Below are 60,948 nucleotides of genomic sequence, written 5' to 3'. Positions count from 1 at the left end.
AAGGCCCACTGCAAGGAGAACTGGGGTGGGGCAGGGGAGCCGCTCGGGTCAGTGTCCGGCTCCTGGCCTCCTCGCAGCCTGTGTCTCATTTAGGAAGAAACAAAGGTTGGACAGGAAGCCTGTCAGGTCCATTCCTTCTCTGATGCAGCAAGACATGTGTGGGCGGGCCTTCATACATCCAATCTTCATACATACACACATATGTACACACGCAGCCTCTCCAATGGCAAACCCACAGGGCCCACGGTCTTTGGCTTTAGAGCATTTATTGCAAACAGAACATCTGAGGTATGAGCAGCTGACCCAGACGGAGGCCTGCCCCCGCGGCGCACACGGCAGGCAGCCTCTCCTCACCCCGGACACTGAGGGCCCCACACAGCCCACCGAGGATGGAGGGGCCCACACACTGAGGTAGCAGCAGCCGAAGGCCCCACATGACTCCCAGGCTCGCCCGGTTTCCACAGAGACCCAGGCCCGGCGGGCACAGGGAGGGGGACGGGCGGGCATGGGGAGCCCGTGCTCCACAGAGAGCCTGCCGTCGTGGTGGGCGAACCGGGCCAGCCAGGCCGCGGGTCACTGCTGCTCCAGACAGTCCTCGGTCACCCCCTGGGCGGCCAGCTCGGCCAGCACGTTCTGCAGGTAGTTGGGGTCGGGGTAGCCGTGGCCTGTCACGTTGCGGTCCATCTCCGTCTTGTGGTGGATCTCGTTCCACACCACTGTATCCGTCTCTCCAGTGGTGCTGGATGTTCCTACTGTGAAGATAAGGCGCCTCTTCCAGGCCACCTTCAGCAGCTCCAGGACCTGCCCAAGGGGAGGGGATGGAGGGGGAAGGGGAGGGGATGGAGGGGGAGGGGAGGGGATAGAGGGGGGAGGGGAGGGGATAGAGGGGGAGGGGAAGGAGGGGGAAGGGGATGATGGGGGTAGGGCATGGAGGAGGGGGGAGGGAAGGGGATGGAGGGGGAAGGGGAGGGGGAGGGGAGGGGATGATGTTGGGGGAGGGGATGATGTGGGGGAGGTGGGGGGGAAGGGGCGGTGGGGAAGGAGCAGAAGGCTGTGAAGAAGTGCTCTGAACAAACCCTGGCTGCAGGGGCTGGCCTGGAGGGCAGACACTCCTGACAACCCCCTCACCTCCCTTAGCCTCTTCGTGCCCTTGGGGCTGTCCCCACCCCAAAGCTACCACCCTGGCTGTTCTGTCTGCTTGGAATGCTCTTTCCCAGCCTTCTCACAGCTGTTTAGTCGTGTCCAACTCTTTGCGAACCCATAGACTGTAGCCCCCAGGCCCCTCTGTCCATGAGATTTCCTAGGCAAGAATACTGGAGTGGGGCGCCACTTCCTTTTCCAGGAGACCTTCCTGACCCAGGGATTGAACCCATGTCTCCTGCATTAGCAGGCAGGTTCCTACCGCTGAGCTACCTGGGAAGCCCCAAGTCAGGACTCAGTGCAGAGGCAGCTCCGCAGACCACCCCCATCACCTAGGGTGAAGCGGCCCCAGTTCCACCGCATCCCATCCACTAGGCCGCAGGAAGACCCCTGTCCTCCCCGCAGCGCACCTGCGGTCAGGTCGTCTCTGCCTGGATGCCCCATACCCAGACGCCAAACCTGCAGCAGGCCCCCAGGAAGGGGCAGCCCACACCCCAGCCAGCCCGCAGGCTTCATCTCCTCCTCCTGTCGCAGTAAGGTGGGCATAGGCAGAGCTGATGCGGCCACTGAGCCGGCTCTCCCAACCCAACAGCCACCTGCTGCTCAGGGGCAGCCAGGCTGGACTTGCCAGCGGCAGGGGAGGGGCATGGAGGCTGCTCCCAGGGGTGGCAGCCGGGCCTTTACCTTGCGGCCCTGGGCGTTGTTGGGAAGGTAGCACTGGCGGGGAAACCCTCTGGCAGTGAAGGGCTTTCCAGGGTTGGGGTGTTCAGGGCCCTGCAGGAGGAACACAGACGGTGAGAGTGGGAGCCAAGGGGCTGGCGGGCCGCAGAGCTGCTGGGACAGGGCCCCTCTCCCCAGCCTCACCCCGCCACCTTCCAGGCGGGGCTCCTCCTGCACGCAAGTGACCAAATCAACTGCTGTCTCATATCTTGCTCTAAAGACCCAGCATGCACACGGCCTGCCCACGCCTGCCCTCCCTGAACCCACACTGCTCTGCTGGGCACCACACCCCCTAACAGCCTCCACCCCCCTGAGGAAACTAGACCTCTCAGAGGCCAGGCCTCGCTGGCAACCCTCTGGGCACAGGGCTCTCTGGACTGGATGGCAGGGCCTCTTCACCACCACTGGGGCGCACAGCACCTCCACCGCTCTCTGCGGATGGAGCAGGGCCCCGAGACCACGGCAGCAGGCCAGACAGAGGGGGAGGGCTGGAACCACACTCGGCCCGTGCCCCGCTCTCAGCCCATGGAGACACACCATGTACAACTCCAAATTCCTCCCCTGCTTTGTGGCTCTACTGCTGTCTAGAATGTTTCTAACTTTTCCAGTTTCACTTTGAGCACAATGTCACTTTGGAGGACAACCAAGGGAAAGCACATAATTGGACAAAACCAAGGGACATCCTGTCCTCCTTTATCTTCCCAAGCCAACGAGGCTCTGGGGGACACTGAGATCCCCCCGTCCAAGGCAGAAACCTGAGGAGCCCAGACTCTTGTCTGGGTCTCCACTGGGACCTGCAGCTGAGGTCCCTGCTCCTCTACACCCCACACAGGTCTGGATCAGGCCACTGAGCCGGTCCCTCAAGAGTGGTCAGGCCTCACTGCAGGCACCTCTCTGCCCTGCACTCTGCCCCGTGGGAGGGTTCCTGCTTGTGGGCTCCCCAGCCAACCAGCTAGCCCAACAGAAGCGCTTGTTCCTCCTGCTTAGACTCCTGTGGGCCTTCTGCCCAGTACAAGTCCAGCTAAGATGCCTCTGCCTCCAGGAAGCACCCCCCTGGTTCAAGAAAAGGCAGGGGGCATCTCTTTGCTTCCACAACCCTAAGGGCTGGCTGGAGCCCCCAGCACGAGTGCCTCCTGATTGCTGGGAGTCTGACTGGGCAGCCGGGCACCCTCAGTGACCCCGGGGGACAGAGTGGGACAGGAAGAGCCCCGGAGAGGGGCCGATTCCAGGAAGAGCCAAGGAGGCTCCTCTCGTGCCGTCCCCCTCACCTGAATGCCGTGGGGAATGTTGTAGACTATGAGAATCGTCCCACAGTCCTCGTGGCCAGGGAGGGACATCTGAAACGTGAACACCTCCATCTTCCCCCGGGGCTGGGTCCCAGTCTTCTCCCCGTAGATCGTTTTGCAGGAGGGACACTGCAAGCTTCCATCCTGGGACAGGGCAGAAGGTCGTGGACTGAGCCGGTGGCCCCGAGAGGGCACCCAGGCCAGCCACCCCACTGACTAGATGGGAAAGAGACCTGCAGGGACACGAGTTTGGTTCCCTGGTCACCCAGCAGGTCCTGGGCCAGTCGCCCAGCTCCCTGGCAGACTCCTTGCAAATAAATTCAATTTTGGCAATTTCCTTAGAAAGACAAGTTTTACCCCAGAAACTCATTATGCAATTTTCATTAAAGGGACAAAGGGCATCAGGTAGAAAAATTAGGTTTATAAACCAAAGTCTACACAGTTGCTGCTGCTACTGCTAAGCCACTTCAGTCATGTCTGACTCTGTGTGACCCCATAGATGGCAGCCCACCAGGCTTCCCTGTCCCTGCGATTCTCCAGGCAAGAACACTGGAGTGGGTTGCCATTGCCTTCTCCAATGCATGAAAGTGAAAATGAAGTCGCTCAGTTGTGTCCGACTCTTCGTGACCCCATGGACTGCAGCCCACCAGGCTCCTCTGTCCATGGGATTTTCCAGGCAAGAGTACTGGAGAGGGGTGCCATCGCCTTCTCTGCTACACAGTTGAATCATATTTAAAATGGAACAGAAAACCCTGTTTCGGAAGGACTGCTGAGGCTGGCGCCCTGGCCAGTACGCGTGGCATGAGGACGCTGCACAGGGGACAGCCCAGGCACGAACCCCCCACGGGCCTTGGCTCTCTCTGCTCCCCGACCTCTGTCTACTCTGGCTAAATTACACCAAAGGCAGGGCAGCCTGGCGTCACCTGCCACCCCCAGCCCCCTCCCGCTGCAGGGCCAGGACTGCGGACATCTCAGGGTGGTCTCTGGGCGGGCCCCAGGCTCCTCACAGGGCAGCCCCAGTCGCCTGCTCAGCTGCAGCACAACCGGGACGGGCAGGTGACCCCGATCCCCCTCCCCCAGCTGGGCAGCCATGGGTACCTTGTTCCCATTGCAGTACATGGCCAGCAGGCAGAGCAGGTGGAAGGTGTGGCTGCACTTGGCCAAGCAGCCCACGGCCATGGGCCCGATGGTCTTGCTGTCGGTCACGTCGCTGTACCCAGACGCCACGGACAGCTTCTCCATACAGATGGTGCAGTCCTGGAGGGGGACCCACACGGGGCAGGCTCACCCCCAGCCCCCGCGCCACAGGGGCAAGTCTTGAGGACCAGCCGCCATCTGCGGAAATGCTGGGCCCCAATCTAAGTCAACCCCACAGCTCTGTTCTGGAGGCTGGGAGCACCAAGGGGTCACTGGTGTCTACAGCCTCAGAGCAGTCACTGTCACCGCGGTGGAGGGGATGGCAGGCGGCACCGAGCCTGGGGGCTGCTGTGACGCCTGGAGCCCGGGCTGAGAAGGTGGCAGAAGAGCCCAGCAGAGAGGAAAGGACGGGAGGGGCCCGCAGCGCTGGGCTTTCCGAGGGAAAGGGAACCTGTCAGAAGCACAAGCACAGCAACTGGCAGGCAGGAGAGAGGAGAGTGTACTGAAGCAGGAACCGGCGTTTCTGTTGGGGGCTGGTGCACCTGCAGGGCAGGGGTGACCAAAGCGGAGGGGACCAGGTCCCAGGAGGCCCTGAAGGCCATGACCGGGGCCTGGGGCTTTGTCTTACACATCAGAGTAAGCAGAAGCATTCCTCCTGCTTAGACTCCTGTGGGCATTCTGCCCAGTATAAGATGCCTCCACCTCCAGCAAGCCCTCCCTGGTTCAAGAAAAGGCTGGGGCCATCTCTTTGCTTCCATAAGCACAGCAACATGGCAACAGGCAGATGGCATGAGCAGCGGGTATTAAACCATCACAGCCACACACTGGCTGTGTGATCAACAGCTGGCAGGGAGGCAGCTGGGGCCAAACAGCCCAGCTGTGTCAGGTAAGCACAAGAGCAGAGAGATGGACAGACAGACTCCTGTGAAAGGGGGCGGGCAGGAGGGGAGGCCCGAGGAGAGGACTTCCAAGTTTCTGTCCAAACCTTTACCAACCAGATGCTTCCTATGTTCTTGACTTGCAGAAGGTGGCCAGAGAGTCCCCAGCTCTGAACTGGCATGCATGACCTTGAACCCACCCCTAGGACTCTCCAGGGCTCCATTCAAGCTGGAGAACAGTGGCATCACAGCCCCGAAATGAGACTCAGCAGACATGGGTCAGGTGAAGCTGTGACGGGGTTAAACGCAGGAACCCTGGCTGGCCCTCCCCAAAGCCGGGGGGCAGGACTGGTCTCTGGACAAGGCACCTTCCAGCAGAGGACAGGCTGGGGGCCTCGTCTGAGCCACCCCGTTACCAAACAAAAGCAAAAGCAGTGCAACCCCCGCGACACGCACCTCCTCTGGGGCCGTCTTCAGCTCTTCGGTGTAGTTTCTGATTACCTGCTCTGGCTCTGGCTTTGGGGACCCTCCTAGGAGAGAGAAGAACATAAATGGTGTCCTGAGGAGAACGAACTGGAGACGCTGGGAGAGAGGAGGACAGGGAGCGGTCCAAGCTACCAGGAGGGAGGTTAGGATGGCTCAGACAGGAAGGTTAGTGTGCAGGAGAGGAGAGAACAGGCCAGCCGCAGAACAGTCCAGAGCTCCACTGGGGGCAGGGCGGGCGAGGGGCAGCCCCAGGAGCCCTGGAGGAAGAGAAGCAGAGACAGCAGCTGGCCATGGCCTTCAGGAGTCACAGGCGGGGCCTCAGCCACGGCCCCGCGCACCTTCACTCAGGAACCCAGACCCAGGCTTCAGAGGACATGCAGGAGGGTCAAAGAGCAGCTTCTAAACAAATGCTCTGGAGTGTGTTCTGGCCAGGTGATTTTACTCAACTTTCAATATTCTCAGAAGAAAGTCTGGGTAAGAGAAGTAAGTGTTCTGAGTCACATGTACAGTGCACGCCCACCCTGCGGGGACATCTGTGTGCACACTGGCCGCAGGGAACAGCCACAAGGCCACGGCCAACCACTGTGCTCTTGGGCTTGTCCCTGGACTGGAGTGCCAGTGACCCGCCTCCTCGATTCCTCAGCTGCCCACAGCTCCACCTCCCCGCCTCCTCCTCTCAAAACCTCCTACCCCTCTGTGTGCACCTGGGCATGAAGCTGGGAGGGGAAGGCCCCGCACCGAACAGGCCCCACCCCAAGGACAAGCACCCCCTCCCCACCTCCCCTCTGCAGCTCGAGAGTCAATCAGCAGAGTCACAGAGTGGTGGTAAAACAGGAGCAGAGGGAGGGACGGGGAGACCGGCCCAGTCTGGGAGGGCGACGCCGGGAGGCCTGCCTGCCTCAAGTCCGGGGGAGCTCCTGGTCCCAGCCTCTAAGACCAGAGGGGCTCTGGCGTAAGCCCAAGCTCCCAGCTATCAGCCTGTGGCTACAGAGACTTACAAGTCTGAGGGCTCAACAGCAGGAGCCCCCCTCTAGACCAGAGGAGGCCTGGTGACAGGCAGGAGGGAGCGGAGGGGTCGGGGCTGGATGAGGGCAGGATGGAGTCTGGCTCTTGGGCTGGGACCAAATCAGGTCACCTCTGAGTCTCAGGTCACTCATCTAAACAGTGGACCTGACGCCAGCCCTAGGGGTGAGCACTGAAAAGGCATTAGCTGCTAGGACCTGAGAGGCAGCCAGAAGCCTAGGGAGACCAGGCACCCCCAAGCACACGCACACACATCCCCAGACACAGACCCCGAGGACCCTGACTGCTCAGTGGAGAGAAAGCCAGACCAAAGCACAATCCCCACCAGCACCAGGTGGCCAGCCTAGTACCTGGAACTCTACTCTGAGGGGAGAGACCTTCCACAAAAGCCTGGTCTAAAAGGCCACTTTGGTGACAGGCCAGTCTCCAGCTGAACCCCAGAACCCCTCCGGCAAGACCTGTCTCAGCACCCCGTCCTCTCCCGCCTCCCTGCACCCAGGTAGCCTTTCAGAACTGACGGTAACTCTCCATGATCCACTTTTCTCAAAAGAGGGCCAGCCAGGTGACCGCCTACCCCACGAAAGGACATCTGAGCCCAGGAAGGCCAGAGGGTCTGCTTTGCACGCCGTGTTTTCAGAGCAAACCCCGAGTGTCTCAGGAAGCAGCCCTGCCCACAGATCCAGCCCTGAGGCAGAGTAAAAAGAGGGAGCAAGGCTAGCGGTGCTGATGGCAGCTGGGCGCTCAGGGAGCCCTTGCCCGGCTTCCTTTCCCCCACTCCTCCAGACGGTCAGACAGGCAGTGAACTCGATCAGAGCAACCGTCACCATGTGCCAGGCACTGCCCCTGTGCGTTTATTTCCTCTTCCTCCCACAACCGGTCTGCCGGGTAGGAGGCCCACTGCTCATGAATGGGGAAGCTGGCATGAGATCACAAAGCTGGTGAGCGAGCGCTGCAAACCCAGGACTGGCTGGGCCAAAGCCCTGCTCACGGCATCCGGAAGGTCCCCGAGGCAGTCACTTGTCTGGCCCAGTGATGGCAGCAGAGCCACAGTTCAGAAACGACAGGCGCAGAACTTACTATGCAGCAGCCCCTCCTCTTGAATTCTCGTCTGACTCACACAGCACCTTGTAACAGTTCTGAAACCCCTTCTCCCCTAGCCATGTGACAGGAATGGCATGGTCGTTGGGGACCCCTCCGAAGCAGCCCCACGTGGGCTGACCCCTCCTGAGACACACAGTGGCCCCAGTGGAAGGGACAGAGCTGTCCCCCCTCCTGAGCCTCGTCTTGCCTCGAACTTGTGTTTACAGTCACTGAGTCTTCAAGCACAGGCCCCTCACACTTCCACTGCAGCACTGAACTCTGGGTCTCAGAGGGGAGTGGATTCCCAGGGGCCAGGCTTGCTGCCGACGGCAGGGCGGGCCACTGAGCCCATCACCACCCGCAGGCAAAGGGAGGGCGAAGGGCCGAGGTGGTCAGAGGAGAGCGGCGGGTACGGGAAGAGTCAGAGGTAGCGAGACTCGGAGGAGGCTGAGCAGAGGCCAGAGAGTATTTGTGAGCAGGAACTACCTTTCATGGACATTTTCCTCAATCTCTTAACTGAGCTGTGACTTTTAGAGGCCAGACAGGAGGCGGGAGGGCTGGCGGGCTGGGGTGCGCAGCTAAGACACACAGGGAGTCCAATGGCTGACATCAGAATACTCGTCATGCCTACACGGGGTGCGAGATCAGACATGCAGAGGGGAGAAACGTTAGAAGGAGCCGTCCGGCTCATGACCGCCACAAACCCCGGCTGCGCCCAGGTGGCACTGTCGATGGCCGTCAGGACTCGCCCATCTCCCCGGGGAATCCAGCTGCTCGAGGCTGCCAGGGCCCACCCAGACCAGCAGGGCTGAGCTCAGCAATCAGTGAAATGCCAGCTCGTGAGAGCCCCGGCCCCAAGTTCCAGGAAGGTCTGAACAAGCACCCCATCAGCCTGTGCTCGGAGCATGCAGGTGGGGAGGCCGTGGCTTCAGGAGGGCAGAGGGCAGAACGCCACCCCAAGACGCGTCCAGAGCGGTTCTGCGGGGAGAGCGCCTCTCCATGCCAGCGCGAGGAAGGAGAGCAGAGGGCAACACAGCAGGGTGCAGCCAAGCCATGGAAACGCGGATGGTCCGGAGCTTGCGGGCCTCCCTCTGTGCCCCCTCGGCCGAGCCCCCGCAGCCCTCGGTCGCCTGGCCCCCCATGGGGTGCTGCCTGTTCTCCATGCACCACCCGGCCTGTCTAGGTGCCTTCAGAGCCATCACTGGGGGAAACAGGCAGGAATCTTGCCCCAGGGCCTGCCTCCTCACCGAGGTGTCCCCACGGCCCCAGGGACGGCTCCTTGGGAGCAGCTACGGCCCCAGGCCAGAGCTCCCTTCTCCGGTCCCTTCAGCCGAGGCTCAGACAGCTCCTCTGGCTGTGGCAGGAGCACAGAGGCGGCCCACAGTGGGAGAAGCGGCAGCAGGCGGCCACCCCTAATGGACTATCCAATCTTGTCACTCCTTCCCCGATGCCTGCAGGGCAGACGTCCCACTCCTCAGCCTGGTGCTCCACCCACACCCTAGCTGACCCTGCCCCGTGCTCCCTGAGGACCTGGAACCGGACACGTCCTCCTGCTGGAGGCACCATTCCTGCCACGCTCTCAGCTGCCCTGCGGTCCACAGCAGCCTCCACCCTCCCCTCCCCGTCCCTGGAGCACCTCCTGCCCCAGAGAGGGGCTCTGGGCTTCCCCCCCGCCACCCTCTTGGGGAGCTAACAGGTGTTCAGAATCTGGCCTACGGTCTAGGCACCGTGGACAGGGAAGGCGGGCCCACTGCCCGCTCCAGGGGCGATCCAGAGTAGCCAGAGGAGAGCTGGCCCAGGGCTCCATCAGGCCCCACCATGGCCCCCGCTGGAGAACAGAGGTTCTCAGCATAGCCCACGTGCCCAGCACAGGACAGCAGCAGAGGCTGGCGGCCCAGGCAGCGCTGGGCGCACTGTGCTGGCGGCTCCACGGGAGACACCAGAGTGTCCATCAGAACACTGAGTCTGGACGCTGGGCACTTGTTCAGCAGGCAGTGCGATGCCACAGCATCTCAAGGTTGTTCCTGGGCTTCAATGCGGCTCCCTTGGGAGCTAAACATTGGGTGGCCTGGATGACCAGCAGGCATGGGGTGCAGACAGACGGAAAGAGAGCAGTTCCTGGCGGGAACCCAGGAGTTGTGTGTGCTGACTGTGGTTTATTCCCCCAGAAGCCACCAGACCCTGCCTGCCATCAACCAGACCCCTCTCCCAGCTGCCCCTCCTTGACCACCCATCTAGAATGGCCACGTTCCCCTCCAGCTCATCTCCTCCACTCCGCTCCATTCTCAGCACCAGACGTAACGTGGGCTTCTGTCTTCGTTGACTGTCTTCCCTGGTCACAGGGGAGACCCAGCCTCTGCCTGCTAGGGAGCAGACATCCCTGAGGCCACGCCATCAGCCCCGCGAGAGGCCAGCGTGGACAGTGCTGCTGCTGTTTCTAACGAAGGACTCGCTCTTCCTCATTCCAGCCACAGACAGTGAGTCTCAGTTCACACGCCTGCAGAGAAGCAGCCCTGGCTCTGCCGGTCTGCCTTCTTGTGAAAAAGTGTGAGGGTCATCCTGCAGCCAACACATCACAAATGCGGCATCCAGTGGAGAGGATGGGGGGAGGGCCACAAGGGGCCATCACAACTTCCCCAAGAGCCGGGGCTCAGGGACGCAGCCCCCCAAACTCCTAACATCCCCAAACAACTGTAACAGGGCGAACAAGCACAGCTTTTCCTGCTCTCATCTTGGTCTGCCAGAGCCCCCGGCAGGTCCCACACCCGGTCAGACGTGTGAACACCCCCTTTCTGACGCTCAGCGTTGGCCTTTCGTCTAGTGACTAGGCTAAGGTGCCAGCCTACCCTCCTCCTGCCCTGGCCTTACTAACCTGGCTTTGAGGCTGTTACCCCTCCCCCGGGGCTGACAGGCCTTGGCAGGTCCTGGCAGCGTAAAATGCAGACACTCCTCCTCCCTTGCTGGTTGGGAGCCTGGCCCCGGCCTGAGGGGCCCACTCCTCCCCACGGTCCTGAGGAAGGGGCCCTGGTCAGGCGGCAGGCAGTGAAGCCATCTCCAGAGGCACCTGGCAGACGGGGAGGCAGCCCCTCCTCCAGTGCAGGGCACACGCAGCCCTTTGGCAGCACGGCTGCTGGCCAGGAGCCTGCCTGAGAAACCCCACGCCCAGGTGCTCACCTCAGTGCGGCACGAGCGCTCCCAGATCCATGACCAAATCCACAACCACTGCCCAGCTGAGACGTCTCTCCAGCCCCCGCTTCCTGCGGGTGGGCTGGGGTCCCTGGTCCCCTGGCGCCCCACACAGCCACCCCAGCCACAGCGTGAGCCAGAGCCCTGCGTTCAGGGCAGGCGGCGTTCGGCCAGATTTGTCTACTCTTTCCTCGCCAGGAGCCACTACTGAGCTTCGGGGTCTGTCTCCCTGACAAGCAAATGGGAGGTTGAAACACCTCCAGGATGGCTCTGAGTGCAAAGGTGGTGGGGATACAGAGAACAAGGCCGAGAGAGGGCCCCGGCCTCGAGAGCTCCTCAGCACCCCGGCCACTGCCAAGCTGCGGGCAGAGGCAACCATGCTGGCATTAGGCCCTCAGCGACCGCAGAGCTGAATGGGGCTGGGCACCTGCAGGCTGGGCTTGCTCCCACAACCTCTCTCCAGCAGTACGTGTATGTGCGTGCGTGCACACACACACGCACATGCGCGCACACACACACACACATACGGGGCTGGGCACTTGCTCCCACAACCTCTCTCCAACAGTATATGTATGTGCGTGTGCGCACGCACACACACACGCACACACACACACACGGGGCTGGGCTTGCTCCCACAACCTCTCTCCAGCAGTACATGTATGTGCGTGTGCACGCACGCACACACACACACACACAGGGCTGGGCACCTGCAGGCCGGGCTTGCTCCCGCAACCTCTCTCCAGCAGTACGTGTATGTGCGTGTGCGCACGCACACACACGCACACACACACACACACGGGGCTGGGCACTTGCTCCCGCAACCTCTCTCCAGCAGTACGTGTATGTGCGTGTGCGCACGCACACACACGCACACACACACACACACGGGGCTGGGCACTTGCTCCCACAACCTCTCTCCAGCAGTACGTGTATGTGCGTGTGCACGCACGCGCACACACACACACACGGGGCTGGGCACCTGCAGGCCGGGCTTGCTCCCTCAACCTCTCTCCAACAGTACATGTGTGCACATACACACACACACACACACGCAACCTTTCTCCAGCAGTTATGTGTATGCACGTGCATGCATGCACACACACACACACACACACACACCCAACTGAAGTGCCTGGGCTATGTGATGCCACAAGAAGACCTAAACTGGGCAGGAACTATCTAGTCATCTTTGCTCGCTGTTCTCTCTGCCCCACCAGAGGGCTGATGGCTGAGCAGGTGAGTATGTTCCAGAGGGCTTGCTGGGCAGCACGTCCCCTCCTGGGTCCTTCCTGGCCCTACTCTCTTATCTCCACTACATCTCTGACTGGTCCTTCCATGTCCTTCAGGTGCTCTTCTTCCTGGTGGTCCACCCAATCTCTGTAAGCTTGCACACTCCTGGGCGGGCAGACACCCCCCTACTCCACCTCACACTCCTCTTCTGAGCTGCCCATCCAAATCCCCCCGCCTCCAGGACAGCTCCACCGGCCACAGCCACAGCCATGAACCCACCGGACTTGGCAGCAGCACAGTGTCATAGCGAAGAGCCCAGATTCTGAGGCCAAGAACGCCTGGGGCTGAATCCCACTCTGTCCAGGACAGGCTGCCTGGCCTTGGGAGGTTTCTGGAATTCTTAGTGCATCAGTTTCCTCAAATGTAAAATGAGAATCAAAGTTCCTCCCCCACAGAGCTGCTATTGGGATGAAATGAGTCGCTTCTTAGTCACAAGGACTTCTCTGTCAGCAGCACACACCAGGCCTCATTCTATTCCTTCCATCTCACAACCAGTCCAATCACTGAGTCAGAAACCCTTACCACCATCCACTGCCGCAGCCCTAGTCAGTGGTCAGCTGGCCTGGGGCGCGAAGCCTGGGTCCACAGGGCCGCTCCGCCTCCAGCCTGGGCCCCTCCAACCCGCCTGTACTATCACAGTGACTCACCCAGCACTCGGACTGCCTAGCTCCACCACCGGCCTCCGCCTCTAAATGATGGCGGTTCACCAGACACCTCGGTGTACCTTGCCATAGTTTACATTCCCCCTAAGTTAAAAAACAACTCTCAGTGGCTTCCCATCACCCACAGAAGGAATTCTGAAAACAGTTCAAAGGGGCAGGGTTAACAAACGACCTAGTGAGACACAAAAGCCACTTGCTCAAAACATGAACTCCAGCCAAAAAAGGTGGAGGAACTCCCCAAAGGGGCCCTGTAGGGAAATGCCTAAAGCATGTCGGAACAGAAAAGCGACTCCTGAACCATAACCCAAGGTGATGTGAAAACGTAAAAGATGGAGAAAGTCGGCACTGGGCACCCACCATCATCAGGTACGATCCGCTCAACACTGAGACAAATGAGGGGGCACCCAGGCTCACTCACAGGGGGCGGGTCAACATCAATGAAAAAGGCGCTGCCCCCCAAGGAGCCCCTGTGGGTTTCCACAAGAACACAGAGGGTCAGAAGACCCCCTCCCCACAATCTCCTCCCCCTTCCCCACACATTCCCCGCCCCCAAGTCCCACCCCTGGCAGACATGTCTGGACCGGAGACCACCTGCCTACCTGCGAGGGCTTGCTGGACCCGGCTGGGCTTCGGCATCTTCATGGGCACCGTGGCGGGGACGCTCTGGGGGCTGCTTGCTGGACCGCTGGGCAGGGAGGCACTTGGGGAGAAGAAGGGGACAGAGCTCAATGTGAGGAGCTGACTTTGCAGAAACAGCCAGTGAGGAAGACACTGGCGCTGCTAAGGCCCCTTTGAGGTCTCACTTCCCCACAGCGGCCTCTGTGCGCTGAGGGATTCTGGTTTTTAAGAGGAAAGATCCCAACGAAGAATATCTCAAAGGACGGGCGAAGAGGTCTGATGGTCATGACTCTCGAAAGCACTTCCTCCGTGAAAATCAACCAATAAAAGTCAGACTCCAGGTGGGGCACTGGGCAGGGGTGGGACACTGGGCAGGGAAGAGCACGGCTGGGGACAAGACTCGTCTTCTCACGCGGTATGGAGAACGAAGCACTGGCTGCCGCGAAGTGCTCTCCTGGACAAGACTCTGAAGACAAATCACCGAAATGAGGACTCTGCGGTACCCAGAGCAGAAGTCCAACAGAAACCACTCCTAGTGGTCAAGACCAACACCACCAGTACAGTAACAGGCCAAACATCATCAGGAACTCCAAGAAAAGATGTTCTGAGAAAGAAATTAACACCCTTTTTGTGGTTTCTGCCAAAACAGCATAACCTCAGTCTAATCATGAGAAAACATTTGATGAAACCAAATTAAGACCATTTGACAAAAGTGACTCTTTCAAAGTGTCAAGGTTACGGAAGATGAAGTAAGACTGAGGAGCGGTTTTATCCAGAGGAGGAGAGGAGGAATGACAACTGGATGGAGAGTGGGTTCATGGACCAAGAAGAGAACACCACAGAAAAAACTGATGAAAATCGGAAAAGTACTTAGCTAATAGTCCCACACCAGTGACGAGTCTTTGGTTCTGGCAACTGCACTACGGTTATCATGAAAGGTGTTAACAAAAGAAGTGACAGAGAGGTGGAAACTCCACTATTTTTGTAACTTTCCTGTAAATCCAAAATTAGTTTAAAATAAAGGAAAAAAAAATTTTTTAATGAAGGTCTTGCTTCCCACAGTGACTAATTCCAACTCTCTCACTTGGCTTTAAGCCATTATATATATATATATATGTGTATGTGTGTGTGTGATTATATTTCTATTTTTTCATTTTTTAAATATTTGTTGATTGATTTGACTGTACTAGGTCTTCGTTGCAGCATGTGGGATCTAGCTCCCTGACCAGGGATTGAACCAGGGACCCTTGCACTGGGGGCTCAGGGTCTCAGCCACTAGACCATCAGGGAAGCCATTATATTTTTAAATGGTAATAAATCTATGCCAGTATGGGTTGTGGGGAGCCCCATACTGGAGACGGCTGATGCAGATGGCCCGAGATGCCTGCTACTCCCTCCTCGTCCCATTGACTGTGTCCTCCAGCCCTGCTCATGTTCAAGATAATACAAGACGAAGGGTCCGCAGTCCCTAACTGGAGCTCCCCCAGGACAGGGCCTGGGTTCACTGGGCTCAGGACACAGCCAGAAGCTGGAAAGGTGCTCAGGAAACGATGGACGCCTCCAGCCTGCTGTGCTACCCTCGCAACGGCCAACAGCCCAGCAGCCACCTGCTGGTGGCAAATGCTTCTGGAGCTCCTCCAGCCCCCTGCCTATCGCCAGCCTCGGGGCACAGATGCCGCTGGTGGACGCAACAGGGAGCTGGCTGGTTCTGGTCCACATCAGAAAATCTCAAACTGGCTGGTACTGGTTTTCACTTCTGGACTTTACACTTCCTGCCGCCCATGTCTACCGTCAGCCCCAGGGGGACAATGGAACCGGGCCTGGATGCTCTGCTAAAGTGGTGGGGGAAGAGCTGGGCATGCAGGACACCCGGCTAAGGCTTTGGCCCCACTAAGCTGTTTAATTGAAGCCACACCCCACCCCCTTCCTGAGTGTGTTTCTTCAATTCTCAGGTTCTAGAAGTGAACGACTTGGAGAAGATGCAGTCCTTGGAGGCATCCTTCACTTCCTAAGCCAACTCAACAGGGAGCAAGGAGCCAGGAAGCAGGAAAGCCAAAGCCTGGCTCTGCTGCTCCAAGGGGCAACCCAGCGGGCTGGGCACCACAGACCCAGCAGGGCCAGGGCAGCGGGGTCTCCCCTTGCCGGTGAGGGGCCCGTATCTGAGAGAGAAGGCCGAGGCTCAGCTTCTACCACAAGAATGAGAGCAGAAAGCAGACAGGCAGTAAGGCTTCCAACAGGCAGCTCACCAGGGAAGTGGGACCAGGAACCGTCAAAGTTCCATCTGCCTAGGGGTTTCCCGGTGTCACTGCCCCTGTGACTTTCCCCAGCTCCTCCCCCATACGTTTCTCTGCTGTGATCAGAAGGGACAGAGAAAGGACCCAGCAGTTCCCACGATGGGGACTCTGAGGGGCAGACAGAGCCTCGGAGGTCACGGATCCCCCCGCACTGTCTGCTAAGAGCTCAGACTGAGAGAATGTTCTCTGCTGTGGGCATCGTTTGCCCATGAAGTGCCCTTCTGAGAATTCCTTCCTGTCAGCCTCCTGCCTGCCTGTTGGGTTCCTGGGTCTACCTATTAAGCCCTCCCTGCCTTTCCCATCTGAGAAACCATCTCCAGGAGCTTCCAAGTGGAGGTGAGAACACAGACAGATTCTCATCTTCTACTCGGACAGGATTGGACAGTCCTGGACAAGGGGCAGAGCCAGGAGGCAGGAGAGCAAGGCATGCAAAGCCTCCCTCCAGCTCCCCATGGGGGACCCTCTGAGCACGTGTGGTACAAGGTGCTTAAGGTGCAGATAGAGCCTGGGGACCCCACTGCCAGTGGCCACTGCGGGCCACGTCGAGCCCCCTTTCCAAGCTTTACTTTCTCTCTCTGTAACATGAGAGTAATCCCCTAAGGCCCCCGGGTGGCTGCCAGGCTCAGTGTGCAGTACGATCCAAACGCCCGCTGCATCCTAGGTCCCAGTGGAGTGAGGTGGTTCTGGAGAGTTGTGGGGCCCTCACCAAATCCTGACCAACACAGCCCTGTCAGAGCAAAGGGAAACTTCTGCAACTGCCCTGGCCAACCTGGTAATTTTAAAAGGGGAAAAGAGAGACGTAGAGAGAGAACAGAGCTGTGCTGAGGGCTCACAGTGAGCGAGTCAGGAGTCGGGTCCCGCTGGAGTCCAGGACCCCAATCCCACAAGTTTAAAGAGCCTGACTGACAGCAGGAGGGAGCAGGGCGCAACTTTCCCAGGCTGGGAGAACATCAGCGACAAGAATAGAGCAGATGGACGAAAATGAGAGCCATTTTCCTAGGCCGGGTGAGTGCAGGGGCAAAGACCCCCGAGGCCTCGCTACAGTGAAGCTGCAACAGAGGGCTGCTCGTAATCACCGCCCCGAGTCAGCAGAGAGCTAACACCTCTATTAAACAACGGCACACCCGCTATTAAACAACGTGTGCGTGACACATTTTGGAAAGTCTTCCATCCACCATCACTGAAACACAAGTCTTGGTGCTTAAAGGGATAAACTTCAGCTACCAGGAAATTTACTTAAACCCAGCGGCACGTGTCTTCCCGATGGATTACTCACTCAGAGAAAGGCTCCTGGGGCACGAGGCGGGTCCGTCAGCCGAGGGTTTACCCAGATTGAGCAGGAAGGGATTTGAAACTACATGGGTTCCAAAAAGAGAACCCACAGGGGCTCCACAAATTTTCATTTCGCTCACTCACAGGTCCTTCCCAGGGGCTACCAGTAAACGCTGCTGGTCCCCAGGTTTCCCCAGTCCGTGGCGCTGCCCACCCCATCGCCTTCCCCTCCTCACAACTGGTGACTTTAACCTGATGCTGCTAATGTTCACCTGGCCTGGAGAAGCTGCACCACAGCCGCTGGAGAACTGAGGTGCTGAGTGTTTTCAAATCCTCCCAGCCCGGCTGGGTGAAGAGATCAGGGATTAATCAGACCCCCTCTGGCCCTACAACAGCTGTTCGAGACAGCTGATTATAGAGGGCCACACAAGTTACACGCAGGAAGACTGACCCCTGCCAGTGAAAGACACCCCTCCCCGCTCCTGAAGGGATGGTCCAGGAGGTCAAAGTGAACCCCCCATCAGGAGGCAGGCCCCTCTGACCCTGCTTCCCCTACCAGAGCTGGCTGGCCCAGTTCCCACCTGGTTTACAAGGCAGGGTGGCAAGGCAAGCAGCAACACGCACGACCAAGCAGCAGAGGTGAGGCTACCTGGCCCCGCAGCCTTCCCTTCTGCAACCTGCCTGGACAGGGCCCTCAGGCTGGGGAGGGGAGACTGCAGAGAAATCTCAGGGGAGACCAATGGGAGCCCTGCGCCAGAGGAGAGCAACAAAGCCCAAGTGGTCGCCTGGCTCCTCCCAGAATCCCAGCTCTAGAACCTTCTAGAAACCTGCCTCAGTTAACGCGTCAGCACACAAGCCCCAGGAGGCTGGGCCAAGCTGACAGAGTCGTAAAAGTGGCTTCACCCTTAGTGATAACCCTTCTGGGCTGGCAGATATGACGTGTTTTTCTCTAAAATAGACTGACCCACGTACTGGAAGGGGCCTCACAGGGCACTGGGAAGGACTGGGTTGGCACAGAGCCCAGCATGCTTATGTCTCTGGAGAAGGCCCAAGCCTTATCCATGCTTCCAATTCCCAGAAAGACCTCAGATCCATGAGCCCCAACTTCAGAAAGGAAAAGACGTGCAGGAAGACACCGGGACCCAGTGGGCCCACCCTCTTCTCTGCTCCGGCAGCCTCTGCACGCACCCATCAGGACGCCCTGTCTTTCTCTCACTCCGTCTTTCAAGTGGCTTTCAGAGTTCCACATGCCCCATGTGTCCTACAAGGGGCCTGGGTTTGAGCCCAGCTCTGCCACGTCCTGGCTGTGCTGCCAACCCCGCCAGCCTCAACATGCTCCCCTGGAATCTGGGGACATCACCCACCACAGGCCGTTGGGAGGATCCGGGGAAACCGAGCCTGGCTGTAACGGGTGCTCGGTGAGCGAAGCTGTCACTGTCTTATCAAAGCCGGACGGGTCCTCTGGAAAAAACACTAGAGGACCCAGAAGCTGCCAAGGAGGTCTCACACTGGGAAGCTTTGGCCCTCCTCGTGGTCAGGAGGGCCGGGATGGGTGAGCGAGGTGGCACCAAGATGCTGACTTTCCGGGGAATGGGGCAGCCACAGGTCCCCATGTCCAGTCACCGCCTGCTGAGGCCACCCTCTCTCAGAAATCTGCCCCCATCCCGCCCACCACTGTGAATCCTCAAAACGTTCTGCAGGCCCCAGACTCTCAATAATGATCAACGCTGAGGCCCTTGGTCAGGGACAGGTGTCTGAGCATCCCAGAAGCATCCACCACTGGCCACTCCAGGGTTTTCCCACTTTGAAGTGTCACCTAACTTAGATGGGGCCCATTTCCTCACTTTCTCAGGGTGCCCTAGGGACCCAACTGTACCCCAGGGGCCAGCACAGCAGCCAGCCTACATCACCTGCTGCCACCCCACACGCTCAGCTTTTTGCTCTTTCCTCAACCAATTGTTAAACACCAAAACTGGGCTCCAGCCTTCCCCGCTGGGCTCAGGGAGAGGACTGGCCCTTCTGTGTCTGTGATTTCAGGGCCAGGCACACAGCGGAAGTCAGTGAAACGTCCTCGTGTACCCAGCTGGGGCACAAACGCACAGCCAAAGGATCTAACTGCTCAGAGAGCCCGATTCTCCTGTGCCAACGAACAGATCACTGGGTGTTAACCCACGTGGCAACTACCAGCACTCACGCGCCAGAGGTCATGGAGGTTGGGGGGGACACAAGGCTGCGGATGGCCATGGTCCCCTGGCACCATGTGACACACGCAGAGGACATGAGGAAGTAGTGGGGACCACCAAGGAGGCAGGCGCCAGATCTTCCCGGCACTGGGGGAGCCTTCCCAGCTAAACAAGGGCGGAAACCCAAGGCCCTGACAAAGCACATGGCTGGACACAACAGCCATCAGGAACACAAGATACCTGGCTGCGCGGGTGGCGGACGGTCCTGAGGGCTGGTGCTGCAATGCCAGGTGGGAGAGGCTGGAGCGGCAGAGGGGCATGCTCCCCAGGGAGGACGGCGCCCCGGCCCAGGGGTTGGTGGTGTTTAGCCTGGGCGCAGACCTGGCCCCGGAGAGGGAGGGCTTGTTGTACGGAGCAAAGGCCTGGTGGGTCCCCCAAACAATGGCGGTCCTGTGGGGGGGCTGGGGGACGGGGTAGGCGGGGAGGTTGGTCATGGAGTGGCGGTAGCGGCCTGACACGGGGCCAGTGGTACCACTGCTGAGGCACTGTTGGCAAGAGCAGGCCACGCCTGTGTGGCCTGGCGGGGCGATGATGGTGGTCACCGGGTACGGGGGCCCCGCCTGGCGCCGCACACTCCGGCAGAAGCTGGAAGTCTTGTTGGTCTGCGTGTGGGTGGCATAGTTGACAGTGTAGTTGTACCCCAGGGGCGCCAAGTCCACGAGCTGGTTGCCCCGGGCCACCTGCTGCTCCAGGTAGTCGCAGACGCTGGCCTCGTAGGCCGTCCAGGAGTTGTCGTCACCCAGCCACTCCCAGATGACGCCCCGGCCGGGGGCCGAGTGCTGCGGGAACAGGTGCCTCCGCACGGCCCGCATGGTGCCTGTGTTAAACGGAGGGACGCATGTCAACAGCTCATCTGCCGGCCCCTCACCACCCTCAAACCAGGGGGGTTTAAAATTCTCTTTGTTCCCTACAGCCAACATAAGATAATGTGGTCACAGTCTATATACATGGGTCATGCTGCTGTCTGGCCTAAAGGCTGACACTGATGACTCTCTCCAAATTTGGGATGAAAGGTAGAGAGCACTCTCTGTGCAAAGAAACTGCGGACCAAAGGGATGAAGTGGCAGAGGGGAACTGGCCTTCCTCAGCAGGACTAGGGGACGCTGGACGCTTAAAGACCAGCTGTGGCTCAGGCTTGACGAGGCTTCTCAAAACATTCCTAAAGGTGAAACCTGTGTGGGCTGACTGAAGAAACCGGAACAAAAATGTCTGAAGAAGATGAAACCAACTATAATCCAACTACCGAGCGGAAAGCACACTTCATATACTGCAATATATTCCTACCCGTCTAGTCTTCTAAGCACATACGTTTAGGTGCAGCTGACAACCAGTGAAAACCTTTCCTATTTCCATGTACTATGCCGTAAGTAGTTCTTAGGTCTCTAAGACTCTGTGAAACTCATTTACTTTTTTTGTAATTTTTTTTTTGGGCCCCATGGCATGTGGGATCTTAGTTCTCCCACCAGGGATGAAACCTGTGACCCCTTGCAAAGTGGAAGTGCAGAGTCTTAACCACTGGACAGCCAGAGAAGTCCCAGAAACTCATTAACTTTTACAGACTTTTCTTACATGGATATACGTGGATTCCCTTGGACTTCTCAGGTAGCAACTATTAGGAGACACCTGTGGTTAGCTTATATGAATAAACCAAATTGCATGATTACGGAAAGGAGAAAAGGGAAAAATCAATTTGGGCCATGTTTCCAACAGTACCTGCTGAAAGATGACCACTGGGATTACCCTCTACCTGGTCTCCTGACCTCAGCAGCCAGAGCGATACATTTAACCCCCAAATCAGATGATGTCACTCTTCTGCCCAAGTCCTCCCTGGCCTCCTCCTTTCAGAAGAAAAGCTGAAGTCCCTTCAAGGGACAGAAAGCCCTGCACAAGCTGCCCTTCCCCCTGGCCTGTGCCTGGCTCTTCCTGGTGACCAGGCCACACAAGCTCAGAATAACCTCTCCCTACACTTTACACACCCTCAAAAACAGAAACACTCACTGACCCAACCATACATGGGTCACGAATTATTTATCTTGCTCGCTGTCTTTCTTGGTGACTGCAAATGTCATGAGGGCTGGGACTTTTATCTGCATCTGCTGCCTGGAAGCCTGAGTCCTCACACCCCCGAGAAGGCTGCTATGGGATCAGGCTGTGCACCAGTGCATTTTGGGCCGACAGTTCCTTGTCGTGGGGCCAGTCCTGAATGCTGTAGGGTGTTTATTTTGTAGCATCCCAGGCCTCTTGGAGAAGGCAATGGCCCCCCACTCCAGTACTCTTGCCTGGAAAATGCCATGGATGGAGGAGCCTGGTAGGCTGCAGTCCATGGGGTCGCTGAGTTGGACACGACTGAGCGACTTCATTTTCACTTTTCACTTTCATGCATTGGAGAAGGAAATGGCAACCCACTCCAGTGTTCTTGCCTGGAGAATCCCAGGGATGGGGGAGACTGGTGGGCTGCTGTCTCTGGGGTCACACAGAGTCGGACATGACTGAAGCAACTTAGCAGCAGCAGGCCTCTACTCACTAGATGCTGGTATTACCCACCCCACAGTCCTGACAGTCAAAGAAGTCCCTACACGTTGCCCAGTGTACCAGGAGACAAAGTCACCCTCAGCTGAGAACCACTAATTTAGAGGGACAGGCACAGCTCTGGGAAGAAGCTGGCGGCCCCATTCTCAGTAACGCTGATCACTGCTGCTGCAGCTGCTCAGCCGCTTCAGTCGTGTCCAACTCTTTGCAACCCCATGGACCGTAGCCTGCCAGGCTCCTCTATTCGTAGAATTCTCCATGCAAGGACACTGGAGTGGGTTGCCATGCCCTCCTCCCGGGGATCTTCCCGACCCAGGGACTGAACCCAGGTCTCCTGCATTGCAGGTGGATTCTTTACCACTGAGCCACCAGGGAAGCCCCTACTATTAATATTCACATAGGAAAGAAACACGAGTGCACAGGAGAGTGGAGTAACCACCCAGGAGACACAGCTGTCCTTCAGGAGCCAGAATTCATCACCAGGCCCTCTTCCCTAGCACGGTGTGCCACCCCCATGCTGGCTGGCCTGCTTGCCTGCTGCTTGCTAGACCTTGGAATCTCTACAGGCAGTTCTGCTTTGGGAGACAAGGGCAAGGGGCTGGGACGGCCTCTGCACTGTTTCAAGGCACCCTGTACCACAACGCGGTACCTCACACACTGTGTGGAACCTGCTATCACTTAGCATTGCCTCCTGACCCTGTGCATTTCAGAGGCAGGATGACGCTGAGTCAACTCTGTGACCCGAACACAGAGCACAATGCCCGGCCCGAAGTAGACACCTAGACACACGCTAGAGGCAGGAAGGGTCTTACCAGTGTCCTGGCGGAACTGCGTCCAGCTGGGGAGGTCGATGATATAAGGAGCCAGCGAGGGGTCGGCTTGGCCTAAGGGGATGCTGTGGGCCAGGCTCCCCAGTCCGAAGCGCTGGCCCTTCTGCTGCACAAACTGCTGCTCGATGTAGCTGCAGACGGCGGCGCTGTAGGGGTGCCAGGTGCCCAGCCCGTCCTGCCATTCCCACACGGCCACTGCCACCGGGCTGGTGTACACCTGAGCCAGGGAAGGGCTTGGGGCCATGGCCATCTTCCCCAGGACTCCCCGACTTCCCCAACGGGTTCAGACCACACTGGGCTGGAGTCTCGGGTTCATTGCCCAGTGCTGCCAGGAGACCTGTAAAAAAGACAGACAAGCGGTTACCCACACTCACGGTGGCACTGCCCGGGTCAGTCTGGGTGAAGGTAAAAGATCGTGCTTTTCCGGTCACTTTTTCCCTAATACTTTAAAAGCTTCGTGAACCAAATACCTCGCCCTGTCTCTCTGCTCAGGCAGCCAGTAAGAATTCAGTATCAACCTAGCAGGGCTCTTGCCTCTACAAATGTCCGGGAAGACACAGTGACTGAATTCTCGGTGCTAACCATCAGCCCTGCTTCTGTCCTTTTACCGATACTTTCCCTCTGGCCCAGCTACTAAGTGTATCTTTTGACAGCATATTTTCATGAGTTGCCTCAAATCCTTCGTGGACTGGGGCCATGAAGACGCTTTACACCTGTGTGGGGATGCCACGGTTTCCAAAGTAGGTTTGTTAAGACACAAAACAATACCTGCTGTGTTACAAATCAGAAAAAAACAAAAACAAAAACAGAGTCTCAGAAAGGACCAGGGGCTCAAGGGCAGCCCGGGGTCAATGGCAGAGCAGGGACTCAAAGCTGGGGTGGGTACCAGCCCCACCCAGGCCTCCAGGGCCCCCTGGGCTCCCGCACCATTAACCGTGAAGCCCAAGACGGACATCCAAATCCCCGGGCACCGAGGTCCTCCCTCTCAGGCCTCTCTGAGCCCCACCCCCGGGTCCTGGGCCTCGCTGACCAGCGGCCAGTTCCAGAGACTTTACACCCATCTCCCAAGGCCTCCTCCCAGTCACCCCCGCCTAGCTGCATCATTCGGGGTTTTCCCAGGCCACCCGTCGCATGAACTTCTCCTCCACGGCACCATGAAATATATACGGGGGTGATGGCGGTCCCGGTCTTTCTGTCCCCCTCAGACGGCAGACACCTCACGAGTCGGCCTTGTCGACAGCCCCATCACCAGCCCCAGCACGGGCCATGTCACGCAGCATGAGTTTGACAGGGATTAGCTCCGAGCACAGCTAAATTCAGGAGCAGATGACGATTCCTGTGCCTGCAAGTGTCTGAAGGAGGGGGGGCTGTGGACACACAGGGTGGCAGTGCCCAGAGCACCAGCTCCAGGGGTGCGAGGGGAACGGGGCCGACGTTCAGTGACAAACACCAGAGGGACTCGTCTCAGTTAAGTGGAACACTGTCAAGGCGGTATTTCTCCCACTTTATGGACAGGAAACTAAGGCTCCAAGAAGTCAAGGCATTACTGAAGGCCACACATACAGTGCTGAGTGACAGCAGAGTGCAGACCCAGATCAACCCGAGCTCATGCCCTTTCTCTCAGCAAGGAAAGCTCAGTCTGCGCTCTACATCGAGCTCCGCTTTCAGGCCCCACTTAGGGAGGAGAGGAGCAGGCAAGAAGGGGAGGGAAAGAGGAGCCTGCGTCTCAAGCCGTGAGCACCTTCAGCTGTGATGTCCACGGAGGGCCCTGGTGCCAAGAGGGTCCCAGTTACGGGATCTGCTCCAGTTCCCACACAACCCCCTTAAGCACAGGCATCGAATTTTGTTCCCACTTAGCAGAGGAGGAAACTGAGGCCCTGGAAGTTTCAGAAACTTGCTTACGTGGCCACTAATGAGGCCGGGACCCTGGGCTTCCACTGCTGTCCCTGAGACTGTGCTCCAGCAGGGTTTCTGTAAGAAGGCTGAGACCATCTGCGCCACGAGGAAGGCAGACCCTGGGGCAGCACGTGGAAAGGAAGGGGCATGGGCTCTGGCGCCCACACACGGCTTATTCGCGGTGCTCCACTTGTCTTTTGATGAAGGTGGCCAGCCCCTCCCAGCCTGACTTCCCGTGGACACGGCCACACCACCCTCTACTCTAAGTGCACTCCTCAGGGGCTCAGACGGACAGGTGTGCCAAGGCACCAGCAGGTATCAACAGGCCTGGCCTCCCTCCCTTTCCCTGACCCCTCCATCCCATCCCTGCCTACCCCTCGAGTCTGGGGGAGGAGCGGTGGCCCAGGGCGGCACCGTGCTACCTGAGAGCACAGGCGGTGAGTCAGGCCAGAGATAACTCTGAGCACACCTGGGGGAGCCAGGCCTGCCCCTGAGCTGCAACCACTTCAACAGATGCACACCTCCCGCCCTGAAGAACCAGACACGGGATGCCCTTGAGATGGCTAGAGGGTTTATTAGCTCAGCGCCTGCAATTAGAGGTCCCTGGAACGACATCCAGGTACAAATCACAGGACTGGTTTCGGGGCCAATTACTCCTGAGCCCAGACTTTCCCCCAGCACCTCCTGACAGGCATCACTCATTTTTCAGCCAGAGGGGGAGCCTCCCAGTTACCAGCACACGCGGTATGCTCCAGCATGTCCACACATCCCCAGGTGAACCGACTTGGAGAAGTCTGCCAAACAGCCTGAGAATTCCACTTGAGAACCTCAGCTAGAGTTGCAGACTGCAGGCACACCACAGTCCAGGCTGGCAGGGTCCTGGAGACCCAGAGATGAGAAAGACCCAGCTCACGGCCCCTCCGTGACCGGCCGCTGTCCCCACTAATACAAGGCCTCCACTTTTTGTCCAGCTGCATCAAATCCCAGCAAGTCCCAAAATATCTGGAGCCGATTCCCACCTCCCAGCCGTGGACCCTGCTGCCCATGTCCCGAGTCCCATCCTCTCCGCATCTGAGCCCCCAGCAAACTTGCCCATTTTTCCAGGCTCAGCCAGAGCCCCTTTCCGAGCCCTCCGACCAGGTGCTTGCCAGAAAATGCTGACTCCACCCTCCTGTGCGTCCTCACCGCATATCCTGCTTATCTGAACCGGACCACACTGATTGGTTTCAGAGTCTGTCCCCCCTCCCACACCATCCTAATGGGAACTCCCAGAGGGCAGAGCCGAGGCTGACCCAAAGCTGGAGCTACAGTTCTTCAAACACCCCAAATCCTAGAGGGGCTGAAACACACACAACAAGGGAGGAGCACCTTTCACTCCAGGGGCCTGGGGCGGGCCTGGGGCGAGGCCCAGGATGCCCACTGCTGTTCCCCCTCAAAGGCAGCAGTTACACACACACAGCAGCCAGTCAAGGCACCCATTCTCTGTTACAGCCTCAACCACTCCCAAGCCGCAGTTCAAAAACCTAATTTGTTTTGGCTCTTAATGATGGGGCTATTTAGGGTGCTCTTAATTATGAAAACTATTATTCTAATTGGCCATGGGAAAAAAAGCCTCAGTCTGGGGGCCACCTAAATACTTTACAATAATGGAGTAAGGGAATTCTGAAATAAATTATGGTACACCCCAATGATGGAATGTGAGTCTTTAAAAGGCTTTCAGACTTAGGATAACTCTCCTGACAAATAAAACACACAGGGTATGTAAGCACGCACACTGTGCTCTCAGGTAGGCAGGTGCCCCGTTTACTGAACGTCTACTGCAAGGCAGGCACTCTGCCCAGTGTCCTGTCATCCTGCTCTCTCAACCCTCAATCACCCCTGAAGGTAGAAATTATCCCCATTTTACAGACGCAGGAACTGAGGCCAAAAGAAATAAAAAATGTATTCAAGGTCAGGTGGCCAGTCTGTGACACCATGAAGCCCATGTTCTTTCTACCTTATATAAGCGAATTTTCAAAAGGTTGGAAGGAACAAATCTTGACATGTTACTAGGGGCGATGGAGTTGAGTATGGGATATATGTTCTTTACTTCTCTCTATACTGGCAGATGTTCTACAACGATCATATTACTTACGATGATCGGACCAGAATTATCTTTAAAAAATGTATTAACAACTTGACCACAAGAAAAACCATCCTGCCTTCCCTTGCATTCTTCCCTCAGATTTAGCCACAACCAACCCCTTCCCGGCCCCTGGTCCCAAGGCACAGCAGGACCCTGCTGTTCTACCAGAGAGGTGTTTGACACAAAAGAGAAGAGTTACGTGTGTCTGAGAGTCCTTCTATTCCTAGGGGATTTAGGAAAGCTTTAGAACAAGATCTGAGCTGACACAGGAATCCGAGTGAAACTCATCCCGCCTAATTGTGGGCCTCCAAGTCAGGGAGCCACACGAGTGGATCCCCTTACAGTTGAGGCCTCCAGGAAAAAGGCCCCGAGCGTGGTTTTAAACTGGTGCCCAGACTGAGGGATTATCAATGTGCCAACATGTGACGACCCATTTCCTCCCCCTTGAGTCCCACTGAAATACGAAGCGGCCTAGCCCAAGCCTGAGTGGGCACACGCAATGATCCTGGGACAGTCACAGCCCCTCTCCTGGGCTCAACTGCTCAGGGGGTTAGATGGGTTTTCAAGCCTTCTATAAACAGCAGTACCCTTTTCCAAATGTGACCGTACACCTCCCATCAATAACACAAAATGTAAAAACGTGGGGTGCTCTACCACAGAAGGTGCCCTCTATTTCCGACTCCGAGAGGCCCAGGAAGCTGCTGTGCAGGACAGAGGCATCTGAGGGGCACGGGTTGGAGACCAGTGAGACTGGGTGACCTTAAGCCCTATTTTCTAAGCTGCCTCTCTTTCGGGTGCTTTCCCAGAAGCACGGGCCTGCAACTCCACACTCCACCAGCTGACACGGTAAGCATGACCAGTAACCAAAGCATGACCTTGAAAAACCTGTTATGGGCAGCTGGCCACCCGGGCACTGTCAGAAAGCATTCCCATGGACCTGGGAAAGTCGAATCCTGTGCAAAGACATATCAAAGAAATGTTCTCCTTTGCTAGACGTGTTGTTTTTAACACAATGGAGTATTATTTTTCTGCCTCTCAAAGCCATAAAAATAACTTAATTTCAATACACAGTCCTACAAGAGTACACGGAGAAGTCACACTGCTGGGAAGGATAAACCCCTTCCAGAAAACAGTCTGGTAATATGTATCAAGAGGTTTAAAAATGTTCACTCAGGGGACTTCCTTGGTGGTCCAGTGGTTAAGACTCCATGCTTCCACTGCAGAGGGCGCAAGTTCAATCCCTGGTCAGGAAACTAAGATCCTGCATGCCCCATGGTGAGGCCATCACTTGCTTTGACCCAATCATTAAGAAATCTATCTAAGGAGATTAGAGGAAAACGTCAACATAAAGCTATTCCCCACAGCACTACTTTAACTTGGTAAAGAGAAGCAGAGAGAAAACTCAGTAGAAATGTACCCAAATGCTAACAACCACTGCCTTTGAGTGGAGAAACTGCAGGAGACCTTCTGTTTAACTTCTGAACTTTTCCCATTTTTTAAAGTGGGAAAGTTTTACTTCTGTTATCAGAAACAAACCTCTACAATGCCCACAACTTTCAAAAGATCGTAAATAGGAACTAAACCCCCACCGCTGTTAACCTACCATCCTGACTTTAGACGGCCACTCCCGTCCCAACGGGGTTTCATTAACAGGCCTGTCAAAGCACCATGGTGCCTCCTTGCCGAGAGACACACACCCCACCCCTGAGTTCCCAGAAAGTGCAAAAAACACACCATCCAAGGACCTGGATTATTACAACAGGAGCACTGCAAGGTAGGGCTTTGGTTTAGACAAGGGATGGCTCCATCAAGTGCCACTCAGACCTTACTAGGCTCCTGAAGGATGGAAGGACTAACACTTGAGTTGTCCCTTGCACACTGGGGCTGCAAGACGGAAATGACAGCTCCTCTCCTGGCTTGTGCCTGTCTGGGCCTCCAAAGGCAGGTCTGAGCAGACTATCCCAAATGGGGTTCAGAAAGCCACACAGTATCCAGAGGGTGGGCCCCAGTGACCAACAGTTGCTCCATGGACAACCTCCTCCACCAGCACCAAGAACCTGCTGCCCCTTCTTTGGCCAGGAGCAAACTGACCACCCACAGGTCATCAGTGGGCTGAGCCCTGGTTCCCAGGCCTACCCTGAGGCCAGAATGTGGGAGCCGAGGAAGCAATGGCAGGCACAGTGGCCAGCAACAAGAGCTTACTATGTATACCAGGCTAGTGCTGGCTAAGTATCTTCTAAGTGTTCTCACTTAATCTTTACAATACTGGACAGGGTATTATCTCTGTTTTATAAATGAGAAAACTGAGGAAAAAGATAAGCAAGTTGCCTGAGAAGTCACAGGTACGTGCTGTGCTGTGTTCAGCAGCTCAGTCGCGACCGACTCTGTGACCCCATGGACTGTAGCCCACAAGGCTCCTCCATCCCTGGGGATTCTCCAGGCAAGAGCACTGGACTGGGTTGCCATGCCCTCCTCCAGGGCATCTTCCCAACCCAGTGATCGATCCCAGGTCTCCCGCATTGCAGGTGGATTCTTTACCATCTGAGCCACCAGGGAAGCCCAAGAATACTGGAGAGGGTAGCTGATCCCTTCTCCAGGGGAACTTCCCAACTCAGGAATCGAACCGGGGTCTCCTGCATTGTAGGAGGATTCTTTACCAGCTGAGCTACATGGGAAACCCAGTCACAGGTTTCCCAAATCAGTTTGCAGAGGGAGAAGTTGATGTGGGCAAATCAGCCTGCCAGATGTGTCTGCTCAGCCTACTACAGTTTGTAAATTTTACAGATTGAGCCAATGTTTTAAAATTAGGATAAATCAGTCAATCAATCCAGATTTCCAGCTTCTCTTGAAAACCAGAAAACCTGGCAACGTTTGCAGGGCTGACCCAGATTCATTATCCAGCTAGCAACAAGCTGTACCGCTGCGGTGGCCGGTACCGCTCTCAAGGTTACCAGTTACTATGACTCCCCAGGGCGGGGCCAGCAAACCTTTTCTGTAAAGGGCCAGAAGGTACCTATTGTAGGCTTGGCAGAACATAAGGTGTCTGTTGCAACTACTCAACTCTGCAGTGTGAAAACAGTAATGGGCCACGTGTAAACTAACTCATGTGGTTGTGTCCCAATAAAACTTTATTTACAAAAACAGGCTGTGGGCTGACTTGGCCCGTGAGCTATGGCTTGCCAGCCAAGCTATGCTCTCACCGTCCGGATAGTTGAGAAGTACTTCTCGGAACCCGTTTCTCTTTTAAAAACTGGGAGAATGCTTATGGCTCTGGCGAGCCTCCCCTGCGGCACGCCTGCACTCTGCAGACACGAAGGGCTTCGCCCAACACCCGAGGGTGAAACACAGCACCTGAGAGCACGCTGGTGGCAATGTGGCCCGGGCCTCCTCGGGAAAGCCCAACTGCTTCCCAGAGCCACACCTTTCCTGCATCGGGCAATCAGGCCCTGGTCTGCCTCTCCTCGCTGCACTCCCCCGTGACTCTCTTGCCTGTTCGCACCGCTTCAGTAATCCCACGCGCGCTGATCGTCCAGGTCTTTCTTCAGATACCCTGCCCGCATCCCTGGTCCAGCCATCAGCAACCCCAAGGACAGCCCAGAACTGATCAGGCTGTTTCATGCCCGCCCCCTCCCACCCACAGTGTCCACTCTACCTGTCCATTCACTCATCTCTTAATTCCCTGTGAAATCTTTCCTAGACCCACTCCTGCCCTGCAGGGAGAAGCGGCCACATCTAACCGCCAATGTCCATGTGACATCTGAGTGCAATTATCTACTTGTCCCCTCCAGTGGGGCATGGGCTCCTTACAGGCAAGGATTACGGTTAGGAAAAGATTTTTCAAAGGAGACACAGAACGCTGACTATAAATGAAAAAATACATTTCACTGTGTTAAAATCAAGAATGGTTGTTCAACAAAACGTGCCTTAAAGAAAACAGAAAGTTACAAGCTGGAAAAAGATATGTGCAATAAGCACAAAAGATTAAAATCAAGCATACATAAACTCTTACAAATCTTTTTTTTTTAATGCCAAGAACCCCGCAGAAAAATTGGCAGAAGATATAATTTACAGAAACACATGCCAATAAACTCATGTAGAGATGCTTGACATTAGGGTTTGGTGACATAGAAACCATGATCCCAAAGATCCCATTTTATATCCATTCCATTGGCAAAAAAAAAAAAAAAAAATCAGCCTATATCAAGTGTTGGCAAGAGTGTGGAGCAAGTGTGGAAGTGTACAAGGGCAAACTCATATAACCACTTCAGAAAAGAGTCTGGCAACAGCTATGGAAGTTGAATATTTATTTACCCTATGATCCAGCAAAGCACCACCCCTCAGTTCACACCCAAGAAAACCTCTTGAGTAGGTGCAACAGGGAACATGTATAGAAGTGTTCAGAACAGCTCTCTCTCAGCAGCAAAAACCTGGAGACTACCAGGCACTCATCAATGGAAGATCAGATGCAGAAACTGGTTTGTTCACACCATGGACTATTATTCAATATTCAAGACAAATGAACCAAGTGATATGCAATACTACGGACAAATTGTAGCAATATGTTTTTAGGTTCCTTAGGAATACCCAGGTACCATAAAACTAGATAAAAATGAAAGCAAAGGGATAATGGATATCTCAGGATGGGAATGGGAAGAAAGATCAAACACTGGATATGTATTCTGTCTCAAGATCCCAGCTTTTGTTGTGGATGGATGAAATGCAGGAACTTACAACACTCATTAAAAAGAAACTTAGGAAATAAATAAAAGTAGGCCATGTGTGAATGGGTGATCAGTGTGGAGCAATCCAGTTCTCTGTTTATCTGAGGTGAATATTAAAACAAACCCACAGAGGTGACTGTTTAATTCATCTCCGGGTGCTGAGCACAAACCCTGGCACACAACTTCCTGGGCACACGTGGAATGAATGAGAGACGCTTCATCCGTGGCTCCATTCCTGCTGTCTCTTAGGTACCTCCAATATGTCTGAAGCCAAACTCACCTTCCTTGCTTCTCTCTCTTTCCTCCTGGATTCCTTGGCTCTGGGCTGCCCCTCCTCCAGCTTCTCCCCACAGCCCAGCAGCTGCCCTGGCTTGCTCTTGCCTCCTCAGCCCCCACTGTGAGCACTTGGCTGGGACCTGTCAGCCTCTCACCTTGATGAGCACTCGCTCTCATCTGGCTTCTCACACTTGTCTCTCCTTCTCAACCACCTCAGAGACAGGGGCGAGGCGGAGCTTCCTGAAGTACAGTCCTGCCCCTCTCTTCCACACCTCCCTTCAAGGTCTAGAAACAACGTTCACATTCCGTGGCTCACGGGGAAAGTCCATCAGCCCGGTCCCTCACTGTCAACACTATCTGCTGGCACACCTCCCTCCAGTACCCCCTCTTCCATCTACACTTCCCCCTCCCCAGCTCCTTCCAGAAAGTTTAAGTAACGACCCACTACCCCATATACATCCAGTTTCCCCAACTCTGCTTCAACTTTACCCGGCACCCTACCCACTTGGCCACCCAGTTAAACACCTCCAGGATGCCGTGCTGTGCCCTCTTGTGAGAAAATCCCCTCTCATCAACTTCTACAGCATTGCATCTGTCCTCCACAGTTCTCTCTGGCCGTTCTCTCTCTCTGACAAGCCCAGGAACAGCCAGAGCACAAACTTCCCTGTCTACCTCCCTCTACTAGAAGCTGGGGTGATGTAAGGAAACAGTCACAAGGAGAACGATCCAATCCAATCCATTCCATGCTTTCTAGCCAGGGTGCTCATTTAGCAAGGCCCTTCCTGGAATTCTCCTGCTAAAATCCCCCAAGTCTTGGCATGACAGGCAAAAGCCCCCACACTCAACCTTCTGCCCACCTTTCCAGGCTTCTCGGCCATGTAGCCATCCCGTTGCCCCAGCCACACTGGAGTCACACTTACAATGACCCAGACATGCCGGGTCTCTTCACAACTTTGCATTTACTGACTCCTCTGCCTGGCTTCGTCCCCTACTTCCTGGGTCCTACTCCTTCACAATTCACTTTGGCTCTCACGTTCTTGAAGCCTTCTGGACCTTCCCTCCTGCGCAAGGGTAGGGGTGGGATGGGGGGGGCTCTGCCCTGTGATTACCCACTCCTCCATATGTATCACACCGACAACACCTTGTCGCTGTCTATGGTTTCTTTATCTTTCCCACCAAACAATGAGCTCCTGGAAGACAGAGTTTTTGTGGCTGGTCACTGCACCCTCAGCACCGAGCAGGGGGCCTGACAAAAAGGAAGCACCCAGTAAAGGCTCAAGTGACCAAGGAAATTAAAATTTCCAATGCAGAAATCCTGACTCGTGTCCTTCATCCCATAATGCATGTGTGAAAACAGAAAGTAGCTTCTAAGACTGGTTAAACAGGAGAAGCTGTTGGCAAGAAGCCACCTGAATTTATCTGAGACAAGAGGCAATCAACAATCCACTCCCAGGGCTCACTTTCATCTTGGGGACCTCAAATTTCCCCCTCCCCAGTCCACACTTTCTCTACTGAAAACCAGATTGGAAAGGCAGCGACGTGAAGTCCCCGTGGCTCTCACCTTTTCTCTGTGGAAAGCTGGCACAAACCGTGCCTTCTTGATGAAGATACCAGATCCTTAGGAGGAATGACTTGTGTGGATTCCCATCTTGATAGAAAACGCAAACAACAAAAACCGGGCAAATCTGAAAGGCTTGCTGACTCAGCGACACAAATTCCAAGGCACCTTTGCCAACAAGGAAGAAGACGATCGAGTTTTAAATTGGGAAACAGCAGTTAGTGAAAACGAATGCACAGATGTTGGGTCTGTGTGCTGTGGCTGGGGACTGGAAACCACCAGATTTATTTTCCAACAGCCTGGGCACAGCAGAAGGTACAGTAGTCTCCCTCTGCCCACTCAATAATCAAGGGGCTAGTTAGGGGAAGGAAAAAAAAAAAAGCCCTTCCATAGAAAGGCCTGAAAGGATTTTGTAAGCCAGTTTGCTTTGTGAGCCTCCAAGAAATCAACAAACTACAGAACATAAAAGTTTGCCAAGGTCACACAGTAAATGAACAAGAAGCCTAGCTATAGTTACCCTGATGGTTTAAGTAAAGCCTGATTACCAGAAAGACCACCTTCTACAACTCTAGACGAGCTACATGGCATGCAGAAATATTTTGAGTTTCTTAAGCGGCCAAGCGTCTATGCACACACTATTTCCACTGCTACTGGCACTTAGGGAGGGAAGAGGAACCAGTGTGGAGGACAGTAGCTGACTTGAGAAAGGGTAGTTTCGGGGGCAAAGGGGGAGGGAAGTCTAAGTCCTCTTCACAGCGTAAGCTACTGGCACCCCGCAAAAGTGAGCCAGGCTCCCACAAAAGTGGCACTTCCTGGAAGGCGGACCGCACTTGAGAAGAAGAAAGCGGAGTTAGTTAAGCGAACTCCTCAGAAGTACAGCCCCCGGCTCCAGCGAGCCGCCCACCGGGAAGCAGATCCCAGCAGGACCCACACCCTCACTAGGGCAGCCCGGTGGCCCCGCCGCCGCCTCCCGGATCCTGTGGGAAAGGGTACTCTCCTTCCGACGGGCCAAACTCTCAGGGTCTGCGCCGCTCCCCTCGCCAGCCCTTCGGCGTTCCCGCTCCCCACCCCGACCGGTCCTAAAGCTCTGCGAGCGTCTCTCAATCCCCTCAACTCCCGCCCTCGGGGACCTCCACCCGGAGGCCGGTCCCCGCAAGCCCCCTGGGACCTCAGCCCGGAGCGCCTCTCCAGCCCGGCCCAACCGTCCCTCACGCCCACGCCCGCCCCCTTCCGGCCCCAGCTCGGCTCGGTCTCCCCCGCGTCCCCGGGACCCCAGCCCTAGGCGACGAGCAGGTGGCCCGGGCCGCCCCTCTCACCGAGACTGAAGAGAGCGAGGCAGGCGGCTGGAGGACACCGCCGCGCTCAGACTGAAGCTCCACTTCGGCCTGGGCACTGCTCCGGCCGTAGCTCCCACTCTAACGAGGAGGCAGCCTGAGTGAAACTCGGCGTCGCAGCTTCCTCGGGTTCCAGTACGCATGCCCAAGACGCTGGGCCTTCTGGGAAACGTAGTTCCGGCGGGGCAGCAGGGGCGGGGCCGAGCCCAATGTGCACCTGTTCAGTTCAGCTCAGTTGCTCAGTCGTGTCCGACTCTTGGTGATCCCATGGACTGCAGCACGCCAGGCTTCCCTGTCCATCACCAACTCCCGGAGTTTACTCAGACTCATGTTCATTGAGTCAGTGATGTCATCCAACCATCTCATCCTCTGTCCCCCTTCTCCTCCCGCCTTCAATCTTTCCCAGCATCTGGGTCTTTTCAGTGAGTCAGCTCTTCGCATCAGGTGGCCAAAGTATTGAAGCTTCAGCTTCAGCATCAGTCCCTCCAATGAATGTTCAGGACTGATTTCCTTTAGGATTGACTAGTTTGATCTCCTTGCTGCCCAAGGGACTCTCAAGAGTCTTCTCCAACACCACAGTTCAAAAGCATCAATTCTTCAGCGCTCAGCTTTGTTTATAGTCCAATTCTCACATCCATACGTGACTACTGGAAAAACCATAGCTTTGACTAGACCGACTTTGTCGGCAAAGTAATGTCTTTCCTTTTTAATATGCTGCCTAGTTGGTCATAGGTTTTTTTTTTATATAATTTTATTTCTGTATTTATTTTTGGCTGTGCTGGGTCTTTGTTGGCACCTGGGCTTTGCTCTAGTTGTGGCAAGCGGGGGCTCCTCTCTAGTTGTGGTGCGTGGGCTTCTCATTCCAGCGGCTTCTCTTGTTGCGGAGCACAGGCTCTAGTGTGTGCGGGCTTCAGCAGCTGCGGCACGTGGGCTCCGTAGTTGCGGCTCCTCGGCTGTAGAGCCCAGCCTCGATGGTTCTGGTGCAGCCACTTCGTTGCCCCACGGCTTGTGGGATCTTCCCAGATCAGGGATCAAACCCGTGTCTCCTGCATAGGAAGGCGGGTTCCTATCCACTGAGCCATCAGGGAAGCCCGGTCATAGGTTTTCTTCCAAGAAAAAAAAGAGCTTTGTACCTACTTGGGTGACAAACACTTAAACACGCAACTGCAATCTAGTGCGATAAATGTGATAAAGGCGTAAGAGCATAGAAGGGGTGCCTAATTGCAGGAAGAGGGGATGTCAGGAAGACATTGCAAAGGAGGTTATACTAGAATTGGATTTTGAAGCCTGAGTATGGGTTTGTCAAATGGAATACAGGGAAACTTTTGCAAAGGATGAGAGATGAGAAAGTGCCTGATGCATTCAGAAAGCAATGAAATGTTCTGTGTAGCCAAGGCAGAGAATAGGTACATGGACGGGGTGAGGACAGAGAAAATGGATTAGGGTGTGGCAGGATATGGGGAAATGGCTGGGTGAGATTATGAAGGACACTAAATATCACGCAAGAAATTTAGTCCACTGGAGTCAATGGAAGGATTTAAGCAGGGGAAAGAGAAGCAGCATTGCACTTTAGAAGTGTACCCTTGTGGTGGGTGGAGGATTGAGAAAGGAGTGGGGAGACCAGTTTGGAGGCTTAGGCTATAGTCCAGGTCAAAAGTGATGAGGCTTAAACCAGGCTAATGACTAATCTTTTGGATCACAGACTTCCTTTACAAAGCTAAAGAAAGTTGTTCCCAGAAAAATGCTCAGATGTATTCATACGTATACACACAGATATTTTTACATACAGTTCCAGGGGGTTCAGAGTCCTCTAAATCTTGGACTCTAATTGAATATCTTTACATAATCTAATCAAAAGCTAGTGAAGGAAGAGAAAGAGTGCCTGCAGCAGGCCTAGTTTCTGGTACTCTAGGCCAGGACCCAGAGCTGACTTATCACCCAGGAGCTGACTTAGAGGACACCAGTCTTGAGCCTGGGAATGAGCCAGTTATGCACACAGCCAGCTCTCCATAGAGGAATGAAGGGTAACGATTTACCTGCGATTTATACTAGATGCCTGAAGTGGCTACAGGTTAGAATAGGACGCTTCCCTTCCCCTCTCAGAGCCTCGGTCACCTCAGCCATAATCATCCGCAGGACGTCTAAGGCACCTAGCAGGTGCTGAGCACTGGACATGCGTCACCTCCGTGAATCCTCTCAACGAGATGGATGTTATTCCCATTTTTTTGGGACCCCGTCCCACAGCTTCCAGGACTGTGGGGGGTCCTAGCCACTGGACTGCCAGGGTATTCCCTGAGGAATGCTGACTCCTGAAGAACAGATGAGAGGCAGAAATGTCCGGGGAAGAGGCTGGACCTGGGGACATGGGGTGAGCATGATGGCTTAGATCCAAGAGAAGGGTCCCATGAAGGGGGTGCTCAGTGATGGCAGTTCTGAGAGGCCCAACCTGCTGGTCCCTGGGAGGGGAGCCCATCCAGAACCCAGGGCTCCTGCTTCCCTATCTGGGGCTCCCTCATTTTTCAGTCAACCGGCTGACATTCCAGAAAAGTCCCAAACTTCTGACTTAGCACAGAAAGGCCATTGGTGACTGCACAGCGGTTTCCACTGAGAGACAGGATCTGAGGTCATGGAGGTTAGGAACGCCTGGGTGTACAGGCGGCTCTTCCAAGAGCCATCTTTGTGTTCCACACATGGGAGGGGGGATTGAGAGGACCATCGAGGATAAAGCCCCACAGGGGGGATGACGCCACTTACATAAGGATGCCCGTGGCCGCGTGCACTTTGGAGGATGCGGGCCAACCCAGTGACCTCCGAAAGGCGGGAATGGCAGGTGATAGTCACTTTCTTTGTACTTTTCCTGTAGCATTTGAGTGTGTCCCAGTGAATAGTTTCCATTTTTATAACCTGAAAGGAAAGACTATTTTTATTTGGGGAAAAATGAAGAGTTCCAGTTGTGAAAGAGGCAAAATAGGGCAGCAGCAAGAGGGAGAAGAGGGGACAGGGACTCTGAGTTTTTAGGCAGGAAAAAGTGAGTGTGCTGTGTCCTGAGGTCACAGCAAGATGTCCCTCGAGAAGCTGGAAATGAGGGAAACTGGATGTACCACTTGCAAACTGAACTTGAAACCAATACACGCAGCAGAAGGAAGCTGGTTAAATGACCCTGGGATGCTAGATAGAAAGGATGAGGAAGACTCACAGGTGCTGACGGAACTGGTAGCTGAGATCTAATGTCAAGTAAAAAAGGAGCTTCATGGAGAAGGAAATGGCAACCTACTCCAGTATTCTTGCCTGAAGAATCCCATGGACAGAGGAGCCTGGCAGGCTACAGTCCGTGGGGTTACAAGAGTCAGATGCAACTTAAGAGACTAAACCACCAGAGAAAGACAACCCTCAATTTGGCAGCAAGTGACAACTGTCCTTAAGATTTCTCTTTTTTTTCCCCTGATAGAAAAAGAAAACACTTGGAAAAAGAAAATGATACATTTTCTATTCAAATGTGAAAAAAAAAGGAACTTTCAGAGCAGAGGGTTATAGTAGAGTAGGTACTTATTTGTGTGTGTGTGTGTGTTTATTGGTGTGTAGTTGATTTACAACGTCTTGTTAGTCGCAGGTACACACCAAAGTGAATCAGCTATTCGTATACATATATTCATTCTTTTCAGATTCTTTTCCCATACAGGTCATTACAGAGTATTGAGTTCCCTGCGTTATGCAGTAGGTTATTAGCTATCTATTTTATATATGCTAGTGTGTATATGTCAATCCCAATCTCCCAATTTACGCCCCCCTCCACCCCCTCCCCATATAACCATGTTTGTTTTCTACATCTGTGACTCCATTTTTGTTTTATAAATAAGTTCCTTAGTGCCATTTTTTAGATTCTACATGTAAGCTATATCATATATTTGTCTTTGTCTGACCTACCTACCTCAGTATGACAATCTCTGGGTCCATCCATGTTGCAAATGGCATTATTTCATTCTTTTTTATGGCTGAGTAATATTCAACTGGGCTTTCCTAATGGCTTGGTGGGTAAAGAATCTGCCTGCATTGCAGGAGATGCAAGCCATGCTGGTTTGATCCCTCGGTTGGGAAGATCCCCTGGAGGAGAAAATGGCAACCCACTCCAATATTCTTACCTGAAAAATCCCATGGACAGAGGAGCCTGGCAGGCTACAGTCCAAAGGGCTCCAAAAGTTAGGACACAACTGAATGCCTGAACACAGAGCACACTATTCCACTGTAAATGGGAACCACATATTTATCCATTCCTCTGTCAGTGAACAGACAGCTAGGTTGCTTCTCTGTCCTGGATACTGTAGACAGTGCTGCAGTGAATACTGGTGTGTGTGTGTGTGTGTGTGCGTGTGTGTGTGTGTGTATTTAAAATGCACACACAGGCTTGTCAGCAGAGATTTTTCTGGAAGGAAACCTAAGATGCTCTAAGAAGGTAACAGATGAGCTGAAGATTTTTATTTTATTTACTATATAGTTGGGCTTCCCTGATAGTTCAGCGGTAAAGAATCTGCCTGTAATGCAGGAGACACAGGAGACACGGTTTGATCCCTGGGTTAGGAATATCCCCTGGAAGTGGAAATGGCAATATTCAATGCTAATTTTTTCTATCACAAAAATATGAGACTGCCCCCCCCCACACACACACAGTAGGGTAGGTTAGGTATGCCCTGTGGGAGCTGAAACATTCCTGGCAGAGGCTCTGTCCTTAATCATCTGCCCAGAAGGAAAGACTTTTTTTTTCTAATGTCTCAAAGACCGGCATTTGCGCAACCTACGGACCTTTGAGGATTCCTAAGCAACGGAGGGGTTTCCCAGGTGGTACTAGTGGTAAAGAACTCGCCTGCCAGTGCAGGAGACATAAGAGATGGAGGTTCGATCCCTGGGTCAAGAAGATCCCCTGGAGGAAGGCGTGGCAACCCGCTCCATTATTCTTGCCTGGGGAATCCCATCGACAGAGGAGATTGGCTGCAGTCCACGGGGTCGCACAGAGTCGGACACGATCAAAGCAACTTAGCACACACGCACACAGCAACTGAGAACGAATGATGTGGCCCGAGAAAGAGGTGCCCATAGACGGGGGAGTGGTGGTGGCCAAAGGAACTTAGATTAAAAAATAAAGTCGGGATAAGGGGACCTTTCCTAATGGTCCAGTGGTTAAGACTTTGCACTTCCAATGGAGGGGGTGCAGGTTCGATCCCTGCTTGGGGAACTAAGAGCCCACATGCCATGGGGTGTGGCCAAAAGAAATAAAATAGCCTAAAAATAAATTAATTAATGGTCGGACTTTCCGTGTGGTGCAGTCATTAAGACTCTGACCGTCTACTCCAGGAGGCAACCAGGTTCAACCCCTGGCAGGGAACTAAGATCTCACATGTCACGTGATGTGGCCAAAAAGATAAAGTCCTTCAACCCCACTCCAGGTGTCAGCGTTTACTGCTTCCGAAAGCTCCAACCCTGGAACCAGCCTCCAGCTCACCCTGGAGCAAGAAAAGATCAACGTAAACCTGGGAAAAGGCAAGACACTGGAGCCCAGGGATGCCGCTGAGGGGATCAAGCCCTTTCTGATGTTTTGCTTGGGAAGGCAGAATTTTGTTGCCTGGTGCCTCAGCTAATTGGCCTGCATCTGATACTCCGGAGGGCTTGTGTGATTAGAAGCCACAGCTGCCTTGCTCATTATTTCTGATTAATAGGCAGCACTTGGCATCTCTGGGCAATGGTGCTGGCTCAGGATCCAGGTGTGATCTACACAGCCCACAAGAGCATGATGGCTTTGCAGCCCTGAGGTGGGAAGCTGTCCCCACCGAAAGCATTGTCTTATGTAAGTCCCAGTCGCTTGGAACACGACTTGATGAATTGCTTTGTCCTCACTAGTTCCCTTGCTGCCAGTCTGAAATAACTAATGTGTACTCAGAGTTAATACATTGGAGACGTTTGTTTTAAATCTAAGCAATCACACTTGACCTCTGGCCCCCACTCCACAGTTATTGTTTTGATTGTAAAGTAATGCTCTGGCACCCTGGTGTCAGAAAGAGAAAAAGAGAAAAGAAAGAAAAGAAAAAGAGAGAGAGAGAGATCGAACAGGCCCAAAATGGACTCACTTGTGCTAAGCCCCACAACAGCAAACCAAGACTTAATACCTAATTGCAGTTTTAGCCTCTCCCAGGAAAATAATCCTTTAACCAGCCTCTCCTTTAACCAGTCAATCTGGAATTACCTAGCAAGTACCAGTGGTGGTTCAGATGGTAAAGAATCTGCCTGCAACGCAGGACACCCTGGTTCGATCCCTGGATCGGGAAGATCCCCTGGAGAAGGGAATGGCAAGATCAGGCTTCCCATTCATCTCCAGAGTACTGGCTACTGATTCGAGTATTCTTGCCTGGAGAATCCCATGAACAGAGGAGCCTGGTGGGCTACAGTCCTTGGGGTCCCAAAGAGTTGGACACGACTGAATGACTAACACGCACGTATCAGTGAAGTGATTTGCCCATTGACACTTCGCGCCCCATAGTAGGAGGGTAACTTTCCCTGAAATAACCCACTCTGCTCAAAACTTCCTCTTCCCACCCACTTCTGCCTATAAAAGCCTTTCATTTTGTACAGCTGTTTGGAGGTCTTTCTATTTGCTAGACGGAGTGCTGCCTAACTCATGACTTGTTGAATGAAGCCAATAAGGGCTTTAAATTTACTCAGTTGAATTTTGTTTTTTACATTCATTTGGGATCTTAAGTTACCCGAGAGAAGGGATCAGGGACTTCTCTGGCAGTCCAGTGGTTAAGACTCTGAGCTTCCATTTCAGTGGGCGTGGGTTCAATCCCTGGTCAGGGAACTTAAGACTCCACATGCCATGCCGTGCAGCCAAAGGGAAAAAAGATAAAGAGAAGGGATCCACTGTGGTGTGTGGACAAACTCAGGTGTCCTAACCTGAAGGCTGAGGGCAGTTGGTCCCTTGGTAGACAGTGGGTTATCTTTCTGGTGATATCCAACCTCCTCCTGAAAATTTCCATTAGCCCTTAGGAGTTGCTCTGAATCTATTGGAAAAAAAAAAAAAAAAAACCTGATAAATCTCACACCTGTCAGGAAAAATTGTAAAAGACTTTGAAAGTGAAATGAAAGTCACTCAATTGTGTCCCACTCTGTGCGATCCCATGAACTGTAGCCCGCCAGGCTCCTCTCTCCATGGGATTCTTCAGAGAAGAATACTGGAGTGAGTAATCATTCCCTTCTCCAGGAGATCTTCCCCGACCTAGGGATTGAACCTGGGTCTTCTGTATTGCAGGCAGATTCTTTGCTGTCTGAGCCACCAGGGAAGCCCCCAAAAAGACCTTGAAATAGGCAGAAAGTTAATCTGAAAGGGTGTTAGAAAATGCCCAGTTACCTGATTATTTGAATCTGTGCCTTTCCTTTTACAAAACCAATAGTAATACAAATAACTCTTATCCAGAGGGATGCTATTGACTTCTGTCTGCGGAAGCCATTTTTGCTCTATCAGCAAATTCATGTCTGCGTTCCTGCTTGCCTTTGTAAATCTGTTGGTTGGTTGTTGTTGTTTTTTTTTTTTTAATTCTCCTTTGTTTTCTTTTTCTTTTTTTCCTGATTCTCTTTTGAACCACTTTTTTACGTCTTGCACTTACCCTCAATGAATGAGTTAAAACAAGATCTTTGACACTTTTATTTTATATTTGTGGGGTCATGATTTTTTTCTTCATTGTTCTTTAACATACTTCATATCTCCCCTTTTCCCCTGGCTATCAGGAAGGCAAAAATTTAAGATTAAGTTGTCTTATTTTTCTAAATGTTTTACCAGCAGGGAATGCCTGTGGGCTGGGCTGCAGCCTGGTCCAGGCAACAGTGTGTGGGATTTCCCAAAAGGGCAAGCAAGGGGCAGCTGGAGCCTCCAGGATGTGCTATGTGACTTTGGGTGAAGTTTTAAACCTTCAAAGTGTTGATTCACCCAGGGATTCCTAGCATATAATAGGACGCTTCCCCAAACATACACCAGGGAACTGTGTGCCTGCCACTTTCCTCCCTTTCCCAAGGAAGCTCCACCTTGAGGCGGGCAGGCAGGGTCCTCTGACGTTACTGCTGGAGGCCAATGTCTCCGCTCACTGAGCTGAGGCCCCCCAGCAACGGCCTGGGGCTGACACTCAGGGTCACATCCTCAGCACGCTTCCTCCCCACACCAGACCCAGCCACTTCCTCTGAGGACAACAGAAGTTGAATGAGAGACGAGAGTTCCTGAGATGTTGCAACACCTGGGACCATGAGGACAAGTAACCCGTAGGTGTCTGCAGCAGGGACAGCCCCCCAGGGGTCCTGGGAGTAATTTTTCTGGAGAAGAGCTCTGAATGCACACTGCGTCCCAAGCATCACATGAATCCTTCCCATAACCCTGAAGTTGAGAGCTCCCCTACCTGAAACAGGATAAAGCTTAGCAGGAGGAAGCGGGCTCAGACAGGAGTAGAGCTAGGTGGAATGTGAGACCAGTCGCCTGGCCCAGGGGTCCTGACCAGGATTCTGGCAATGCTCTATTAATCTGCAGACAGTGTCATCTTACAGATGAAGGGAACTGCCGACCTGACCGTGGCCCGCTTTCTGTTGGCCCCCGGACTGTACTCCGCTATTCGGTTGATCTCCCCAACAGGGCTGGTCCATCCGTGGCACTCAGCCCTTCAGTGGCTCTTCTTGTCATCAGCCCTATATGGCCTCCCTCTCTACTTTCCCTCTTATTGGACGTCAGGCCCTTCAATCCATCAGAGCCCATGTTCTCCCTGCCCTCTCTTCCCTTCATACCCACCACCCCCATTTTGCCCAGCTAGGACCTGCTTGATCTTTGAGGGTTTACTCCAGGATCACCACCTCCAGGAAGCCCCCCTTCCTACCTCATGTCTCTTTTCCCCTTATATAGCATATCTGATAGAAAGGGAGGCAGATTCCTTCTTGAGGTAAATCCCTTGGCCCAGAATCAGCCAGGGATTTTGTTGAGACACAGAATCTTAGATCTGGAATGGGGCCCCAAACTCTGCCTTTCCCACAATCCCCAGGTGATGCCCAGTGGTGTTTATAAAACAAAACAAAACACATGGACTTCATTGGCGGTACAGTCATTAAGAATCTGTGTGTCCGTGCAGGGAACACGGGCTCGATCCCGGATCCAGAAGATTCCACATGCTGTGGAACAGCTAAGCCCATGTGCCCTAACTACTGAGCCTTCATGCTGCAACTACTGAAGCCCGTGCTCCACAAAAAGAGAAGCCACTGCAATGAGTAACCCATGAATTCCAACTAGAGAGTAGCCCTCCGCTGGCACAGCTAGAGAAAGCCTGTGTGCAGCAATGAAGACCCAGTGCAACCAAAAACAAATTTTTAAAAACCTTGAAAGAAAACCAACAACAGAGGGGCAAGGATCGAGGCCTTCCTCTACTTCTGAGACACAGAATAACAAGCTCTTGCCCTGAATGTTTTTAAGCGCCATTGGCTCCAATCAGTTTATGCCTCAATAGCCCTGCCCAGCTGGAACCAGCCCCATTTGGCCCCCAAGGGTGCTCAGGGCTCCCAGCAGGTGACTAGCAAAGCTGGGATTCCACAGTGATCTTCACCCAGTGAGGAGTCACAGCTGAGGGCGAGGTTGGAGGCAGCAAAGGGCTAGCCCAAGGTAGGGACATCACAGCCCTCAGCAGAAAGAGCACGGCCACCTCCCCTGGAGAGGGGCTCCAAACTTCCTGGGCGCCCTTCCCTTGCTGAGCAGCCCTAGGGGCTGTGGCCTGGCTGAGAGCACAGAAGCCTCTGTGAAGGGAGTGGGGAAAGCAGGGGAGGTGGAGAAGCAGCTCCTGTCCATCACAGGAAGCCCTGAAGCATCCATAGCTAGTGACTAGATGCCTGCTTCTTGGAAGGAAAGCTGTGACCAACCTAGATAGCATATTAAAAAGCAGAGACATTACTTTGCCAACAAATCTCCATCTAGTGAAAGCTTTGGTTTTTCCAGTAGTCATGTATGGATGTGAGAGTTAGACTATAAAGAAAGCTAAGCACTGAAGAATTGATGCTTTTGAACTGTGGTGTTGGAGAAGACTCTTGAGAGTCCCTTGGATTGCAAGGAGATCCATCCTGTATATTCATTGGAAGGACTGATGCTGAAGCTCCAATACTTTGGCCACCTGATGCAAGGAACTGGCTCATTTGAAAAGACCCTAATGCTGGGAAGGATTGAAGGCAGGAGAAGGGGACAACAGAAGATGAGATGGTTGGATGGCATCACCGACTCAATGGACATGAGTTTGAGCAAGCTCCGGGAGTTGGTGATGGACAGGGAGGCCTGGCGTGCTGCAGTCCATGGGATCACAGAGTTGGACACAAGTGACTGAAGTGAGCCGAGACCACAGCACCCCCATACCCCAGAGGGGCTCCTCTACAGCAGCTTCAGCTCTCAAGATGAGCGCTACCCACGGCCATCACCTATGGCCTTCAAGCTTCTAGCCCACAGACATGTGGCTTTCTGCCAGCTGCCACTAGAGAAAGACTAGAAGTCCTTTCCTCCTTGCCCCTACTCCTTGCACCAGATCCATGGGGCCCAGAGCCAGGACCCCCTGCCAGCCTAGAAGTGGGGCAGGGCCCACCCCACTTCAGCCTCCAACCTCTCATTTTGGGCCCACTGGAGACATAGGGTTATAGTTGCCCCTGAACAAGCGAGCCCTGGACTGAGGAAGGACGAGTTGCCCAAAGCCAGGAAAACACAGGCTTGTCTTCACCAATCCTGGCCTCTCTCCTCTTCGTTGTTTACTCGCCAAGTTGTGTTATAGACTCTTTTGCAACCCCATGAACTGTAGCCCGCCAGGCTCCTCTGTCTATGGGATTCTCCCGGCAAGAATACTTGAGTGGACAGCCATACCTTCCCCTCCAGGAGATCTTCCCAACCCAGGGACTGATGGATGCATTGGCAGGCGGAGTCTTTACCACTGAGCCACCAGACAAGCCCATATAGCCTCATAAAGACAGTGGTACTTCGATTTCACTGTTTGAACCCGTGACTCTGTTATTATCTGCCCTCCGCCCCTACACAGCCACTCCCAATTCACCCCCATCTAGTCACTGCTCCACACCAAGTTCACTTTCTTCTTTTATTGGGAAGCAGACACAGGGCACACGGGGTGAGAAGCAGCCCGACGCCTCCCAGCGAGACCCAGGACAACAGCAGCCAGAGTCAAGGTCATCACAGTAGCCAGGCCTAAGCCCAGCATCAGCAGAGGGGGAGAGGAGGTGGGCCCTTCCACGCCACGGTCATTCACCTTCCCCAGGAAGATCAACGGCCCCACTGTGACGTCTGCTTCCTCCGTCACTGAAAGACAAGACATCCGAGGCAGGAATCAGGTGAGGGGTTTTGTTCTGCTCAACGAGCTGAACCAGTAGGTTTAGTTCTAGTAGCTGCATTAGTCTCCCAGACCCGGGATTATGGGCTGCCCTGGTGGCTCAGCAGTGAAGAATCTCTAGCCAACGCAGGAGACATGGGTTAAGGCATGGCTCCCCACTCCAGTATTCTTGCCTGGGAAATCCCACGGACAGAGGAGCCTGGCGGGTTATAGTCCATGGGGTTGCAAAGAGTTGGACCCGACTGAGCAACTTAACAATAACCCCCTGTGTGTTAGGACTCCAGGATGACTGCAGAATGGCCCTGGCCAACATCAGGTGGGGGCTTGGAGCCTCTCCCACTTAGCTCTGAGATGGTATTCCCTAGAAATACATATTAAGTCCCTTCAGTAGGGTTTGACTATTTGCGACCCCATGGACTAGCCTACCAGGTTCCTCTGTCCATGGGTTCTCCAGGCAAGAATACTGGAGTGGCTTGCCATGCCCTCCTCCGGGGGATCTTCCCGACCCAGGGATAGAATCCATGTCTTTTATGTCTCTTGCATTGGCAGGCAGTTTCTTTACCATTAGCGCCACCCAGGAAGCCATCCCCTAGGGGTAAGCAGCTTTAAATGGGGAACAAGAAAAGGACTGTCACCCTAAGGCAACAGCTGGTGCCTCTGAGAGGAGGGGCCTCCCGAGACCTACCTTGCCTGCGACTTCTTCGGGGAACAGGCTGGCCCTCCCGGTGGGACAGCCTCATGGAACGGCCTGAAATGCCGCAGTGCCCCTTGCTACAGCATCGACAGATGTCAGTGGGGCCTTCAACCGGGGACCACCTAAGAGTGAAATACAGGAAGTTAGACAGCTGTGCCGCCTGCAGGAAGCAGTTTGCTAGCAGAGGGCACACTGGGAGAAATCAACATGAGCAAGGGTGGCTGGTCTTCCACCCCAGTCTGGTGTCTTTACCGGTTGGAGGACTTGCTGAAGGAACATGCTTTGTTTAGTTGGTCCGGGACTCGGTCAACCGGAGTGACCTTCAGGTGACAGGTGATATATATCTGGAAATAAGAGCAGCTATTACCAGGCAAAGTTCTAGGCAGCTCAGTGACTGGTAAGCCAGTTCTTCAATAACCCTTAGCCTTTGAGGACAGAAGCCCACTTTAGAGACAGAAGGAGGCAGCTTCAAAGACCAGCTTGCCTACAAGTCCAGAGCAAGTTGCACATTGGATTCTGAATTAGAACCCAACCCATCAGCTTTATTCCTAGTCTCTTTCACACTTCTCCAATCTCTCAGCCGTGTCTCACTCCCAGGGCCTCATTATATCAAAACCTTAGGAACAGGGAATCAAGCCCAGTGGGAACAGAATCCATCTTGGCTGCTGGAATGGGAGGAATTTTGACAAGACCAGAGCTCAGGTCAGCCCAGGGCCTCTTGGTAGAGGCATCCACAACCAGAGGTCCCCCTCATACTCTAGGGGTCCCACACCCCCCAAGCACATGCCCTGCCAAGGCACTTGAACGCCAGCTACCTGTCCTGAAGCCTTCGACATACAGAACCACAAGCTGTGGTCACCACCTAGTGGCTGAATGCACCAGCAGGGAAACTATTTCGGAAACTTGAATCAGCCAGGCTGCACTCCCGATTGTCTATCTGACTCCACCACTTCTCACAACCCAGAGCAGCACTTCCTGGTCCTTTAGCATCCCTATTCCAGGAAAGGAATTGCCTTGAGCCTCAGCTTCTTCCCAGATGATGCTATCTGGGGCTGCAGATCCTCCCGAGCGGTTCCTCATTAGCTGTTGAGTAAGAGTCCATCTCCCCTGTACTCTAGCCACAGTTGGCCCAGCCACCTGCCCACCTTTGAGGGAGAGCCTTCCCAGAGGTCAGGCTGCCTTCCCTTGATCAAGATCCTCCTGTGGTCTTAGGTACCACCCCATCTTCAGATATGCAGATGCTGGCTCAGGTGTCGGCCGTGATGGCCAGCGCCTGTGTGAAGCCTCATCTCCTCCTTCCGCTGGACCACCTGTGAGGTCAACACCCTACCCCAACCAGGATCTTCTACCCTAAGACCCACAAGATCATCGATCTGGGGACCAGGACCCTTCCCTCGTCTCGTCTTTCTCCCCAGCCCCATTCAAACACATGACCTGCCATTACAAAGCTTCAGGACAACGCCCAGTAGCTTCAGTTGCATCTTTCCTTTCATCACTGGCTGTAGCAAAGGACTTCTGTTCTCAGGTGAGGAAGTAGCATCTGTGTGCTCATCTACAAATTTCCCACTGCTCGCCTCTCAATGCCACCCAGCCACGTGAGCCTCTGGCTCAGTGCTCTGTAAACCTAGCTGCTTGTTAGAGAACTTAAGTGGCTTTTGACGCATTTGTAAATAGACACTAGTGACTAGGCACGGCATAAAACACTAACAGAACCTAGATGGTAGGTACATAGCTCTTTGCTTTGAAACCCTTTCTCCTTCACATATTTTTAGATTTTAATGGAATAGCAAAGTTCATGTCAGACCCCACCCCAGTTAAGTGAAAATATATGGGATGATTAAATATCAGTATTTTGATGATCTTTCCAGGTGGTTAGTACAAGAGATAGAGCTGGATAATCCTTGCTTTAATCACTGTTCCTTCTTGACCAGCTATCCCGAATTCCCATCCTTCCGCTCCTATCTCAGGAAAACGCACTTAAGAGTTACTTGAGGGCTTCCCTGGTGGTGCAGCGGTTAAGAATCTACCTGCTAGTGCAGGGGACACAGGTCTGATTCCTGGTCGGGGAGGGTCCCACATGCTGCGGGGCAACTAAGCCAGTGTGCCGCAACGACCGTGCCCCCTACTCTAGAGCCCACGAGCCCACATGAAGACCCAGCACAGCCAGAAGTGAATATTCGAAAAATGAAAGCATCTTGGTTTGTAAGAGTCTACCAGCACTTTCTGGCTAGCTGCCAGTCCTACCTATTCTTCCTGCCACAGTCATCACATGTGGTCCGAATTCTAGCTCACTCCCGCCTTAGTGTCAAGCTGAGCTTCCTAGCTTAGTGGTTCATCAACGGCACCTGAAGACTTGTTAGGAATGCAGGTGCCAGGCTCCACTCCAAGTCTATTGAACCAAACCCTGGAGGGTATGGGCTCAGCGGTCTAGTTCAACAAACCCTCCAGGTGATGCTGATGAACTCAGGGTTCAAGAAGTCACTGACCTAGCCTATGTTCGAGTTTGAGAGGCTAACTAGCATGAGAAGTTCGCACCTGTTTCCCTTGCCCCTTCTAGAAATCCTCCAGAAAAGCAGGCACCTGCTCTGATGAACTCCTTTACTCAGCCCATCTGGGTTCCAGTCCTGCTGACCTTAGTGAGGATGTCGTCAGTGACCTGGTCACCAGATACTCAATGTCATCTGATGTGACCTGTCAGCTGAGTCCCCTGGGTTCCCTCTACCTTGTTCTGTTTCCAGGATCCGACTCATTCCATCCTTCATGGATTTTCTCACTCCATCCCACATGGATTTTCTACCAGTCTCTTAAGGCCTATGCTTTCTCAAAGATCTCACTGGAGATCATGGCTTTATTTGCTAAGTTACTAGGATAGGTCAGAACTATCAGATCACTGCTTAAGAGAACAGCTCGCGAGTGACAGCATCAGCTTAGGAAGCCTGGTCAGCCCGACCCTAAGAATTCAGGCTTATTCCAGGCTATTAAGCCATTACCATGTTTCTGGAGTCATTAGCAAAATGGAACACATCCACTGTGAACTGGAGGATCTCTGGTCTGGGTCTAGGTGCTTTGAAAGCAGACGAGGCATCAGTGAGACCATCGACGAGACAGCTTTGAATAGAGCAAGTGAACCCAGTTAGAGACGGAGGAGGTGACACAAGTCACATCCCAGAAGGGTCCCCGGAGAGGCAGGCCAGCCTCACCCGTGGAAGTCCACGATGGTGTGGTAAGGCGAGGTGCTCCAGTCTGGCGTCAGTGTGGCCACGCAGTGGTCCACGAACAGTCGCAGGGGCACGTGGCTGCCGGTGTGGACTTGAGCCTGGAGGTGGGCTCTATCTCCCAGCTGGAAGGTGGGCGTCATCTTCTCGGCACTCCAGTTCTCTGCAAGGCACGCCGGGGGTGAGAGCCTGCCAGAGCACCCCATCCCCAACAGTTGCCCCCTCCCAGCCCACTTTGCTCACCCTCCATCAGGCGCAGAGAGAAAACCAGCTTCTCCTCTGAGAACACTGTGGTCCTGAATGGCACCCAGGTGGGCTGGATGGCCCAGCTACTCACATTGCCGTGCCTAGGAAGAAACGAGCAGCTGCCGCACCTGGCGTGCGGCTCTGGGCCCTACTAGAGACACTCCTCCTCTAGGGTATGTCTACCCAACTGCCTGAGCACCGCCCCCCCGGATCTCGTCCGGGGAGGCCCTTCCACACATGCTTTGTTCCTTGTGCCTTCATTGAATCAACACCACTTCCCTCCCAGATCACAGTCAAGTTCAAAGCCTTTCTAGGTGTCCCTGGGGGCTCAAAGAATCCGCCTGCAATGTGGGAGACCTGGGTTTGATCACTGGGTTGGGAAGATCTCTTGAGGGGAATGGCAACCCACTCGGTATTCTTGCCTGGAGAACTCCATGGACAGAGGAGCCTGGCAGGCTACAGTTCATGGGGTCTCATAGAGTTGGACACAACTGAGCAACTTTAAGTTACTCTGCACTCAACCCAGCACACAGGGCCAGGCCTTGTAGTTATAAGCCAGTCACCTGGTCCCCAAGCCTAATGCTCCAAGGTCACAGGCACATGCTGGGGCCTCCTCGACCCTCACTCAGCTACAGAGTGCAGGTTGTGATGGTCAAGGTCAGAGCTTGGAACCCACCTCTGCTCTACCAAGCGACCCTTTCTGAACTGAGGGGGCAGGGCAGCCCTGCAGCTTCCCCCAGGAGGCAGCTGTGGCCCCGGCCAGTTTCAGGGGCTCCGAGCAGAGGCCGCAAGGCCACCTCTACCAGGACTGAGGGCGGCGACCACAGCCCCAGACCCTCCCCCGTCCTCACAGCCTCGCTGCCACGTGCTGCCAGGAGGCTGACATGCTTGCTGAGGAGCCTCTGGGCCAGGGGCGGCCACACAGACCTGGGGTAGTGGCACTCGATTGGGACTTCCACGCGGTTAGTCCTCAGGATGGACAGGTTTCCTGCAGGGCGGGGGCTGTGGAGCAGGAAGGTACTGTACACCAGGGCATCGTCGGTCACCTGAGGGAAAGGAAGGGGTTAACTCTACCAGCATCACCTGCCCCCGGTGTGCCCGGCAAGGGGCTGGGGGGCCAGGGCTGCTGAAGGTGGAGAGAACACAGGCCCTGGGCTCAGAGCCCACTTCGCTGACCCGTGGGAGGGCCTGCACAGGCACTCTGCTTCACCGCAAAACAGTGACACTTCCCCGGGGGTCTGGACCAGCTCCGTGTCACCAGCAAGCAGCACCCTGTGACCAGAGGCCTTGGGTGTGAGCACCCGTCTCAAGCTGCTGCCCCCCACCCCAAGCCACATACACCATTTCCTTTTCCAGGGAATGCCAGGGGCCCAAGAAGGCCCCCAGGAAGAGGCTAGAAAGTTCCAGGAATTTCAACTCACTGCCACAGCGGTTACCACCTAACTCACCCTCCTTCTTCTGACTTATTCTCACGCTCATCTCGCAGAGGGGGAAGCTGGTTTGGTGGCTGCCCGAGGCCGGAAGAGCACCAGCAGGTGCTGCTGGGCAATTTGCATCCTTTCCCAACAACCCCCTCCCAATTAGCAGCTGCCCAGCCCGCCCTCACCGCTCAAACTTCAGGGGTGAGTCCTAGCTGTCCATTAGCGAGTCCCCAGGTGGAGAAGCTGCATATTTGTGGGACTCGGTGCAAAGGGAAAATGTGGGGCTCCTTGTCCAACAGGAAAGAAGTCAGGTCAGTGGAGCAACATTAAAGCAAGCAGGGTCCCCAGGGTCAGCACAGGGGGTGTTCCCCACAAGCCGCCGGAACCCCACGTGATTTTTCCCACGTGATTCTCATCTGGGAGACCGGGCAAGCTGCCCAGCTGTGCTCCACGGTGGAGGCATGGGGGAATCTTACAGATACTGACGTCTGCCCCCACTTCCATCCCAATTTCAGATGGAATATGGGAACCAGGAGTTCTAACCACTCCCCAGGTGACTCTGATGCCCTAAGACTGGGAGCTACTAGGTTAGGATAATTCCTTAACTGAGCAGCTCTGGCTTGCCTAAGCTCTCCCCAGGAAAATGAGGTCCAGGTGGCTTCAAGTCCAGCCCTAGGGACCACCCTGAGACCAGAGATCCCGAGGAGGACCCCGGGGGCTGAACTTGCCCTGCCCCTAGCCAAACTGAGACCAGAGTCCAAGGGCCAGCTGGGTCAGGGGCGTAAGGGAGGGGAGGACAGACCCTCCGAGGGGCAGCAGGAAGCTGATCCAGGAATTGTCCACCCGCTGGCCAGTGCACCCGGCCCTTGCTAGGAGGGCCCTCCTACCCAGGCTCTGCCCCTCCCCCTCTCCTTGGGGGGGGCTGTCTGGCCTGAATTACTCAGCTTTCCCCCTGCACACACACCCCCATTTGAGACCGCCCCCACAGGACACACACTTTGAGCCTCTTCAACCACGATGCCCTTTGACCCTGCCCTCAAACAATTTTTAACACAAGGCTTCAAAGCCATTAACATGAATAAGGGACACCAAAATAGGTTTTTTTCCCTGTGATGACTTCTGGGCTTTTCTGAGGTTTCAAAATTCACCTCTTCCATACAACTTTCTAGGGCCCCATGAAAGCACTGGGTTACCTGCAGAGTATCCCATCACGCATGCCCCCGCACCCATGTTGACTATATGTCTTCTGGTTGCCCCCTAGGTGTTAGAAGTCCTCAGGAATCAGAGTGGGGGTTGCCCGGTTTGGCGCAAAATGCACTGCCACCCCTGGTCTCCACCCACCTCCCCAATTTTGGCACCTAGAGGCAGAACTCCCCCACCCCAGCGCCACCAAGGCCCCACTTCAGGTCTCAGCGGCTCCACCCACCCAGCTCCCCCGCATAAAAGGGATCCACCCCAGCCCCACCTTGCACCCACACTCTACATCACCGGCCCCCTCCCGTGTCATCCCACTAAAGCCGGGGCTGCCGAGGGGGTGCCAAGCCTCACCTGCAAGATGTTGCCACACTCATGCAGCCCAACCGAAAACCTAACCACGCCATCCGTGTCCGCGGAGGCCAGCGGCTCACAGTTGTCGGGGCCCAGGGTGAGGTCCGCAGGCCGGATGAGCTTCCCAGTGCCGAAAAGGTCTTTGTCGACCGTGACCACCAGCTGGGCCTCCTGACACTCCACCATCACGGTGGGTGGCTTCGATGGCCTAAAGCGCTCGGTTTCATCATCCCAGAAGGGCTGGGGGCTGCAGAGCTCCGTGCTTCCCCAGAGCAGAAAGCAGAGGAACAGCCTAGAGCGCGGCCCCATGGTGCCCACGAAGCCACTCCCACCTACTGCGACTCCTGGGCAGGCGCCACCCACCGTCTTATACCCCTGATGATGGCCACTCACACCTGGGCTCCCAACTGCCCCTCTTCCCCAGCCAATCAAGTGGGCCAGGCCCCTGATGCTCAAAGTGGCCCCTGGGCCCGCAGCACCAGCCTCACCTGGGAGCTTGTTCAAAGGCAGACTCTGGGACTTCTCTGGTGGCCAGTGGTCAGGAAGGCACGCTTCCACTGAGTGGGGGATGGCTTCAACCCCAGATAGGGGAGCTAAGATCCCACAGGCACCGCGGGCAGGCCAAAGAAAGAGAGAAGCGCAGACTCTCTGACACAGCACAGGCCGCCTAAGTCAGGACCGGGCTCCCTCTCCGTCCCCAGGTGATCTGTATTCACATTAAGCTTTGAGAAGCATCAGCTGGTAGCCTGGTCAGGCATAGCTTCTCACCCCTTCCCTCCTTCCACCCTTTGCTGGCCTTTCCCTAGTCACCTAGAGAGGGAGCTAAGAGCTACCCTGGATCCTTAGAGAGGGGTGTGTTGGTTGCTCAGTCGTGTCTGACTCTTTTCAACCCCATGGACTGTAGCCCACCAGGCTCCTCTCTCCGTGGGATTCTCCAGGCAAGAAGACTGGAGTGGGTTGCCATTTCCTTCTCCAGGGGATCGTCCCGACTCAGGGATGGAACCCACGTCTCTCACGTCTCCTGCATTGGATGCGTATTCTTTCCCACTGTGCCACCTGGGAAGCCTGGATTATTGGGGGAGACCAGGAGAAAGCCGTTGACTAAGGATTGATTAAGGATGAGGAGAATTTTATCAGAGATGGGAGCTCTTTCCAAGCAGAGAAACCATGGTATCATTAGGAGGCCAGGGAATGTTGTGGGCTGCTGCTCAACTTAATTTTTTTTTATAAGATTGCATTTTTCGAAATTTATTTATTTGGCTGCACCAGGTCTTGGTTGTGGCACGTGGGATCTTTAGTTGTGGCATACAGGATCTAGTTCCCTGACCAGGGATCGAACCTGGGCACCCTGTATTGGGAGCATGGCGTCTTAGCCGCTGGACCACCAGGGAAGTCCTTGCTACTCAACCGCATAGGAGGTAGCAGGGAAGGGCAGTTCAGGCAGAGGATCTGTGTGAACAGAGGTGTAGACAGGGCACTGGGTAGACGAGGAAAAACCTCAGGAACTCAGAGCTGCTGGAGCCTCAGGTCCCTAGGGGCCAGAGTGACAGTTTAGGGGGCTGGGAAGTAAATTGGGGCAGGATCCTAAAGGTGCTAGGCTGAGATGCTGGACTTTATTCTTGGTGAGAGAGGTAGGGTGGGGAAGATGAGTGATCTGGCCAGCTCTAGTTGGGCAAGGGTAGGTCTGAAGACAAGAGTCAGGGGGGCTACTGCGCCGGTCCTGGTTGGGGAGGTGGAGAAGGACTGACCGGCCTACTCCTTGCCAGGTCTGGGTGAGATTCCTTCAAGAGGAGAGAAAGAACTCAAAATAGTCACGGCGTTAAATTCCTAGGGGCAGAAGTGATACCAAGCAGGGCGCTGTGGGGCTCCTGGACAAAAAGGCTTTCTGTATCCCCCATTTCTTTGATTTCAGGAGAGGGACTTCATTCAGCCCCCATGCCCTTCCCTGGGTTCCAATGGGCAGATTCAAGCACTTGTTAATTAGGGAAGGGAGGGGATTTGAGACCAGGGAGAAACAGTCAAGAGCAGCCTTGGGGCAAGGTGCCCTTTCCCCATGAATGGGTACACACAACAGTATCTTTGAGCTATTTTGCAGATACTGAAAGCCCCTCCAGGTGGGAGAAGTTAACGATTACCAACGGTGTGCTGCCCACAAGCACATAGACCCCAGACCATTTGGACCTGAAGGTTGATGATGCTGACTCCTATGTGCCTCACCAACCCAAGAAGAATGTCCACGAGCTGATCATGCCTGCTCTGAACAATTACTATAAAACTTTTCACTGTCTTCTCCAAGAGGGGGGACACATGGTTTTGAGGGTATTAGCCCACTGTGTCCCCCTTTGTCTGGAAAAGTAACAAAGTTATCCTGTTCTCCCTCACCCAGAACTCTGCGATCTGATCCAGCACTGGTGTACAGAGAAGCTGAGCTTTTGGCACCAGAAGTGCAGGCGTGCTTGCTAAGTTGCTTCAGTCTGACTCTTTGCAACCCCATGGGCTGTAGCCCGCAAGGCTCCTCTGTCCAGGGGATTCTCCAGGTGAGAATACTGGAGTGGGTTGCTGTGCCCTCCTTCAGGGGATCTTCCCGACCCAGGGATGCAACCAGCCACAGTCTCATGTCTCTGCATTGGCAGGTGGTTTCTCTACCACCAGAAGTGTGTGCTCTTGTAAATGCTTGCTTCTAATTCCCTAGTGGCTCAGATAGTAAAGAATCTGAGCTACAGTCCACAGGGTTGCAATAAGTCGGACACAACCAAGCAACTAACACTAACTGAAGGGATTGAACCATACTTGTAAGTTGCTTAAGTATATACTTCCTAGGTGTTTTTTGTTTTTGTGTTAATAAACTTGTTATTTTGTTAATAAACGTGTGTGTTTTTGTTAATAAACTTGTGGGAAAATAAATGAAGGGGAGAGATTACCCCCACCACTTCCTCTGACTTGATCAACACAGGTGGGGGTGTGGTGGGAGAGAAGCAGATGAGAGTTCAAGCTCCACGCTTGCCTGGGCGGCCCGCCCACCACAGCAGAAACCACCTGGGTTTCCTGCCTAGCAGGCCCACAGGCAGAGACCCAGCTGTGGCCTGAGGCCCCCGAGGGACAGCTAGCCGGAGAGACTGTGTCCTCTGCTGGGAAAGGGACCCCTCAGTCCTACAGCTGTGTTCTCAGATTGTGCTGGGAGTAGGATGGGGTTGACGGGATGAGCGACCAGGGAGGGCATCCCTGAAGCCATCGGCCCCTCTCCGCCTTGGAGTTAACCCCTCTTAGAGGGCTTCCTTGGTGGCTCAGATGGTAAAGAATCCTTCTGCAATGCAGGAGACCTGGGTTCGATGCCTGGGTCTGGAAGATCCCCTGGAGGAGGGCATGGCAACCCACTCCAGTATTCTTGCCTGGAGAATCCCCATGGACAGAGGAGCTTGGAGGGCTACAGTCCATGGGGTCGCAGAGTCGGACATGACTGAGCAACTAAGCATATCATAGCATGGAGGGCTTCAGGGGAAAAATAGATAAGAATTGGTGAGCGTAGGGGGAGTCTGGGTGAGAGTCTATATGCACACGGGTGGCGGTGAGCATGTGTATTCTTGTTTTTCAGAACAAGGACCAGAGACAGCACCCCTGGGAGCATGGCCAGTCCAGCCCCACCATACCAACCAGACCAGATTCTGGATCTTTTACATTTTTTCTGAGAAGTGCTGCCCCCTGGCGGCCAGAATGCACCAAAGCGGCGCCACCAGCTCAGAGCATTTTCCCTTACTTAAAACTTTTTAAAGCCCGGATGTCGTAATGTTGCTTTAGTCGCTAAGTCGTGTCTGATTCTTTTGGAACCCTCATGATCTGTAGCCTGCCAGGCTCTTCTGTCCATGGGCTTTACTAGGCAAGAATACTAGAGTCGGTTGCTCAGGGGATGTCTCGACCCATGGATGGAACCCACGTCTCCTGCATTGCAGCTGGATTCTTTACTGCTGAGCCACCTGGGAAGCCCAAAGCCCATAGTGGTTTCTAAAATACTATTCCTCTTTAAACGCAGGACTCAAGTCTCCTTGGAGAAATGGCTAATTCCAGGACTGGGGCCGGGAAAGTACAGCGTGAATCTGGAACATCTTGTTATGCAAAAAAAAAAAAAAAAAGCTCACGAAATGATAAGGATGTGCCAGAAGAACATAGGAGCCAAATGAATGGGGTAGGGTTGTGGGAACTGGCCCACCTGGGGACAACTGTCCACCAGAATGAATGAAGACAATAAGACAGCACATTGAAAAAAATAAGAATTCATGAGTGTCCGTGCAGAAGCTAAAAACACACAAATGAGTAAGCTTTTTCCATAAAAAGGGAGACTTCCTTATAGTACAATGCAGACTAATGATTGTAGAAGGAGAAACAGATTCAGAAAATAACCATTTGCAATCATCACAGTAGTAACAGATGCAGGCAAGAAGTATTAGTGCAGGTTAACAATCAGCTGATGGTGGGTGGGGAAGGGATGGATTAGGGGCTTGGGATTAGCAGATGCAAACGATGACATTCAGAATGGGAAACAGGGAATTTTCTGGCAGTCCAGGGGTTAGGACTTGGCACTTTCATTACTGTGGGCCCACTGTTCAGTCTCCAGTCAGAGAACTAAGATCCCGCAGGCCACATGGTGCGACAGACACAAAGAAATGGGAAGCAACAAGGCCCTATTGTAAGCACAGGGAGCTGCATTCAGTATCCTGCGATAGGGCACTTCCCTAGTGGTCCAGTGATTAAGACTCTGCCCTGCAAAGCAAAGGACGTGGGTTCGATCCCTGGTCAAGGAACTAAGATCCCACATGTCTTGGGGAAGCTAAGCCCATGTGCTGCAACTACTGAGCATGTGCCCCACAACTAACACCTGACAGAGCTAAATAAATAAGACTTTAAAAATATCCTATGAGACAGATTCACTGGTAGCTTAGTGGTTAGGACTCAGCCTGTCACTGCTGAGGGCTGGGATTCAATCCCTGGTCAGGGAACTAGGATCCCACATGCCCCATGGGGAGGCCAAAGTTAATTCTTCTAAAACTTTCAATGAAAGTGAAAGTCGCTCAGTCGTGCCCAACTCTTTGTGATCCCGTGGACTATTCAGTCCATGGAATTCTCCAGGCCAGAATATTGGAGTGGGTAGCCTTTCCCTTCTCCAGGGGATCTTCCCGATCCTGGAGTCAAACCAGGGTCTCCTGCATGGGCAGGCAGATCCTTTATCACTTAGCCACCTGGGAAGCCCCTTTACAGTGGATACATCTGGCAAATAGCACTTTAGCCACGTTGTCAGAGTTAACCATTAGTCGAATAAACACTATATTTAGTGGGATAAAAGGACATCATGTGCCTCCTCATGAGAAGAGATGATGCCCAGTGGGTTTTTTTTTCTTTTCTTTTGCCCCAAGTCATGTGTGATCTTATTTCCAAGACGAGGGATCGAACCCAAGCTCCCTGCGTTGGAAACGCGGAGTCTTAACCACTGACTGGACTGCCAGGGAAGTCCTGATGCCCAGTGTTTAGGAAAAGGTTATGTATGTGTAAATAGACATGTGTGTATGTGAAAACACATGTACATGTATACATACGTGCGCATGTATATGGATAAATATGTAATATATAGCAAATTACATATATGCACATATTACATATATACAGAAAGAAAGCTTATATAGCAAAATGTTCATATTTGCTCTATATGGGTAAAGGGTAAAGAGGATTTCAAAATAAGATTAAAAATAAACCCTTTCTAGGTCAGATTCAAGTGAAAGAGAGGACAATCGGGATCTGTTTTCAGAAGAAGGCTGTTAACCAGTTTCCAAAAGCAATGCCTGAAACAAAATATGAAGACAACAAAAAGATGTGTAAGATTTTTGAGGAATAATTTATGAAAATCATCAAAGAATATAATCTAATTAGAGATTCCATCTTCATGGATGGGAAATGCAATCTCAAAGATATCAGTTCTCCCAAAATTAATTTGTAAGCTCTATCAAAATCCCAACAGGTTGTGTGTGTGCGTGCATGTGTGTGCATGAGTGTGTGTGTGTGACTTAACAAAACTAATCTAAAATTTATATAGAAAGGCTGAGTTGGCCCTTTACTTGGCTGTAAAGCAAGACTTTTGAAGAAAAAGAACAATGTGAGAGACACACCCTAACAGATACAAAGACGTATTATAGAGCCGTGGTAATGAAGGCAGGGTGCTGCTAGGATAAAAAAAAAGTACAGGGGAATAGACAAGAGAGCCCAAAACAGCCACTTGCATATGTGGAAATATGATGCACGACAAGGGGAACAGATGGGCCGCTCGGTGATAGGAGCTGTGACAAGTATTATCCATATGGGGGGAAAATTGGATTTCTATCTCATACATAAAAATGAATCCTAGAGAAATTAAAAAGCTGAATGTGAAAGAACAAAAAATTAAGACATTTAGAAGGAAATACAACCTCGCAGGGCAGAGTGAGGCGAAGGGTATTTCCTAAATATGACCCCATGCCCTCCCTCCACAAAAAAGCACAAATTATAAGAGAAAGGTGACATTTTTAGGGCACTTTCATAAATAATAATAAAATAGCTATAATAAAAATAATTACCATTCACCATGTATTCATAATACACGGGGACTAGGCTGAGTACCCTAATCCTTATACCCATCTAGGGAAGTGTCATTGGCCCCGTTTCACAGATGTGCAAACTAAGACTCGGACAAGTGGTACCCAAGGTCACACAGCCAGGGAACAGCCAAAGATTTGATTGCAGATTAATCGGACTCCAGTTCCTGTTCTTCTATCTCTAACCTTTACTGTCTCTCTGACACTTTACAATAAAGTCAGTTCAGTCAATACCACACAATTGTGTTATGGGCTGGAGGTAGACACGCCCAGATAAATAACTCCAATACAAACAAGGGTTAGGATTTATGGATATGTGCCTGTCTCCCCCAACTATTCATAGCAGATACTCAATAGGTGCTTTAAAATATAGGACTTTCTACCTGTCACCCTGGGAAGACAAGCTAACCGATGTGTGATTGAGAATAGTGAGAACTGTGGGGCAGCTGATATTTGCCACACACACACACACACACACACACACACACACGCAACACTGATACTACTGCCATTGCGTGAACTCTGTAGCCAGACTTTAGCTGGAGAGACCCTGACGGGCTGAGATTTGGCACATTTCTTTGTGCATTGGGAGAAATGGAGAGAGATTTAGGGGTATAAAGAGCAAGCCGATCGGGAAAACTTTTCACTATTTCATTATTAAATGTCAAATTGTGTACAACATTTACAGCCCACTTGACTGAGTGAGTGACCGTTTTAGTGTGTGTGTATGCACACCCATATATATTTGGCTGTATTTGCGTCTTAATTGTGGCATGTGGGATCGTCAGTCTTCGTCGGGGCATGCAGGACCTTTATTTATTCTTCAGTGGCATGAGGGATGCAGGATCTTTAGTTGCAGCATATGAACTCTTAGTTGCAGAATATGGAATCTAGACCCCTGACCAGGGTTCGAACCTGGGCCTCTTGCATCAGGAGCGTGGAATCTTAGCCATTGGACCAGCAGGGAAGTCCCTGAGTGTGTCACCTTGATCACAGCTAAGAAAAATGGATTTTTGTACAATGTTTTGGCTTTTAATTACAGAGTGTTAAAAATTACCTTTAAAAATAGTGTTGGAAATTCCTTGGTGGTCTAGTGGTTAGGACTCTCACTGCTAAGGACTGGTCATAGAACTAAGATCCCACAAGCCTCTTGGTGTGGAAAAAAAAGAAAAACGTGTCTAAAGGGAAAATGAAATACATCTCCCACCCCCAACTATTGTTACCAGTTTGTAATGAATCCTTCCA

At 53.7% G+C, this 60,948-nt stretch overlaps 2 protein-coding genes and 1 non-coding gene across 6 annotated transcripts; 1 reads left to right on the top strand and 2 right to left on the bottom strand.

Moving 5' to 3' along the window:
- Positions 1-249: 249 nt before the first annotated feature.
- DTX2 (deltex E3 ubiquitin ligase 2) lies at positions 250-34,736 on the bottom strand. 4 transcript variants are annotated; one of them, XM_069571333.1, is made up of 11 exons: positions 34,567-34,727; positions 33,254-33,418; positions 22,657-23,011; positions 19,496-20,132; positions 13,488-13,588; positions 8,237-8,377; positions 5,618-5,691; positions 4,245-4,403; positions 3,129-3,290; positions 1,825-1,914; positions 250-801 (listed from the first exon to the last, which is right to left on the bottom strand). In XM_069571333.1, exons 3-11 carry the CDS (start codon positions 22,922-22,924, stop codon positions 574-576), a joined length of 1,860 nt encoding a protein of 619 aa, XP_069427434.1. In that variant the 5' UTR covers positions 22,925-23,011; positions 33,254-33,418; positions 34,567-34,727; the 3' UTR covers positions 250-573. The 4 variants fall into 4 exon arrangements, with proteins under 4 accessions (XP_069427434.1, XP_069427433.1, XP_069427436.1 ...); XM_069571332.1 differs by lacking the exon at positions 33,254-33,418 and having other exon boundaries at positions 34,567-34,736; XM_069571335.1 differs by lacking the exon at positions 8,237-8,377 and having other exon boundaries at positions 34,567-34,731.
- Positions 34,737-39,738: 5,002 nt separating this feature from the next.
- Positions 39,739-39,811, top strand: TRNAG-UCC (transfer RNA glycine (anticodon UCC)). Its single transcript has one exon. It is a non-coding gene; the product is annotated as a tRNA-Gly (tRNA).
- A 5,891-nt stretch (positions 39,812-45,702) lies between these two features.
- ZP3 (zona pellucida glycoprotein 3) lies at positions 45,703-53,427 on the bottom strand. Its single transcript, XM_069569383.1, has 8 exons — positions 53,090-53,427; positions 51,048-51,166; positions 50,118-50,221; positions 49,860-50,037; positions 49,650-49,767; positions 46,912-47,003; positions 46,651-46,781; positions 45,703-45,934 (listed from the first exon to the last, which is right to left on the bottom strand). The coding sequence occupies exons 1-8, from the start codon at positions 53,396-53,398 to the stop codon at positions 45,717-45,719; spliced, it is 1,269 nt and encodes a 422-aa protein (XP_069425484.1). The 5' UTR covers positions 53,399-53,427; the 3' UTR covers positions 45,703-45,716.
- Positions 53,428-60,948: the final 7,521 nt, after the last annotated feature.

Source organism: Ovis canadensis, chromosome 24, assembly GCF_042477335.2.
Source record: "Ovis canadensis isolate MfBH-ARS-UI-01 breed Bighorn chromosome 24, ARS-UI_OviCan_v2, whole genome shotgun sequence".
Lineage (NCBI taxonomy): Eukaryota > Metazoa > Chordata > Mammalia > Artiodactyla > Bovidae > Ovis > Ovis canadensis.
This window is presented reverse-complemented; position numbering and strand designations above follow the sequence as displayed.

Bases quoted from the DNA above. Each gene is read 5' to 3' on its own strand.
- DTX2 (XM_069571332.1), bottom strand. From the start codon at position 22,924: ATGGCCATGGCCCCAAGCCCTTCCCTGGCTCAGGTGTACACCAGCCCG. The intron at 8,378-13,487 runs GTAGGCAGGTGG...CACCCCGTGTAG, and splicing joins GGTCCAGCAAGCCCTCGCAG to GCATGACGAGTATTCTGATG. The intron at 5,692-8,236 runs GTAGTTCCTGCT...TCTCTCTCCTAG, and splicing joins GAGGAAAATGTCCATGAAAG to GAGGGTCCCCAAAGCCAGAG.
- ZP3 (XM_069569383.1), bottom strand. From the start codon at position 53,398: ATGGGGCCGCGCTCTAGGCTGTTCCTCTGCTTTCTGCTCTGGGGAAGC. The intron at 50,038-50,117 runs GTGAGCAAAGTG...CGTGCCTTGCAG, and splicing joins CTCTCTGCGCCTGATGGAGG to AGAACTGGAGTGCCGAGAAG. The intron at 49,768-49,859 runs GTGAGGCTGGCC...CTCTATTCAAAG, and splicing joins ACCATCGTGGACTTCCACGG to CTGTCTCGTCGATGGTCTCA.